Source organism: Ictalurus punctatus, chromosome 18 (genome assembly GCF_001660625.3).
Source record: "Ictalurus punctatus breed USDA103 chromosome 18, Coco_2.0, whole genome shotgun sequence".
NCBI lineage: Eukaryota > Metazoa > Chordata > Actinopteri > Siluriformes > Ictaluridae > Ictalurus > Ictalurus punctatus.
In genome coordinates, this window is record NC_030433.2 from 21,078,956 (window position 1) to 21,139,903 (window position 60,948).

The 60,948-nt window shown below is 38.6% G+C and overlaps 5 protein-coding genes across 6 annotated transcripts; 2 read left to right on the forward strand and 3 right to left on the reverse strand.

The window, feature by feature from the left end:
- Positions 1–1,331: 1,331 nt before the first annotated feature.
- Positions 1,332–17,511, forward strand: c7b (complement component 7b). Its single transcript, XM_017493023.3, has 18 exons — positions 1,332–1,423; positions 2,060–2,124; positions 2,925–3,000; positions 3,095–3,236; positions 4,355–4,499; positions 4,848–4,986; positions 6,307–6,441; positions 7,546–7,789; positions 8,627–8,740; positions 8,828–8,994; positions 9,937–10,165; positions 10,495–10,666; positions 10,767–10,854; positions 10,966–11,098; positions 12,544–12,732; positions 15,306–15,393; positions 16,125–16,306; positions 16,883–17,511. The coding sequence occupies exons 1-18, from the start codon at positions 1,418–1,420 to the stop codon at positions 17,050–17,052; spliced, it is 2,484 nt and encodes an 827-aa protein (XP_017348512.1). The 5' UTR covers positions 1,332–1,417; the 3' UTR covers positions 17,053–17,511.
- A 109-nt stretch (positions 17,512–17,620) lies between these two features.
- c6 (complement component 6) lies at positions 17,621–31,618 on the reverse strand. Its single transcript, XM_017493021.3, has 18 exons — positions 31,444–31,618; positions 29,421–29,579; positions 29,183–29,339; positions 28,925–29,069; positions 28,025–28,172; positions 27,732–27,870; positions 27,430–27,621; positions 26,377–26,617; positions 26,167–26,289; positions 25,371–25,537; positions 24,051–24,276; positions 23,555–23,723; positions 23,330–23,447; positions 22,449–22,581; positions 21,393–21,587; positions 19,866–19,953; positions 18,832–19,064; positions 17,621–18,008 (listed from the first exon to the last, which is right to left on the reverse strand). Exons 2-18 carry the CDS (start codon positions 29,564–29,566, stop codon positions 17,830–17,832), a joined length of 2,799 nt encoding a protein of 932 aa, XP_017348510.1. The 5' UTR covers positions 29,567–29,579; positions 31,444–31,618; the 3' UTR covers positions 17,621–17,829.
- A 2,783-nt stretch (positions 31,619–34,401) lies between these two features.
- rgs7bpb (regulator of G protein signaling 7 binding protein b) lies at positions 34,402–41,303 on the reverse strand. Its single transcript, XM_053687780.1, has 6 exons — positions 40,929–41,303; positions 39,908–40,074; positions 39,683–39,813; positions 37,570–37,714; positions 35,644–35,714; positions 34,402–35,550 (listed from the first exon to the last, which is right to left on the reverse strand). The coding sequence occupies exons 1-6, from the start codon at positions 41,079–41,081 to the stop codon at positions 35,459–35,461; spliced, it is 759 nt and encodes a 252-aa protein (XP_053543755.1). The 5' UTR covers positions 41,082–41,303; the 3' UTR covers positions 34,402–35,458.
- A 1,880-nt stretch (positions 41,304–43,183) lies between these two features.
- rnf180b (ring finger protein 180b) lies at positions 43,184–51,588 on the reverse strand. Of its 2 annotated transcripts, none has more exons than XM_017493516.3 (7): positions 51,457–51,588; positions 50,558–50,662; positions 48,842–48,928; positions 47,460–48,131; positions 45,821–46,034; positions 45,061–45,186; positions 43,184–44,520 (listed from the first exon to the last, which is right to left on the reverse strand). In XM_017493516.3, exons 1-7 carry the CDS (start codon positions 51,472–51,474, stop codon positions 44,327–44,329), a joined length of 1,416 nt encoding a protein of 471 aa, XP_017349005.1. In that variant the 5' UTR covers positions 51,475–51,588; the 3' UTR covers positions 43,184–44,326. The 2 variants fall into 2 exon arrangements, with proteins under 2 accessions (XP_017349005.1, XP_017349004.1); XM_017493515.3 differs by having other exon boundaries at positions 47,454–48,131.
- Positions 51,589–53,522: 1,934 nt separating this feature from the next.
- On the forward strand, positions 53,523–55,184 carry htr1ab (5-hydroxytryptamine (serotonin) receptor 1A b). Its single transcript, XM_017491861.3, has one exon. It carries the CDS (start codon positions 53,635–53,637, stop codon positions 54,886–54,888), a length of 1,254 nt encoding a protein of 417 aa, XP_017347350.1. The 5' UTR covers positions 53,523–53,634; the 3' UTR covers positions 54,889–55,184.
- Positions 55,185–60,948: the final 5,764 nt, after the last annotated feature.

A 60,948-nucleotide genomic window follows, 5' to 3' on the forward strand; every position in this document is an offset into this window, starting at 1 on the left:
TAAAACAAACAAACAAACAAAAAAGCAACAAAATGCCTGTAGTTTAGCCAGAGAGCAGTAATAGGGAAGAAAATTCTGAAGTAAATGTTATATCATTGTCAAACTATACAAAATGTTTTTATGAGTGTAACAGTAAGAGCTTACAAAAAAAGGTTACTCTTCAAAAAACGTTTTATAAAATTAGCACATGGTTCAATTAGTACACTGTCAGCAGTGTACAGCAAAGAAAGAAAGAAAGAAAGAAAGAAAGAAAGAAAGCTTTAATAGTTAATTTCCACTATGTCCACTAGGTGCCAGTGTTTGGGTTATGAAAACATGCTCAATTAAGACAGCAACATAAAAAAACAGTCGCTAGAGCTGAACATGTGGCAGTACTTAACTGCCTGGCCAGGATAAATGGTCTGCACTTATATAGCACTTTTATCCAAAGCGCTTTACACTGTGTCTCATTCACCCATTCAGACACACATTCAGACACACATTCACACACCAATGGTAGCAGAGCTGCCATGCAAGGTGCTAACATGGTGTCATGGTGTTGTTAGTTATTAGGATAAAATATAGCAGGCAGGTATAAACAAAATGAATAACCAAATACAGATACATTCAGATTGAACAAATAACAAGTTCTAAACAGATACCAATACAGATACGAAACGAATCGTCAGGATTTTTTTTTTTTTTTTTTTTTAGAAAGCTTGCCAGAAAGGTTCACCACAGGAATCCTAAGGGAAGTCGTGGTAGCTCTTGAAGAGCACTAGTATGAGGATTGTGGGACAAAGACCAAAAATGTTCACATGATATGAATAGGTGCACTATTCTGGTTTTCTTGTTGTTTACTGGTTGGTTTGTTTTCTTTTTTCTTTTCTTTTTTTTTTGTTTATAATCAGTGGCTTTCTCCAGCAGCCCGATCTAAACACTGCCTTACATAGCTACAAAATAAAAACATATTTCTATCATATTTCTGTATAAACTGGCCTGAAATCCAAAAAAAGAAGCATTTTAGACTTATCGGTTTAGACTTTTGACCCTATTAGCATTTTGGGACTTTTAATTCCAACAAAAACATTTATTGCACAAGTCTCTGTAGCTCACAGATCTGGCAGTTTCAAATGGTTCGGAGGAAGGGGGGGTTGACAACACTATTTTTGACACATTCATCATACTGCTAAATAAGTACAGCAGTTAGTGTTCTGGAAAGTACAGCTTTTGCACTAGGTCAGATTGGGAAAATGTGCTGGTGCTAGTCCAGAAACAAACACACAAAAAAGCACATAAGTGTTTGTGCAGAAAAACAGCTCTAGTGTTGTGTAAGTGCAGGGAATCACTGGGTTGAGTAATCTCTGAGCATGAGCTATTATATTAGCCCAGCCTTGTTCTGCTTTAGCCTGATAACAGAGTCAATCAGGCCTCTAGCATGAAGGTAAGCGCTGAACTCAAACTACTACACTGGGTAACATAATGCATTACAATTGTCTAAAACGGTAACTCTGACTGTAGTTCCAGCTGTAATTCAAATCACAGTGTTTTATTAATGCACTGATTCTAAAGCATTATTGTTTCGATAGTAACGGCTCATTCACAGGGACTTGTATAGCGGGACACTCCACATAATCTAAGCCTAATAATTAATTAGGGAAGCTCAGACCTTTGACATATTTAAAACTCAAATCAAGACGTACTTTTTTCAACTATAGAATTTTCTTGCTGATGTCTACTTTTATTATTATCGTTGTCATTGTTTTTTATTATTATTTTTATTTATCTATCATTAGTTTTTTGTTTTTTTTAATTCTGTGTACTGCTTATTTTCTGTACAAGTTATGAAACTTTTAGGATATTTTATTGGTACAATGACCTTATAAATCAAAAGATCAAGGATAATTTGATTCATGACACCTTTAATATGTACCCCACACTTTCACTAAGATATATTCCACCCTTGGTCAATTGCAACAACTTCCTTAATAAACTCTATTCATATTTTATTCACTCGGTTCATACTTGTAAAGAATAGAAGGCTTTGTGTGCTACAATGATGTCTGGTATGTGTTTCCAGAAACCTCTGCGAACTGTGACTTCATCCTGCCTGTTCATCCTGCTCACATCTTTGTCACATGTTAGGTAGGTTGAAAAAAATAAAATAACACAAAAATAAACCAACACCCTAGCTATATCACATATCTTTAAAGGATTAGCTTGTCTGAAAACCAAAATAGTTTTCTTGCAAATATAGTTAATCAATCAAGACATTTTGTTGTCTGATACAGTATTTGTTTCTTTAGTTTTGCACTGGTGCTACCAGGCTTATATTAAGCACACGTTTAGCATTGTGACTCAGATGGCTTTGTGGAGTTGTTCACTGTCCCAAACAGACCTACTGATGTGGTTTCTGGCTCTGTATGACACACTGTTATCTATGAATGTGAACAAAATGTTGTTAAAGAGATTTAAAAAAAAACAAAAAAAAAAACAGTCGTAATCTTGCAGCTGAATCAAAATGCTCAGCATGCTCAACACATAGATTCCTCTAGTGATGTCATTCACAAATGGGTCAGTTCTTTTAGGTGAACTATTCAGCTCTATTAGGTGAATGAGTTACTTGTATTAAGTGAAATAGTCATGTCTTTTAGGTGAACGAACTGACTGTTGACTCTTTTAGGCAAATCAGTTTGCACTTCTAGGTAAACGAGTCAGTTCTTCTACAGTAGATAGATGAGTCAGCGCTTTTTCATGAACGATTCAGCTCTTTTAGCTGAAGGTTACTAGTAAACTGAGCCAAGTGACGTGACTGGAATATAGACTTATTGTATTCTGCTGTCTTATGCAACTTTTTATGCATGAAGCTAGTAGCTATAAGCTTGTTAGCTATATTAGTCTTGCAGTATTAGGTGGCTGAATCATTTTTGTCTTTGCTCTGACAGATGTCAGCAGCCAGTAAACTGTATATGGGGCACTTATGGAAGCTGGTCAGAGTGTGATGGCTGCACCAAAACACAGGTAGACCGAAACAAGTAGAGATTTAAAGGACTAAAAAAAAAAAAACTTCAATCCTATAAAACGCTTTTACTCATTTTTATTTGACTTCTCTTAGGTTAGAACTCGCTCGATACAAGTTTTCCCTCAGTTCGGTGGAAGTGTTTGCACAGGGGAGGCTGTTCAAAGACAAGCATGTGTGCCTACTAAAAGCTGTCCTCTGGATGAAGGATGTGGAGATCGGTTCCGCTGCAGTTCAGGTACTTAGCTTTTCAAAATGAACAACATGTTTGGCCAAAACTAAATTCACACAGATTTTCCCTTAGGCCAAATAATAAGCAGTTAGTGCCACCTAAAATGCTTCATTTGAAAACATTTCCTTAAATTCTTTTTTATATATATATGGCGCATGGTGGCTTAGTGGTTAGCACGTTAGCCTCACACATCCAGGATTGGGGGTTCGATTCCCACCGTGTCCCTGTGTGTGCGGAGTTTCCATGTTCTCCCCGTGCTGCGGGGGTTTCCTCCGGGTACTCTGGTTTCTTCCCCCAGTCCAAAGACATGCATGGTAGGCTGATTGGCATGTCCAAAGTGTCCATAATATGTGAATGGGTCTGTGAGTGTGTGTGTGTGATTGTGCCCTGCAATGGATTGGCACCCTGTCCAGGGTGTACCCTGCCTTGTGCCCAATGCTCCCTGGGATAGGCTCCAGGTTCCCTGTGACCCTGAAAAGGATAAAGCAGTATAGAAGATGGACGGATATATATATATATATATATATATATATATATATATATATATATATATATATACTTCAAATGACATTTTATGATGTCATTCAGTTTTTAAACAATAAGCTATCTGTTTAGAAAGTTTACAATTGTACAATTTTACAATTTAAGTTGAAAGTGAAAGTCTATTATCATTTGCATTTCTTAAAGCTTTCTGGTATACTGTAATATAAACTTAAACGTTGGGAGGTAGACCCTAAGAAGTAGAATCATATCAAACTATGCTAAACAACTACAACAAAAAAAAAAGGAGTGAATTTGTTTGTCCAGGATGATCACCTCCATAACATTCCAGCATTCTGTTATATAGTGAAGAACTTTAGTTCATATTTAAGGATTATTAAAAGAAAAAAGAGGCTGATATTTATTGCATGACACATTCTTCCTTTACATGTTGCATACCTTAGCCTCAGAAATCCAGTGTAAAACTAAATAAGCAAAAGTCAGATTGATGTTGTAGATGATTGATTATATTTAGCACAAGGGGGTCATTGTGTAAATAGTGTAAGACATTCTTTAAAACATCATTAGTCCTCATCAGCTGTGTGTGTGTGTGTGTGTGTGTGTGTGTGTGTGTGTGTGTGTAGGTCAGTGTATCAGCTCAACTCTGGTGTGTAATGGTGATAATGACTGCCAGGAGGACAGTCTAGATGAGCAGCGCTGTGCACAGTCCAGCACTATCGTGTGTAACTTGCATAAAACCCCACCCAATTCGGATCTCACTGGAAAAGGGTAAGACATGATGCTTTTTAAAGGAATACTCCAGGGTGTTTCAATCTGATCTGTAACCTGATCTCTACTGTATCTACAGCTTATGCGCCACTAACACGGATAAGAATTCAGTACCTTTTCCTGTACTGAGAAAAGGATAGAAACCCCCAAACTCCAGACACTACTGTGAATTTGTACACAGGTTTTCTGTTCTTTTCTCAGAGCAGGGGAAAGTTTCAATTTCTTTTCCATGCTAATCACATATGAGTGAACGAGGGATTGGGTTGGAAAATGCTGGCGTATTCCTTAAAATCCTAAGGTTTGCATGTACTTAAACTTATAATGTTTATTTGCTGCTGTATTTCACAGGTTTGACGTGTTGACGGGTAAGCTGAAGGCTGGTGTTATTAACACTCTCAGCTTCGGCGGCCAGTGCAGGAAAGTGTTTAGTGGGGACCACAGAGACTTTTATAGACTCCCACAAAGTATCCTCAGGTATAGCTTTCAGGTGAGCAAGTGGAGCAAATTTATTTTTAAAATTTTTTAATTTTTATAAAGACCATATTGTATCTATTAGGCATGTGAATATAAATACGTTATTTGGAATGAACAGAATGTGTTCTAAACATATACAAATGCAAATAAGAATAGAAGACACACTATTCTGGGTCTGGGATCCCTCATTTTTACTTTCTTGCAGGCGAGCGGTCAGATATGAACATGAACATGTGGAACTCATGCATTATGACATGTGACATGCATTCCTTCCTCCTTAGTAACCGCCTGGTCAGGGTCATGGTATATTTTGGGAAAAATATACCAAGTAAATTTGTTTCAGAACATCACAAGCAGGTACAAACAAAAGTAACTGTGTGAGCATGAGTAAAAGAGCAATGCATGTCTCTCAAGTAACTGAGGTTGAGGAACTCTCAGAGCCAAAAAAAACCCCAAACAAACTCTGGTTTCGGCCACGCCCACTCTAGGTTTAAATCTAAATGCAAATATCTATATGAATATTTGGAGCAATAAAGAGATACAGATAGTATCATTGGATTATACCCCAAATGGATTTTTATTAATATAAAAACATTATATTAATCATCCAACCCAGTATCACCGTTTGCAGTGTGCCACACTAGCTCCTTATAATTGAATTTTTTTTAAAGATTACATAATTTTATGCAGAAGTAGAAGTGTTCTGTTATTCAGTTGAAAATTACTAGATAATGTTTTTGACAGCAGACATTAAAATGAGAGCAATAGTCATCAGTAGTTGACCAGAAAATGGATAAATCAGTATTTTTTCATGTTTAAAGTAAAATACATTGCTGTAAACTTAGGAACACTCCACTTAAGTAAAGTGTTACTGATTTTTACAACTGTTACAGCTAGCATAGCATTTTAAAGGACAAAAAACCTGATAAAAAAATTATACCTGACATCCCTACCCTGTTGTCAGCCCATGTCAACAAAAATCTGTCATTTTACTCAACCTGATATCAAAATTGAACAAAGTGGGCCTTGTGAAAGGTGACACCTGCTGGACACCTTCATTTCAAAAGCTTATGTAGGTCAGTTGTCATAAAGGCTTATGTAGATCTAATGTAGCCTTGTATACAATGCATTTGTTCATAAGGCTTAAGGAAAGTTAAGGGATCTCAGTTTTGCATAAGGTCTACCTAGGTTTTTTTGTGACACTAACAATTTTGTGATTAATTACTGTATGTCAGTATAGAAGAATGTTAAGACTATGGTTCATTATATAACATCGTATTATTATCTTATAAGTTTTCTTCAGTAAAATCTCATTTCTTCACATTTTTATCAGGTGGCTGTTGACAATGACTTTAGTGAGGAGTTCTACAACAGCTCCTGGTCCTACATAGACCATGTAGAGCAGAGATATAAAATCAAAGGAGGCCATGATCACAAAACTTTCCACAATGAACTGAAGAGGGACAAGGTAAAGTAATGTGCAAGGATTCGGCTCTAACTTATTAAAAGTACTCAGGTTTTGGTTGCTAAACTGACAACATGATGACATTTATACAGCTAATATTTACAGCGTTTAAGATAATTTAATTATACCTCTCATGCCGTGTCAACTTTATAATTATCACTTGGGTCACTTTGTAAAAGGCATTCGTTCATTTCATATTAATCGATTTAATGATCGTCAACAATTTTATGTGTTTTCAACATGCCTGGCTGCAGAAATGAACAGTTGATGCTAAGCCCTATGTACTGTTAATAATTCTGTTCATTGTTTAGTTCTTGATTATTTAGTGATAACATCTGTTGTCTGTTCAGCAAGGTCACTGAAGTGACCAAGGTCATGAGGTCATTTGAATTTAAACAGTAATTAATGCTAATGCTAAATGAAGAAAAACATTTCATGGTTTATAGCTTGCATTCACTATTTAAAAAAAAAAGTTTCCATCAAGCACCTTAAAGTGTTTTTTGGTTTGTCACTCTAGCGGAACCTTTAAAAGATTTAGAACCCCAACGATAGGCTACACTACAACATTACATAAGAAATATTTCATTTAAAGGTGCAGTTTGTAATTTTTAAAAAGGTTTCTAGGCCAGGAGTAAGCGGTAGAAGATGGATGGATGGATGGATGGATGGTTTCTAGGACTGAGATAATGATTTCAATCTAGATGTGTCATTCAGGTTTTGGATCTTTGGTTGAAACAGAGCTGCTCAGGCTTGCCCTTTAAGGAAAGAATCACGGTTGTCAGTTCATATTCAGACCTATATACTATTAGAAAAACAGCTCCATCTGGCACCTTAAAAAATATTTAGCCATCTATAAACCCTTGAGGAACCCTTGTTTCTAGATGTATACAATCCAGCTTCAAATGTCTTGAGATAGTAAGCCTCAGGATTCAGGATTATGTAAAGTTCTTGTGAACATAACCTTACTGTGCAATTTAAATGGTTTCACTATAAGCAACTTTGAAACTGCTCAGCTGGTCTCACTGTGGTTACATAAGTCCTGGTCTGCAAAAACAACTATATACTAATGATGAACAGGGACATAAAATCTGCTGTCATTCCCCACAGGCCTACCAGCTCTTGATTATCAAGAACGAGGTGGAAGTAGCTCAGTTCCAGAACAACATCCCAGAGTACCTCCCACTATCTGAGGAGTTTTGGAGAGCTCTATCTGCTCTGCCCAACACATATGATCCAGCAGCCTACCGCTCAATCCTGCAACTCTATGGCACACACTACATGGCGGAGGGCTCTTTGGGTGGAGAGTACCAGCTCCTGTTGGAGTTTGACTCCCAGTTTATGAGTGAGATGAGTACGTGTTATTTAACAAAAATCTGCTGTTCTTGATTCAAGGGGAGGGGAATGACATGTCTCCAGCCATGTCAATCAACCCCTTAAACTCGTCAGAACTGGAGTTCAAACTTGCATGTCTAACTCTCATAAGAAACTTGTAATACAAAAGTTATATAACACCCTAAATGGTTCCACAGGTTTCCACTTAAAGGTTTTATACAGAACCACAGAAACCTACAACAGAGCGATTCCTTTTCCCTTTCCTTTCAGAGAGACAGCCAAGTAGAACCCCTTTGGAAGGCTAAGAACTCTTTAGTTTAATAGTACATGTCCTAGTAGCTTTGCTGACTCTGGAGCTTTAAAATATCTGATCAAAACTGTTTAATAAACTGATATATTGATATCTGAATAATAAACTGTAAACCCTTTTTTGGGTCACTATGGGGAAACCCCTAAAGGTTCTATGTAGAACCCTATAAGAGAGGGTTTCCAAGTGTCTAGCTTTTTAGGACCCCTGTCCATGAAGCCCTTAAAGAACCATTAAAAAAAAACAGTTTTTCTAAAAGTCTAAGCTGGAAATTTAAGGGGGTAAAATCTTCTTTGACATGCTTTGACAACACTTTTTAATTCTCAAATCTGATTGGTTAGCAGCTTTGTAGTCATTGGAAAATTACTGTGGTAGATAAGGAATAAAACACTTCAGAACCTGATGTTATAGGAAAATAATATTTGGCATGGTAACAGTAATGTCTACTTCATCACACTATTTCTATAACAGCATGCCCCCAAAGTGTTTTCTTTGTTATATAGCCTATATGTTCTAATGAAACTAATATTTTTTTGCTTAAAATTGCAGGTCAAACAGATATCGATTTTCACAAGTGTGTGACACGTGTCAAGAGACGTCTGTTCCGAAAGAAGAGAACGACCAAGTGTGAGAAATTGGTCCAGTCGATTAGGAACTACAATGGTTACTTTATTTCTTTTTACACACTAAATTCCACAATTTCCAAAAGAAATTCAATGCTTATTTAAATTTTTAAATGTTATTTCACAGAGCAACGCAGCCAGACGTTGCCAGTGAAGACCAACATAATTGGAGGACATGGTGCTTATGTGGCTGGTTTAGGCCTTCTGGACCTGGAGAACCCTGAGCAAAACCATGATAAGTATGCCAAATGGGCCGGCTCAGTCAAGGACTTCCCTCAGGTCATCAAACAGAAGGTATGTCTAAGCAAAGTTAATGAAAAACAGCAAATTAGTTTCCTAACATAGAATTAAAGGATAACGTTTTTATTCCCTTTTTCATGAACACTTTACAATGCAGTTCATCATCTCATAATGACAGTAATTAATCAGTAGTTAATCAGTAGTTATTATAAAAGAGCCATGGTTAAGTAGTAGTTCTGCAGGAGAAAAGTAAGACTCGGTAATTACTCATGAATTAATAGTGAACTCCTACTAACATACCTACTGAGTAATTAACTAGTAGTTCTTAGTATTTTATAGGAATAAGATAGGTGTTAAAGAAGAAATACTTATTCGTTCCTGCTTAGTTCCTGCATACAGTAGTTACGTATAAGTTGTTAAACAGCATTATAGCACGCTGGGGTATGTGAAGAAAATAATTTCTCTGTGCTATAATGCATATGTGACCAATAACGACTCATTATTGCCTTATTTCTCTTGAACAAAAGAAAGAAAAATGTTCTCCTAGTTATCAAATTGATCTACAGTTGATTTAAATTGAAAATTAACAGAGAAATATAATGAAAAGAACTATGTTATGAATCTCTCAGTTTCCAGACATGCAGTTTGACATTTGGAAGAGTTACGAATGTTATGAAGCCTGTGCAGCGGGCTACAGGGAGGCAAAAATGATAACTTAGAGAATGTAAAAGCTGTTCCGAGGGTATAAAAGAGGTTGTAGGCAGCCATAAAAGCATAGGGAAGGACACTGCAAACTTTTCAACTTATATTTGATTATTTTTTTCTCTCTAATAATATATGTGAATACTATCACATCACTATAAAAATGTATTTCTTTTTTCTCTTCTTCGTTTTGTACTATGAGTGTAACTTTTACGCTTGACTGTAGTCATTGTTTTGTTTGGAAAGACCTTCCCAGCAGAATGTATTTATAGCTTTATGTCATAATATCCTCAGCTGAGGCCAATCTATGAGCTGGTGAAGGAGGGATCATGTGCACAGCTGAAGAAGCTACACCTGAAGAGGGCGCTGGAGGCCTACCTTGAAGAACAGAGCCCATGCCACTGCAGGCCTTGCCAGAACAACGGCAAGCCTGTGCTGAGTGACGGAGTGTGTACCTGTGTGTGCAAACCCGACACCAGCGGCGCATCCTGCCAGAATGGTCATGTTCTTGGAGAACAGCCAGGTACAGCTGAGTGTGTTACACATAATCAGACATTTATATTGATACCAGAGTGCTGTTGAATTCTCAATTCTGATTGGTCATTAATTCTGAAGGTGGTGATTAACTTAACTCTGACAGTAATGCAGATCATTCACAAGGATTAGATGTGTTCTTATTTAACAGAGAATGGATTGTAATTGGTGCACAATTGCTGTGGTATATTAGGAGTAAAACAATTGGGTATGTGCTGTTATAGAAAAATGATCACCTGGGGTAAAAACAGGAACTTTGTTTCATGACATCATACCATCACTGATTATTTACTTTGAGCATTCCTATTATTTTTACAGGAGTGGTTCATGGCGGTTGGAATTGCTGGTCGCCCTGGGGAACTTGTTCTCAAGGTCAGAAATCAAGGACTCGCACATGTAATAATCCTGCACCAAAAAATGGAGGCAAGCATTGTGTAGGCCCTTCCATCGAGCACAAAGCCTGTGAGGACCCAGATCTTGGACACTTAAGGTATGATGTGTGATGCTGAAAAACACGTCATTGCAGATGACTAGGATAGAACTAACCTATTACATCATTTTTAGCCTAATTACTGTGATTGACATTTTAGATTTATAGAGCCACATTGCTTTGATCCATCCCTGACCCCGGTGAAGTCCTGCAAGGTTCCACCTCCTCTACAAAATGGATTTGTTTTGGTGAGGATCTCTCACTGTCATTAAATACAGCACAACGTTTCTAAAAACAAATCGGGAGACTGGCTCACCTCATACTCATCTTCTCCCTCACTATTTGTTGTACATGTTTAGAGCCCTAAAGATGTCTACGCAGTTGGGAGTAAGATTGAATACACCTGCATTGAAGGATACTACCATGTCGGGGATCCTGTTGCTGAATGTACAAAAAGCCTGAACTGGAGGCGAGGACAAATGGAGTGCAAGAGTAAGGCAGATAATTTTCAGAAGTTTTTCAGGATTTCAGATCATTTGAAAGTTTAGAAACAAACTTCAAATGAGTGCAACATCTTTACACATTTAGTCTGTATGCAAATGTATTGTGTATAATGTCAGTGTTCCCCTTCGTATGCTTTTATTTGAATTTATACCACACTGTAAAACCGGATAGTTCTTTTAACTCAAAAAATTTATGGAAACTAAATACCGCAAAAATTTTAAGTTGATAAATCACTTTCTTTAATCCAAAATACACTTAAATATAACAAAAAAATTAACTCAGACTTGTTATATTTAAGTGTATTTGGCTTAAAGATACTGAGTTATCAACTTAAAAATTTTGAGGTAACTGGTTTCCTCAAATTTTTTGAGTTAAATGAACTTATCCGCTTTTACAGTGTGGTGTTTTCTGTAAGGAGACATTCATTTACATTTGTGGAAGGAATCTCCAGTTTCAGTGTAAGAATCAGCACTGTGACTTTAAGTTTTCCGACATGGGAAAGTCTTCAGGCTTTGTGATTTCTAGGTAATGTGACAAGCTGCATCCGTGGTCTTATTAACTGTTTTTGGATAATGTTCAAAAACATTATCCAAAAACAGGCAATGATCAGTCGATCAGCAAACATCAATACTTGGGCAAAATCCAAAATCACAAATGAGAGGCAGAACAATGTCAAAACCAAGTCATGGAAATAAAGGCTTGGTAACTTCATGTAGACACACACCAGGTGTTATTTCAGAACGTGAGTGTGGATCTGGAGTCCTTATATACTGTCTGGAGATGTTTGTGTTCAGCTGTGTATGATTTGAAATCAGGTGAATGTGAACATGACAAAGTTTGTGGGTGATGGGAAGTGTAGTCTAAGTATAGTAGTCTAACTATATATAGTATAGTATAGTCTATCATGGCTAAAGTGTGTTCTGCGAAACAGAGTTTCTTGTCAATTCTGGTGCTGACCTGACGTTAACTTAAAAAGAAAGAAAACTGAAAAAACATGTCGTGTTTTTAAAGTGAGTAAATAAAAAATTGTAATTGCTGTAGTATAAGAGGAATAAAACACTTGAGGACATACTGTTATAGGACAATAATCAATGTTGGGGTGGTAACGGTAACTCGACTTCATCACACAACCCCATCATTTATCATTCTCCTAGATTTTTTATCCTTTACTTAGCACAAAGGCGTCTATTATCAATAGTACAACTATGATCGGCTTTATGCTCACATTTGTTTTCTGTATTCATTTTAAAACATAAAAAGGTATTAACTAAGATGCTTGGACAAGTGTAAAATATCTTCAAAATGCTACCACAAGATGATGATTTTGGTGTATATCAGTTCCATATATATATTTAAGCTTTAACCCAAAACAGTCCATTGTGGATGAATCAAATGCTCAGAACCTTCCTGATAACCTTTGTGCTGTGTACCAGGAACTTCATGTGATGCTCCACCACTCTTGAATCCTGTCATCGCCTCACCCTCGAGGCAGACGTATTCGATAGGAGAGACTGTATCCTTGTCATGTCCCTTTGGCATGCAGTTTGAGGGACAGCAGGAGATAATCTGCCGTGCCAGTCTCAGCTGGTTTCCAATACCCAACAATTTTAAATGCAAACCAGGTACAAACTTAAAGCTGGTTTCTCACACTAGCAAAAACACTGAAAACTTCTTTTAATCCAGTTTTACAGAAGCCCAGAATCTACAGAATTTCAACATTTTTACACAAATTGTTATTCAGGGCTTTGATAAGAAAACAAAATAAGAATTATTATTATTATTATATTAGATAATGGAGTGATATATATTAAGTCAAAATAATGAGAAACTTAGCATTTCAAGTCTCACTTTGTTTTTTTTTTTTTTTTACTTATTATGTAACACCAAAGGAGCTTTTATTTAGATTTACTGTATATAATGACAGAATACAGTCATGTGAAAAATAAGTACACCCAATGGAAATTGTTGTCTGAGACGAATTTGGACAAGCAAACATTTGATCCTCTTTGAAGCAGTGCCTATTAATGAAGTTGATGCACTTGAACAAAACCACAAGGACCACATTAGCTTTTTCAATCACTTATTCAACAGAAATATGAATAGATGTGATACTCTTCTGTGGGAAAAGTAAGTACACCCTTGGCCTCAGAAGCTAGTATCACCCCCTTTAGCAGAAATAACTTCTTGTAGGTGTTTTGCATAATTCCAGTAACTGGAATTTTTGACCATTCTTCCATGCAATATTCTTTCAATTGAGGGCTTTCTCACATGTACTGCTCGTTTCAAATTCCCCGACAACATTTCAGTGGGATTCTAATCCGGGCTTTGACTAGGCCATTTCATAAGCCTCCATTTCCTCTTTTTGAGCCATTCCTTGGTGGATTTGCTAGTGTGCTTACGGTCATAATCCTGTTGAAACGTCCACTTTTAGCTCAACTTCAACTTTCAGACAGATGGCCTCACATTATCTACAAGCACACTTTGATATGATGCAGAATTCATAGTTGAATCAATGAATGCCAGCTGTCTGGTCCCTGAGGCAGCGACACAACCCCAAACAATAACATTTCCACCACTGTGCTTGACAGTTGGTATGAGGTGCTTCTCCTGAAAAGCTGTTTTTGGTGTTGGCCAAACATGTCTACTGTTACTGTGGCCAAACAACTCTATCTTTGATTCATCTGTCCAGAGCACATTATTCCAAAAGGCCTGGTCTTTGCCTTTATGCTCATTGGCAAACTGTAGTCTTGCAAAGACTTTTTCCTGGCACGCCTCCCATGCCTACCAAGTCAAATTTGTGCAATCTCTCTGATTGTAGAAGCGTGCACTTTGACACCAACAGTTGCAAGACTTACTTGCAGATCATGTGATGAAATTTTGGGGTTCTTGGAGACTTCTTTTTGCATCAGATGGTCTGGTCTTGCTGAGACGGCCAGTCTTGGACAAATTGGCAGTCGTTTGAAATCTGTGCCACTTGTAGATTATCTTCTTTACAGTGGTATGATGTATTTCAAATAATTTTGAGGTTTTTTTAAATCCCTTGACAGACTCATATGCATCCACAACCTTTCTTCTGAAGACCTTGTAGAACTCTTTAGATCTTGGCATGATGACACCACACACCTCAATAGTAAAAGGGAACACCAGTCACTAGATATGAGAGGGGTATAAATAAGACAGGTTCCACCTGCACTCCCTAAGCAGGTTCTAATCACTGGCACCCAATCTTGATCACCAGATACTAATTGTATGGATTTGACGGTGTGATAAATGTAGGGGCGTACTTACTTTTTCCATGTCACTGATTTGTTTTTTGTTCATTTAAATTGTGAAAATTACTACAAAATATCTATTATATGTGTAATTTGATAGAATGTAATGCCTTTTTAAAAGGTACTGTTTCAAAGAGGATCAAATGTTTGCTTGTCCCAATATGTAAAAAAAAAAAAAAAAAAAAAAAAAAAAAAAAAATGGTGTGGGTGGGGGGGTGGGGGGTGGGGGGGGGCTTAATTTTTCACATGACTTATATTGAGTTATTGTTTTCACTGAGCAACAGTGTAACCAAAAAATGAACCTTGGCAACCATTGAATTTGAGCCATTGAACCCTTTAGCGTCATCATGCAGCAAAAAAAATGTCTATCTTTTTGGCTAGATTATCTGCTTAGCCAATAGATCCCAACTCACTTGCAGCATTTTTTCTAGTGTTGAACACTGCTAGACTACTGTGTGCTGAGGCTAACTAAGGCTAACTAGCATATTAGAACTATTTTATGTCGAGTTAGGAACATAAGCTAGCCACATAAGCTGTGAGAACATGTTCTTTGGTTGCCAATTTAAACTACAGAATGTTTTCTGATATTCAGAACCATATAAATGTAAATTGGACAACTAACTATGAGGCAAGCAATTTATTTACATTTGTAATAACATTTCATGGTTGGAGCAAACATTTGGCCTGCCACTCCAAAATTATGAGAGTGTAAACACCAAGAAAGTGACATGCTCCATGCTCCTTAATGTTGGTCAAGCTCAGAGCGCAGCTGGTGTTAAAATGGAATGATTTTTTAATGGCACAGCTTTTTGTAGGAGTGTTCAAACCCTGCTGAAACATACTCATTTCTTTGCTAACTCTCTTGTTGTGTAATAATAATAATACCCTCTCATTTTCTTACTCTGAAATGAAATGTGTTTTAGTGGTCCAGTTAGAGTCGACCATTAACTGCAAACCATGGGAGAAACCTGGACAGGCCCAGTGCGTGTGCAAAATGCCATATGAATGCGGGTAAGCTGGTTTATGGGCTCAGTTTGTGTATAATGATGTATACAGTACTGTGCAAAAGTCTTAGGCACCCAATTTTTTCAAATGGAATTTTCTATATATCTGCATAAATATGACCTAAAACATCATCAGATTTTCAGACAAGTCCTAAACGTAGACCTAGATAACCCAATTAAACAAATAGGGCAAAAAATATATACTTGGTCATTTATTTATTGAGGAAAATGATCCAGTATTACATATCTGTGACTGGCAAAAGTATGTGAACCTCTAGGATTTGAAGTTTAATTTGAAGATGAAATTAGAGTCAGGTGTTTTCAATCAATGGAATGACAATCATGTGTGATTGAACATCCTGTTTTATTTAAAGAACAGGGATCTATCCAAGTCATATTTAGGCATGGTATATAGAAAATTCTAAAGGGTCCACAAACTTTCAAGCAACAGTGTATGTGGTATATGTATATGTATATGTATATGTATATATATATATATATATATATATATATATACACACACACACATGTGTGTGTGTATGTTTATTATATATATATATATATATATATACTATACATGTTACTGTACATATTAATATTTTATTTATCCTATGTATGTATCGGTATCTTGGATACATGAGCTAAATGCATATGCACAAAATATGTGCATATTTTATATACATACGTATATCTTTTCAAAGCAATGCCTGTATTATTGCCTTCTGTCTCATTCCACAGGTCTTCTCTGCAAGTGTGTGCCTCTGTGCGTCCCGGCCTGGTGAACCGGATGGGCGTGTGCCACCTTGGTGCCCTGCAGTGTCTGGGCCAGACCTTCTCTCTGCTCCAGGACACTACGTGTAATTGGCCAGAGACCAAATTCACATCCTGTCAAGACTGCAAGCCATGGGAGGAGTGCACTGGTATGACTTCCTGATTATTATTTTAGGAATAAAACACTTGGGGGCATAATTAAAAAAAAATAAAACACTGAATCTGAGATACAGGTACTACTCTGAAGTTGATTATCCAAAACAGTTTATTCCTCTCATATATACAATAATTTGCTAAGATTTACAATTCTTTATTTATTAAGCAGCTATTTAATAGAGAGATTTAATAATACAAACAAAAATCTGCTCGCCATATTAGCGAGAAACCATATAAACTCCTCTGTCCTGAAGATTTTCCTGTGTTAGAAAACTTAAAGTTACAGCTTTATGTCTGACTGTTTCAAAGCGCTTGCACTGGAGAGTCCATACATGTTAAATAAACGTCTCCACACAGGTTTTTAATCTGTTTATGTCGAGCGTTAATATAAACCTGTGATTTGCTGCTGCACTACTGTCGAAGTTGCTGTTATAGAAAACTAATCACCACCAATCAGTGTTGATCATTCAACAGCTCTAAGGAAAAAAATATTATATTGAACATACAGGTCTTGCACTACAGAAAGGGGTGTGGCTGTGACTGAGTTGAGTGCCGCTGTTTGTTTTCAGGTTTGCAGTGTAATTGTAAAGACCCAGAGGATTGCCCAGAAGAACCTGCCCACCTTTGTGTCTCTGTAGAGAATGGAGGCCATGAGTCTATCACAGAGTGTGAAGCTGGGGCTTGGAGGTGCTCAGGGAAAGACGTCAGAGTCATCAACATTGGAAAATGTCCAAAATGATCTAATCGATTCTGATCAAACATTTTTCATTGGCAATAGTCCAACGTTGCAATGTAAATAAAAATAACAGCATGTGTATTTTAGGGGGTATTTACTAGTACATGATGTGATATTGTCATGCCACACAAGCAGTTCAAATCCTATTGGTTTTCTGCCTCCAAAGCTACAGTGAAGGCAAACAACCTCATCATCGCCAGCATTACACCAATCTTTATTTCCACATTTTAGTTCATTTTTATTACAACAATTTTTATTTAATATTTTATCAATTATTACAGAGAGCAAGCTGGGCTAATTAGTTAGCCAATACTAGCTAAGACTGATAAGACTGTTGTAATGGTTGCAGTGTGTGCAATGCATCTTCATAGTATTTAATAAGTAATAAGTATTATTCTGTTTTGGTATTGAATATACTGTGAAAGTGCATAATATACAAAAATTAAACAATAAATACTGTGATTTAAAGGTCCCGTTACTTGTTAGCAACTAAACGCTAACCGTTTGGTGTAAGACGAGCTTGTTTGCAGTAATTTTAGCTAAATTATCACTCTAAAGGACAAGACACACATGACTGTTGAAAATAAGTTTATTCACAATAGTGTTCGACATAACTGTTAAATTACAAGTAATTCAAAGTGAAAATGTGTATAAAAGGTAAGCTCAGTGCTTGATGATATCGGTAGAAAATGCTGTGTGATCAGGTCTATATAGGGGACAGATACATCAGAGGCTCCGCCATTCTGTGTGTAAATATCGAGTATGAATCAATTTCTGGGTTCACCCAGAACATTCACCTTCATGAAGAATTCCCAAGTCTATGCCACTGCACTTCAAGGCAGCCAAGTTACACAGATCCAAGGTCCGCTGACGCTGAAGTCTCACAATATTCACACAGTAGGTTTGTCCCTCGGTCTTTGGACAGGCTCTGGGAGATTTGCACACACAATTACCCGAGGCTGAGAATAAACACAGAGAGAGAAAAAAAACAGCTGTATAAAAATACTAGTCAGAATATGATAACAACAGTGCTTAGAAATTAGCTAGGACATTAGCTACTCAGTTTAGCTAACTAGGTTTGGTACCATTTTCACTGCTATGTTTTCTATGCTAGTATATTAGCTAGTCCAATAGCTATACTGCTGTATTAGCTACTTAATTAGCGATGCTTACACATTAGAATATACATTAGTTATAGTCCATTATTAGCTGATCTATTTGCTATACTAGTATATTAGCTAGTCCTTTAAATGTGCTAGTATATTAGCTAGTCCTTTAAATGTGCTAGTCCTTTAGCAACTAGTCCTTTAGCAATGATAATATATTCGCTAAGTAATTAATTATGCTAGCAGGTTCTATTGAGTATTCTAGTATACTGTATAATGTATTTGATATGCTAGTATATTAACTAGTTCTTTATCTTTGCTTTATCTTTGTTAGCTAGTCTATTAGCTATGCTAATTAGTTATGCTAGTCCATTAGAAATGCTCAGATTTATCAGCAGCACTGTAGCTTTTGCAGTTTCTTTTGAAATTAAAAATAAACTCAGAATAAAGAAAGACAACATAAACCTTCTTGCGTAGACTGAATCGTGAACTAAACATCTATTGAGAGGATTTGCTGCACTGAAAAATTCTCAGCAGTGATTTAATACTTACAGCTGGCATTGTACATTGTTATTGCATGATGTTGCTGTCATTCATTCTGTTCATTATGGTAGATAAATGACAACTCTTGCATGCAGAAATAAGTGCAGCAACTTCCTCATGAGAGCAGATGTACCTGAGCAGGTCTCCCACTCGTAACAGGTGTCTGATCCACACGGCTTCTGCGCCGAGCTCTTCTCAGAAATGCTTGCCCTGAATATGGCCCATTCCGCTTCACCTTCACATGGACCATCACTAATGAAGTTCAACTTGTCTCCATGGCAACGGCCGGCATGAAAGGAGCAGACGGACATCATCACGGTGCTGCCTTTTGCCACGTCCAAAGCACACATGTCATTCGCATACTTCCTACAAAAGATTATAGGATTTTCCAAAACATGTACACTACTGGTCAAAAGTTTAGACACACACATTCTTTATGTTTATTTTTCCACATTTTAAAATAATAATAAAGTCATCAAAACTCTGGAATAACACAAAAGGAACTATGGGAATTATGTTGTGATAAAAAAAAAAAAAATCCAAAATAAATCAAAATAATTTAGTATTTCAGCAATTTCAAAAGTAAACACCCTTTTGGCCTAGAATTTCCAGAAATGTATTCTTGGCATTTTCTCAACCGATTTCTTGAGGAATTTCACTAAGATTTTTAAACAGTATTAAAGGAGTTCACACCATCGCTGGACACTGATCAGCTGCTTTTCGGAATATTTCGCTCCGAGTCGTCCGTTAAAAAAATTATTTTCTGTGAATAAAACGTTAGTTTTCTAATGAAAGAAATTAACATGTTGGCGCGATTATATTTATCTATAACACTGATTTCAAATGTTTAATCATACACCTTCAGATCAAAACGCTTTTAAGAACATGAGAAACGTTTCAGTCGAGTGTCCACAAACTTTTGACTGGCAGTGTAGATATTGTTCAGGTCCTCCACATAATGTAATGAAAATAATTGCTAATATAAGGAATAACACATGATCAGTCCTGACACACCAGGGTGGCTTGATATGGCCCAGTGTGAAGCAGACCTCAATGATTTGCCAAACATATTTCAGAGTGAAGTGGTCCTTGAAAATCTGAAAGTCTGTGTCCTTCCCTCACAGCAAAGAAATTTCCCCTGTATGTGGGTTATTAATACGCACTCACCTGCAGTCTTCTCGAGGAATGCAGACACATGTGGAACCCACACGCCTCTCTCCCAGCCCACAGCTGCTGTCTGGTATAAAGGGCTCATCTGTGGCCAAATAATAATGTTCATTATATATATATATATATATATATATATATATATATATATATATATATATATATATATATATATATATTTTATCAAATGTTCTTCTCTAGAACTCAATTATAAATCTTGCATAGTAGCACTACTTGTATTGTTCTCTGCTTGATATATCGCTTTGCTTGTATTTACTCACTTGTGTGTCACTTAGGATAAAAGCATCTGCTAAATGAATGAATGTAAAATGTAAACGGAATAACAGCTCACACCTATAAGCAGGATCTTTTTCAACAATACAGAAACTTTGTAAGAAAAAAATTATTCAGACATTTGACCTTGCTGTGACCTTGACCTTGTTTGGATCAATTCCCAAATCTAATCACTTTATCCGCTGGTTGCAACGATGATTCCATATCAATCCTACAAACATTCACCGACTTCTTCGTGAGATATCATGCTAAAAAGAACATTAGACGGACAGATAGCAAGAACTGTACATAGCCAGAAAATGGACTTCTGGTTGAAAAAAAAATTCTGAACATGTAAGTAGCATCTCCGTATAACAACAGGAAGGAAGCTCTTGAAGAAAAACTATTTCAGACATTTGACCTTGCTGTGACTTTGACCCAGATTGGAAAAATTCCAGAATCTAACCAATTATTGATTAGCAGGTTACAATGCTAATTCCCTCTAAATCTTATAAATATTCAACCACCCATTCCTTAGATATCGTGCTGAATATCTCAGGATGGACAGATGGACAGACTACAGGAAAAAAATAATGCCTTCTCCACCTTGTGGCAGAGGCATTAAACCTATTTGCTGTATTGAATATCATTAGTGAACATCAAGCTCACAAAATCCAACCATCCATCCATTTTCCGTATTACTTATCCTACACAGAGTCACAGGGAGCCTATCCCAAGGAACTCGGGGCACAAGGCAGGGGACACCCTAGATGAGGTGTCAACCCCTCGCAGGGCACAACCTCACACACTAAAGACAATTTGGAAATGCCAGCACATGTCTTTGGACTGGGGGAGGAAATCGGACTACACAGAGGAAACCCCCAAAGTATGGGAAGAACATGCAAACTCTTTGCAGACAGGGCAGGGGCGGCATGGTGGCAAGGTGGCACAGTTCGAACCCCCAAACCCAGAGGTGCAAGGCAAATGCGCTAACTAACTAAGCCACCATGCCTCCCAGATTAACATCATATATTTTCAGCAAAACTTCAAGCTCAATGTTTTCCATGCTTGCAGTGTTAATGTGCTCTTGCCGTGTGTGGATATATTACACAGCAATGGAAATGCAAACCTCAAAAGGTTACTGAACCTCAGTGGACATGCCCTCAGATAAATAAGCACTGAATAGAAATCAAACACCACCGATTAAACAAACAGCCCGTGAGGAATTGTCCAGGATGTAGACTTTAATAGTACCATTTTTGCACTGTATGTCATCAGGAATGGACGGGTCCCAGGTGAGGGAGTTAGTGCAGGTGTAGTAACGTGGTCCTGATGGGCTCGTGGTACTGCCCGAGCAGCTCAGAAAGAAACTGGAGCCAATATTATACTCCTCTCTGCTTGGACTTATGTTCATGTCATTTGGCACTTCAGGTCTGGAGCAAACCCTCTCTGGAAAGAAATGAATGAAGAACACGGAAATCATTGCACAAGACAGTTCCTCTAGAGATTTTAAAGGTTTAGGTAAAACTTTTTCCTATAACGGCATATCATCAGGAATTTTATTCCTCTTATACCACAACAATTTACCAACTACTACAATTTTATATTTATTAAAGGTCACCTCATAGTTTTTATCCCGTTATAGTTACATTTATTGTTGTGCAGAATCTGCAAAACAAGTTCCTATAATCAAAAATGAACGAGAGAATGTCGAATCAGAACAAGCACAATAATATAATTTGCATGCTGAACTATTGTCAGAGCGGCTGTTATAGAAAATTAATCAACACCTTCTGACCAATCAGAATCCAGAATGCAACACATCTCTGGTTGCTACATTGTCATTTCTGTTGTTCCAAATTACACAGGGACTTGTATGGTAGATGCTCCGAATAAAAGCAAGGCTGTTGAAGGAACAACTGTTTATGCCTGCGATAACGTAACTGATAAATAATACAAGCGATGAACTTACTTGTTTCTTCGGCGTTCCATGACATTAAACATAACTACAAATGGATAACAACTACAATCTTTGTTTTGTTTTAAATAAGATAAGGCTTTTGTTTTGCACTGATGTAGATAGCAAATTATGTAAGGAATAAAACACTTGAGGACATGCTGTTACAGGAAAATAATCAACAGTGACTGATTATTTTCCTGTAAAAGAAAACCCCCAAGCACTTTATTTCCTTACATAATTTGTTAGAAACATTGGCCTCATAGCCAAAGTTTGCAGCTTTTGTTTTGCACTAAGGCTATCAATCTTATGTCATTAGCTGTCATTAGATTAGCTGATTTTCATGGACGTACTGATGCAGCTGCCCTTTGCCTCTTCCCACGTTCCATCCTGCTTACAGTGAATGAGCTGGTAACCATCCAGCTCGAAACCAGAGAAGCACACAAACTCCTCATGATCTCCATGATCATACACTCGCTTATTGATCTAAAATAGGAGAAGAAGAAAACAGTGATGGGAAAGGTGTTTGGAAAGAAGGGACAGTGAGCCAACATCTGAGCACAGCAGTTAAGCTCACATCCAAAATGCATTACTCTCGTACACACCTCAAAATCAGCTCATGCTATCAGAACACTCACAAGGGTACTGTCTCAACAAGAACACTTTATTTTGTCATTGATATTTTACCCCTTTTTCTCTGAAAGAATATACTGTAATAACTGTGAACTATCCATCCATCTATCCATCCATCCATCCATCTTCCATGCCATTTATCCTACACAGAGTCGTGGAGGAGCCTGGAACGTATCCCAGGGAACTAAGGGCACAAGGCGGGGGACACCCTGGATGGGGTGCCAACCCATTGCAGGGCACAATCACACACATTCACACACTATGGACAATCCGGAAATATCGATCAGGCTACAACAAATGTATGTTGACTAGGGGGAGTAAACTGGAGTACCCAGAGGAAGCCCCGAAAAGCACAGGGAGAACATGCAAACTCTGAAGTGGGATTCAAACCCCCAACCTTGCATGTGCAAGGCAAACATGAAAATTAAAAGAAAATTTGACTACGAATTATAAAACCCACGTAAACCCAGTGCCAGACCCTACCTAAAAGCACCACTGAGAACAAGTACATTGAAATTGTGTGTGTGTGAGAGAGAGAGAGAGAGAGAGAGAGAGAGAGAGAGAAAGGGAGAGAGAGGAGAGAGAGTGAGCGAGCCCTAACCCTCAGGTAGCTGTGGGCAGGAGGTTTGGGTTTGGCACAGCCTGAAGCTCCCGGAGGCAGAACGCTCTCACTGTCTCCCTCAGACTCAAAGTCATCGTCGTTGATGCACACATCCTTGCTGTGAAAAAAAAAAAAAAACATTGATCAAAGTGAGGACGTAGAAAGTGCTTTAGAAAACCCCAGCTACGTCTTTCTTTCGTTCCTGTACATTGAGTGCACACTTACTGTTGGAAGATTGAGATGGTGCACTCCTCCACCTGGTGATCAGGGCCTTGGCAGGGTTTCCCTCCTTTCTGAGGGGCAGGGTTGTTACAGGAGCGAGTGCGCTGCTTCCTTAAGTTGGAGTCACAGGCACTCCATGAGCTCCAGCAGCTCCAATAGCCATCAACTGCCTCTGGACAAGGAGAAGATAGCACACATTCATAGGAACGTGACTTATTTATACTAAAATAAAATATGGTAAGGTAAATGTCTCTTCAGTTTGTCCCTCTAATGGACGTTCTATGTACAACAGTATAACAGAGGATTTCTTACTAGAAGCACTAACCATCAAGAAGACCCTTGAGTATCAGCACAATACATTTTCTACAGCACAAGATTCAACGTAATCCACCTTTTTAACTTTAGCTAACTTACTTCCATATTAATAACGATAAAGAAATAAAGTTTTTTTTTTTTTTAAACCACCACATCAGTCATTTACATAATTAAATAAACAAACCTGAAGTGTAGTCCTTGGCCCGCTTCTCGCAGTTGTCTCCGTAGGTTCCAGTCTGGCAGAGACACAAACACTCTGTCCCTGACAAGGTGGGACGGCCATTGTTGGGACACGGGGCACATTTACATGAGTCAAAGGATGCCAGATAGTCATCCAGAGCCTTCCGCATGTGTCGCCTCTTAGTGACGGCACAGGGAATGTCACGTACAAGATCCACCAGGGGCTTCAGCTGGGTAAAAATGTAGAGAAATGATCTCCTCATAAACTAATCATGTTCTGGGACTTTTATACATAGTCTGTTTGCCAAGTCAGAATCTGAAATTGATACTTTTGGTTTATTTGCTATTTGTTTTGTTTTAGTTTCACACTGTGTATACTTTTACAAGCCAAAAAGTGGCTGAGGTGAGACAGTCTTTGTTACAGAACAGTGCAAAAAGTGCAAAAAAAAGAGTTGGGACTGACGCAAGTCCTCCAATCCACCTTTCTCCTGAATGCAGAATTATCGCCTGCCTCATACCAGAAGCCAGTTTTACATTTCCGGTCTCCGGTGTTTTTAGTCAAATTAGCGCATGTTCCTAGTTGATAATGATAAACTTGTGAAAATGGCTAAAAAGTGCATATGGCTCCATAGTCTTTTGACAGTACCTCACCTGTTAAAGTTTAATGTCTGGGTAGATGACATGAAGCCATGGCCTGAGGTTAGCTACATTGATATTATTAACTGCTCAGAGCACTCTGAAGGCGTTGATGGTGAAGAACTTCAGGTTTTTTTACAGGAAACATGGTGACTTTATTTTTTTGAAAGCAGAGATGCCCAGTCAGGCTAAACAAGCAGCTAGTTACCTAAACAGGTAACAGGTGGGCGTTCATATCCTCGATACAGCTCCGGATTGGGGTGAGGTTTGGAGCGCTACAAACTCATGCTCATTTCCTCTTGTCAATCTTTGGCTTAGAATGAAAGGAATACAGCCTTGGACACGGATATTCTTTTCGGGGTTACTGGTGCTCAAAACATGTATTTTCCAGGAATTTCTAAAGTGTATTGTTGTTATTGTTGTTGTTATTGTTGTTGTGGCAGCCAATAACAGAACAGCTTGAACCTGAGCTCATTTTTATTCTTACTAACACTCAAAATGTTTCCGGTTAATGAATTCCGCAACTCTCTTTAGCCATTTTCATTAAGGGTTCCTACAGAGACCAGAACAGGATAACAGTACAACAGAAGTTAAAATCCATCATGGTGGCACTGATTGGTTTTTCAGGAAAAGGTGGATAGTCCTAACCCACGAGAGGCAACATACCTCCCCCTGAAGAATATCTGACCTCATAGTCTATGACAGTGGGGTTGTCTATAGTAGATTTGACCCAGTCCTTGTAGGTCACGCTGTCTGGTGGAGCACCTTTCTTTTCCCAGGCCAGAGCTGCAGCGTACTCCGATCGTCCTCCTTTCACTGATGATATGGATTTCTCTGATGTCTGCAAGAATGATCCTGAGGAAGATCCCAATAAGATGCATTACGCATGCAAATGTGTAATGTGTAAGCTTAAGAAATTAAGCTTACACAATGTCCCTTATTCCAAATATAATCAACCAAGCAAGATGTTTTAATTAAAATAAGTAAATACTGACCTCTGACTGTAATATTGTGTGTGTGTCTGTGTGTGTATATATATATATATATATATATATATATATATATATATATATATATATATGTATGTATATGTATATATATGTATGTGTATATATATATATATATATATATATATATATATATATATATATATATATATATATATATATAACATGTAGCTCAAAGTGCTAAATAATTTTATATATTTTTTAAACAGCACAAGGGAAGAAGCAGAAAATAGAGAAAAATTTTAACAATAATAATAAAGTAACCATAAAACAAAAAGGGAATTAAGATAAAGTATTAACATAGTGGGTAAACCTGGTAGGTATAGCTCAGAAAAAAACAAAAAACATTCAAATGAAATATATAATACAAATGGAAAATAAATACTTGCTAATAAAATGCCAAATGGCACAAAAAGCCTAACAATGAAGGCATTCACAATATGGGATTCAATCTAATACATGTAATTAGAACATTACCTTCATATGAGGTGGTCTGTGTGTTGGTACCACATCTATTACTATGTGATCTTGTATAATAAATGAATAAGTAGACGGAAAAATCTTTTTGGATGCAGTTATTCGTCTGCTCCTTCGTAAAACCTGAAAATGACAGATAATAAGAGTGAAGCTGCAAGATAAAGCATTTAGTGATGTATAACATTTCGACCATGCCACTGTGTCAGATACCCCGAGTCTTGAGCTCTTGACGATCATACTGGAAAAGCAGATTGTACTGCCCTCCCACTGTACCAGAACTAAAGTAGTGGGTCCCAAACTGCTGAAAGATCTGCCTGTAGAGGGCATAGTTGTAGTCCAGAGGTAGGCTGTTGAGGAAGGTCAGGAAGGGGTGCGATAGGTACAGGTCAGATGATTTTGTTCTGAAAGTGGACGTGGCTATTTCTTGGTGTAGCCTGAAATACTCAGAGTCCTGCAACACAGGTTAGGATATACTATATAATCAGAAATTGCATAGCAAAAAAACAAAAAAACAAACAACTGTCAAATAGTATGTACTAGGAAAATGAACACTGAAAAGTGATGTTTCTGAATGTGATAAAATTGTGAGTTTGTATTCACTTTTTTCATTATGGATTTTTCAGGGAGGGCTTTTTTTCTTTCTCTTTTTACCCATGTCTTTGTATTTCATTCATTAATTAATTTTTAGTATTGGTAGTAGTATTAGTGGTGGTAGTAGTAGTAGTATTGGTAGTGGTAGTAGTAGTAGTAGTAGTAGTAGTAATAGTAGTAGTAGTGGTATTGGTATTGGTAATAGTATTAGTGGTAGTAGTAGCAGTAGTAGTATTAGTAGTAGTAGTAGTAGTAGTATTGGTAGTGGTAGTAGTAGTATTAATAGTAATAGTAGTTGTAGTAGGGGCGGCACAGTGGATCAGCAGAGTGTGTTGCCACCTCACAGCTCCAGAGGTCTGAGTTCTGGATACTGTCTGTGTGGAGTTTTACATGTTCTCCTGTGTCTGTGTGGGTTTCCTCTAGGTTCTCTGGAATTCTCCCACCTCCCAAAAACATGCTTGAAGGTAGATTGGCTATATTAAGTACCCTCCAGGTGTGAATGAGTGTGTGATGTGTGTGAGTGTGTATGGTACCCTGCTATGAACTTATGAACTGATGTGGCTTGACAGTGTGGACAAATATACTATTTAGTTAATTAATAACTTGATGAACAGCATTGTAAATTCTGAATGTAACATACTGTAACATACAGTATTACCTAACTTCCTTTACCTTTTTTTGAAGTGCACTGATTTCTTCCTTGAAGGATCCAGACTTTTGAGAGTTTTGGATGTGGCTCAGGAAAATGGGAATTCCCCAGGAAGAGTCGCGTTGACCAGTCTGTTTAGAATGTGTCTGACTGTGTGAAGTGACCTGCTGAGTTTGCACTAGTAGGTTCTCCTTAATATCCTCAAGTGTTTCCACCTAATAGATCAAATTAAAGTGAGGGAAAAAAAAGTTCTTACTACAGTTGTAATGAAAAGAAAATGGGTATGGGCAAGCACAGGGAAAAAGCAAAGAGAAAAATCCCTCACACTGATTTCATAGCTCTCGATGTTGGCTGGGATTCGGTAGATTTTCCTGTTTGCTTTGCTGCGGTTCACGACACATTCATCTCCCATGAAGGAGTTGTCTAGGACAGCGCCCCTCATCTGCTCTGCAACAGCATCAAACCTGCAGCCCAACACGGAATGACTCAGCTTTCACATGAATTCTTCAGTAAATCAGTAAGTTCTCAATAGTCAGTTCATCTCACCATCTCATCCTCATCTGCTCACCACTTCTATGATGATTAAATCATGAGATCCTTTGTCTAAACGATTCTTACCCATTGCCGATCAGATCCACTCCAGGAAGAACGTAAAACAGTCTTTCTGTAGCACACACTCGCTTGATTTGTCCACAGTTCTTCTCATCAGAGTTGTCCAGGCAGTCGTTCTGGCCGTTACACTCAAGAATAGCTTTTATACATCTGCCTGTTGAAAATGTATTTGAAAAGAATTATTTTCCCATTGTAGCATTGTAGTGTTCACTGAAATAAAAGTGAACTGTGTGTGTGTTTGTAGGGCGGATGGGGCTGTGAGAAGAACCAGTCTAGCCGGCTATTAATGAAAAGGGGCCACTAGAGGACAAGTGTAAAATCTTAAGTGAATCAGGCAAATCTATAACCTAAATCAAGCACAATCTTGATAAGACAGAATCTATTTTATGTGGTTAACACTGGAGCCTGCACAAGCTTTCTAGGTGTCATTTAGAAGAGTGACTCAAGACTCATAATTTTGACTCCCTTTTATTGGCAGTTCAACAGAATAAAAAAGGAATTGTATGCCCAACACTTATATACCTTTATATACATATGTATACACTCACTAGCCACATAAGATCATGCAGATACAGGTCAAGAGCTTCAGTTGATGTTCATATCAAACATCAAAATGATTTAAAAAAAAAAGTTTTCCCAGTGACTTTGTCTGTGGCATGGTAGTTGGCGCCAGACAGGGTGGTTTGAGTATTTCAGAAACTGCTAATATCCTGGGATTTTGGTGCACAACTACCGAAGACACTACACAACAGACACAATAGCAGAAGACCTCACTGGGTTCCACTCCTGACAGCCAAGAACAGGAATCTGAGACTACAGTGGGGACATGGACAGTTGAAAATGAGAAAACATCGCCTGGTCTTTTTCTGATCTTCGACTGTCCGGTTTTGAAATAAAGGTAAGTACCGTTATCACAGGAGAATTTGTCCTTGCAGTTGCGTTTTTCAATTGCGCATTCTTTAGAAGGATGACAAGGTCGTTCCTCCATCAGAGGTTCACTGCAGTCCTGTCCCCCAAACTGAGCTGGCCTCAGGACAGACTTGGTTCTGAACTGTTAAATGAACAACATGAAGATGTGAAGGAATGAGGATGATAAATTCACAATGGAAATGGAGAGAGACAGAGGGAGATCGAGAGCTTGGAATAGAGCTTGGAATTGCTCACCATTTTTTTGGCACAGGGTGAACACTCTGACCAGGGTCCAAACTCAGTCAGTTGGCAGTTTATGGGACACGCTTCCACATTACATGTCCGGTGTTCATGTATCTGGCACAGCTGGCCACAATTGTTCTTGAGCCAGTGCTCGTCATACCGGACATTTCTGCAAAATAGTCAGTGCCCTTTTCAAGAAACCTGTCGTGATGAAACTCAAGTTAAAGATGAAGTGTTGACTAAACCATACCTTCTGCGTTCCTGAGTCCCCTGGTTACAAGTCCTGGTGCAATAGGACCACGAGCTCCATGCATAATGATCACAGTAACAGCCAGAAATGGTCGTGACTGAGGCCAGGGTTGAAAGGAATGTGAGGAGAAACCTGATGTGACCCATAACTACACAAATTCTAGGGAAGAGCAGATTTTGGGTTAAATAGACTTTTTGATAGCAACATTAGCCTAGTACATGAAGTTTCAACATGACCTCACAAAGGAGTATAAAACAATGCAACTATTTGTTTCTGTTTATACTAAAGATACCATTTTTGTATCTTTATATGAGTTTAAACCTGAAGTAGGTGTGACCTGTAGGGTTTTTCATTCTTTTTCTAATTAAACATCAATCTGGGTATACCACTATGCCCCCAGAAACTGTTAATTGTCATCATCATGTTTGAATTCTGGCTCTGACAGTTCTTCAACCTCAGATACATCACTCCAGTTCATAATTGGTCTCAACTAGAGGTATGGGTGTGTGTGTGTGTGCAATTGTGTTTTTAATCCCGCTCATGCAGTTATTTATTTTTGTTTTGTTTTGTTTTTATTTAGTTGCATTCTATTTCCAAGAATACAAACTAGCAGCTTAATTTAAATCAGCCCAACCCTGACCAGGCAGTTACTAAGGATGAAGGAATGAATGCAGTAAATGCTTCCTGGTCTTTCTTTGTCCAGAAAACTTCCTGCCAACATGAAAGTAATTTACAGCTAGATGCCCTGTAAATCTTCTGGTAAGTTTTCTAAAATAAAATAAAAATTAGTGCACCTCCTATTTGTATCTATTTAGAACACATCATCTGTTCATTCCAAATAATGTATTCATATTCAGTTATATTCCTATATTCCTATATTCCTATGTCTTGGCTGATCAAGAGGTGAAAATGTGGTACAGTTGACAGAAAGGCTACAGTAACTCAAATAAGCACTCTTAACAACCATGGTAAGCAGAAAGGCATCTCAGAATGTTGTTTTACCCAGTTTTATAATGGGGTTCCTAATAATTTGGCTGATGAGTATCTTAAATGAAAAGAATGAGGTGTATTACTTTTAACAAGAATAAAACAAATGTCACGTTAGTGATAAATCTGCTGCTTTTTTTTTCATTGCTGATAGGGACTACTATTCTATACCTTTAAATTAATCTCAGCTCCCCTCTTCTAAATAAAGTATAACAAGAACAGGAGAAAAAAGTTTTTCAGTCCACTCACAAATTGATCATTAAAAGTGATTTGCTAAATAACCCTCATATATGTAGTTTCAATACGAAATTAAATCAGGCCATTTACAGTATTTAGTACATGATCATTAGCTTTAATTGAAATATTGAGACAAATAGCTTAAACCTTTTCTTTTTTTTTTTTTCGCTTTCAGTCTTCCATGTACCTGTATTTTCCTCCCTGTTCTTGTCTGACCATTAACTTTCTTCCATAGCTAGCCAAAGCTAGCCAATAGAGTTAAATTAAGCTTTGCCTGTCTAGTGGGTTCATGATTTTTTAACCAATTGCGTTTGACTAAATTGACCAAAATTTCTCAAAAGTGCAGGATTTGCCAGCCAATTGGTGCATCACAGGCAAAAACCAAGTCGAGCACGACTCCAATGGCGTCAACAGGGATGCCTCCATCACCTTCTTGTTACTAATTTGTATGCCAGAAATACACTATATGGCCAAATGTTTGTGGACACCAGATTGAGTCCCCCATTCCAGATTGAGTCCCCCTTTGCTGTTATAATAGTCTAAGAGAAAAGCTAAGAAAAGTGTGCATTGTAGAAATAATAGAAGAAGCACAAAATATACATTTGAGAAGTACATCAGTATGATTTGGAAGAGAAGAACAGAGGTATGCATTGGAGGAGGAGTTCAGAAGTATGCACTGGAGAACATAGAAGTATGCAGTGGATAAATACAAAAGTATGATTTGAAAAAGTAAAGAAGTATACATTAAAGATGTGTTTTAAAATGTTAACAGAGTGATGATAAATAGTCAGTGACTCACCATATACTGCAGACCCCCACTTAGTATGTCTAGATTGGCTTTGTGGTTGGACTTCTAGGCTATTCTGCAAATATTAACAGCCAAATAATGTCCATTCACAATTCATCGCTTTTCACTGGTCCTTTTCACAAGACGTCTCACTGCAGAAGCTCAGATTAAAAGGAGTGAATTATTACCCCATCTATGTGTCCTTCCTTTTAAACTCTCTCCCCCTCATCCTACGTCCCCTCATCCATCAGGCCAGCCCTCCAACTTCCAGTAAATCCAGCAGCTGGAAACTCTCCTCCCGGTTCTACTCCACACGACCGCTGACCTCTGACCCTCTTGGACATCAGTTTAGAAAAGGAGTGAGCGGGAAGCACAGAGAGGTTAGAACACTCCACCATGGAGACATATACAGATAATCACTAATGAACAAAACATGTTTGGTGTTTTAAATTGCTTTATTTTGTTTTAAACTGGAACTAATTAGGAATCAAAACTTATAGTCACACTATATGGACGAAAGTAGAGTGCTGTGTTTTTGTGTATATCTCGTACTAAATAGTTTTAGATCTTCAAACGAAACACAACATCAATCAAAGGCAACCTGAGTAAACACAAAATACAGTTTTATTTATTTATTTATTTATTTTATTGAAGCAAAAGAGTTATCCAACACCTATCACCCATGTGAAAAACTACTTGCCCCCTTAAACGTAAAATCTGGTTGTGCCACCAAAACGCTACCAATAACTGGCGGTCAGACTTTCACTTACTTCTAGGACTAGGATTTACTCCTATGCTTTGGATCATTGTCTTGCTGTATAATCCAGTTGCGCTTGAGTTTCATCTTACGGATTGAAGACCAGACATTCTCCTTTAGGATTTTCTGGTAGAGAGCAGAATTCATGTTTCTCTCAATTATTGCAAGTTGCCCAGGCCCTGAAGCAGCAAAGCATCCCCACACCGTCACACCACCATGCTTTGCCATAGGAATGGTATTTGTTTTGTGGAATTTTGTGTTTATTTTACGCCAGATGTAACGGGACCACCGTCTCACAAACAGTTCCACTTTCGACTCATCAGTCCACAGGACATTCTCCCAAAAGGTTTGAGGATCATCAAGGTGTGTTTTGGCAAATTCAGTCGAGCCTTAATGTTCTTCTGGGTCAGCAGTGATTTTCACCTCACCACTCTTCCATAGATGCCATTTTCCCCCAGTGTCTTTCTGATAGTGGAGTCATGAAAGTGACCTTTATTGATGCAAGAGAGGCCTGTAGTTCCATTGATGTTGTCCTTGACTCTTTTGTGATTTGCTGGATTAGTAGTTTCTGTGCACTTGGAGGAATTTTGGAAAGTCGGCCACTTCTGGGAAGGTTCACTACTGTGCAGAGTTCATATCCATTTGGAGATAAGGGCTCTCACAGTGGTCCTTTGAAGTCCCAGATCCTTTGAAATAGCTTTGTAACCCTTCCCAGACTGATGTATTTCAATCACCTTCTCCCTCATCATTTCTGGAATTTCTTTCAACTTTGGCTTTGTGTGTTACTGAGTAAGGCCTTTTAACCAGCTTCATGCTGTTGAAAAAGTTCTATTTAAGTGTTGATTTGACTGAACAGGGTTTGCAGTAATCAATCCTGGTTGTGTCTAGTTCAACTGAACCCTGTTATGAAAGCAGTTTCACAGATTTTGGGAATTAGTAGCTAGTCACACAGGCCCATTTGGTATTAGATAACGTTTTTGTTTCAATAAATGGCATTATTATTTAAAAGCTGTATTTTGTGTTTAATCAGGTTGTCTTTGTTTTTTCTTAGAGTTTGTTATTATTTCTGAAAAAAAAATTAGTATGAGATATACACAAAACCAGAAGAAATCAGCATTTACAGGGCAAATACATTTTCGCAGCACTGTATGTGGACAGCTGACTAATCACACCCATATGTGCTTGTCCCCTTTGCTGATATGACCTCCATTCTTCTGGGAAGGCTTTCCACTAGATTTTAGAGCATGGCTATGGGGATTTGGCACTGATGTTGGGCGAGGAGTCTTGGTCTGCAGTCTGTGTTCCAGTTCATCATAAAAGTGATCATTGTGGTTGAGGTCAGGGGTTTGCACAAGCTACGTGAGTTCTTCCACACCAACCTTGGCATACTATGTCTTTATGGTCCTCTCTTTCTGCACAGGGGCATTGTCATGCTTGAACCGTTTTGGGCCTCTTAGCTAACATAGTGGCAACATTTTGGTGAAAACCCACATATGGTTATGATTGTCAGGTGTCTAAATAATTTTGGCCATATAGTGTATCAGCACTGTATTAGCATTTGTTTCGAAAAAAAATCCTTTGGCTCACTAACACCGTTTGTATACAAATCGTATTATCCAACAAATCACTTGCAAAACACAACTCCACTTTCTAACTTAATGCTACATCCCTTAATTTAGCATGATGCTAGCGTTGGAAAAACAACTAGTGGCATGATAAATTGTAGATGGTTTGGCAAAGTTGCCATACTCCAGCAGAAGAAGAATACTCAAAACTGTGGTCTTGCTGTAATAGCTGCAGTTCCCAAATTAAATGTGGCTTTCAGATTGTTCAATGCTTTACCACAGCAGTCCTTTACAGAGACGGTCCATAACAATTTCAAATGCACAACAACTATCAATGTTTCCAGGCTCTCACCTTCTTACCTACGGCAAGTTTGTGATGGTTTAGGTATATAGCTTGCATGATGCTGAACTAACAGCTATAAGCATAGATTTATTTTGTACGTTGCATTAGCACTGTGCTAAATGAATGGCAACAATCATGTCTTGGTTGATGTATTACATTTGAGAAAACTACCTAGACTTAAAAGCTGATCAAAACATTCATACTCGAGTAGAAATTCCAAGAAGTAGAAATTCCCAAAACATTCGTACTTTATGAATATTAAATGTAATGTATGCACCTGGAAAAACATTCATAACAGCTTATAATAAATAAAAAAAAAAAGTTTATTGTCATTATAAAATGGCCTTTACATGATGGATGTTGGACTCTATGCATACCTAATATACTGGACACTAGAAGCATGCTGCAGACTCTCATAAAACACACACAAATCACACAAATGAATGTGTAAAACATCCAGAGAACAGGACATGAATCGTCTTGAGCTTTTTGTATACATTACACTGTATTATGTACATAAATCTATTCTGTCTTCATGTAAAGAATGAAGAAGTAATGGCTTTAGTGCAGAGCACTTGTGTGCCCTAAAAATGAATCGTAATTATATACTTTTCCCATTTATGGAAGACTAAATAAGAAGCCTTGCACAGTGACCGAACTAAACTGGAGTAAAGTCATGGAGCCTGTACTGAATATCATTGCATATGTTCACTCTCGCTGAGGACACTTCCTGACTGCACACTGGGACAAAGACGAGCATCGGAAAAACGAGGAGAAAAAGAGTATTATCTTTACAAAATACAGTGTGTCTGATTGTATCTTTTTCTTTTTGAGACATGTTTACGTACGTACTACAAATGAGGGAAAATGACAGGACAATCGACAAAATCAACAACCAAAAAAAATAGTATTTTGATAAAAGTCTCTCTATTGAATTTAGAGGCTGGGCAGAGTGAGGCAGGGCAGGTTGGGGTGGGGCAGGGTGTGGTAGTGTATGCAACGGTCAGACAGGGCATGCTGAGGAGACAGGCCAAGGGTAGGGGTGGAAAGGAGGGGCAGTGCAGTGCAAGTGGAGCAGGGTGTGGTGGGTCCGCCAGGCAGGGTAGGGTACGGTAGAAATGGGCATGGTAGAGAAGTGTATGGCAGGATCAGGACGGAGCAGGGCAATGTGGGGAAGAGTGGGGCAGGGTGAGGTAGTGTGAGGCAGGGTAAGATGTAGCGTTTCTGTTTGCACTCTCTAGTAATGAATGAAGTCTGTAGTGATGGTGGTGACAGAATTAGATTACTGCTGCACATTTACAGTGAACGAAATAAACAAGTGGAACTCGAAGTCGCCGTTGAGAGACGAAGAATGTGAGCGGTTCATCCCGACACAAGGCAGCAGAGCCCAGAGAAACGCCTTTTCCTCTGCCTCACCAGTGGGTAGGGTGTCAGGTTCAGCAGACTGCTGTCATCTACACACAAGGAGAAGCACATGAGAATGTACACTACCATTACTCTATAAACGGGTTCAGTGATTTATACCTGAACACATTCTTAGCACAAACCTTGGTTCTTCAGTGGCAAAGGCATGGTCTCCCTGAGTTTGCTTAGCAGATTTCTCATCTCACGCATGTCACTAGAAAGCGAATTACAATATGATTTAGAATAAATACAGTGCTTTAATAGTGGAGTTGATATTTACATCTTAAGTATTAAAGTCATGTAAAATGAGAGAACTGGAGAAACAAAGAATAAAAAAATAAAATGAGCAAAATATGAATTATTCCTAAAATTTGAACTAGGTTTTTATGACAATGTGAACAATAAAACTCATATTCATATTCTTCATATTATCTGATGGTTTCAGTTACAATTTGGGACACTGAAATATGCTATTGAAATCCAATATATATTTAATATCAGTGAAAGAAAAAAAATTATTTTGTTCCTATTTTGTTCATAATTTTTTTACTCATTACTGGCAATCAAATAAGGAAAATAATTAAACAATTGTTTCATCAAATACATAAATCTGTATTTAAGGACTTATATTTATGCCCATAAACTCATACAGTCATGTGAAAAAATAAGTACATCCCATGGATATTGTTGGCTTTTTTTTTTTTTTTTTTTTTTACATAATTGGACAAGCAAATATATACTTGAACAAAACCATAAAGAAAATGTATCTTTTTCAATCATTTATTCAACAGAAATATCAATAGGTGTGATATTCTTCTGTGGAAAAAGTTAGTACACCCTAGGCCTCAGAAGCTAGTATCGCCCCCTTTAGCAGAAATAACTTCTTGTAGGCGTTTTGCATAATTGTCCACCACACCCTTCCATGCAAGATGTTTTAGAGTTTTCTTGCATCTACTGTCTGTTTCAAATCCCCCCCACAACATTTCAGTGGGATTCAAATCCGGGCTTTGACTAGGCCATTACATAACCCTCAGTTTCTTCTTTTTGAGCCATTCCTTGGTGGATGTGCTAGATCATTATCCTGTAGAAAGGTCCACTTTCAGTTCAACTTCAACTTCTGGACAGATGGCCTCACGTTATCTTCAAGCACACTTTGATATGATACAGAATTCATAGAATCAATGAACACAAGCTGTCCGGTCCCTGAGGCAGCGAAGCAACCCCAAACCATAACATTTCCACCACCGTGCTTCACAGTTGGTATGAGGTGCTTCTCCTGAAAAGCTGTCTTTGGTCTGCGCCAAACATGTCTGCTGTTACTGTGGCCAAACAACTCTATCTTTGATCCGTCTGCCCAGAGCACATTATTCTAAAAAAGGCCTGGTTTTTGCCTGTATGCTCATTGGCAAACTGTAGTCTTACAAAGGCTTATTCCTGGCACGCCTCCCATGCAGGTCAAATTTGTGCAATCTCTTTCTGATTGTAGAAGCGTGCACTTTGACACCAACAATTGCAAGACTTACTAGCAGATCATGTGATGAAATTTTGGGGGGGTTTTTGTCATGTGAAATCTGCGCCATTTGTAGATTATTTTCCTTACAGTGGAATGATGTATTTCAAATGATTTGGAGATCTTTTTAAATCCCTTGCCAGACTCATAGGCATCCACAACCTTTTTTCAGAAGGTCTTACAGAACTCTTTAGATCTTGGCATGATGACACCACACACCTCAATAGCAAAGGGAACACCAGACACTAGATATGAGAGGGGTATAAATAACACAGCCACCCGAGTTCCAATATTACATTAGAATAACAACATAAATAATAATAATAATAATAATAATAAAGTTCCTTTACTGAGCTTAACTGGTTTAAAGAACATAACCACTGACAAAGAAACATGTCTACCCATTTCCCATTATCAAGAAAATCCATTTCTATTAATGGTTTTTGCACTTTGACTAATTTGTACACTGAATTCTTACTAAAATATTTAATTATTAAAAAAAAAAAGATTTAGAGTAACTTTTAGTAATTACACTAGTGATCAGAATTTAAGTCAATACCTCTCTATGTTCTCGATATCTGTGCACACAAGCCAGGATTCATGGGGGAAGTCGACAGGTGATGAAGACCTGTCCTCCAATATCGGGACGTCAGAGCTTTCGTCTAGCCTGCAGTCTGCATTTGACTCGGGGCACGGCTCGTTTCCTGCAGGAAGTAAAAGATACAGAGCACTATATCTGTGTATATATGGAGTTTACAGGAAGGAGACATCGATCAGGCACCAGAATACAGGTTTGGGGATTTTGCTGCTCTAAACCTGGTAATTAGCAAGTGAGTTCAGTCACAGTTCTCTGAGCAGGTTAAACATCAAACTGTGCTCAGTGATGGGAGAAAAAAAGACTTTGCAAACATGTTCAAAACCCGTACTAGCGACATCTGCAGGCCAATCCAGAAAGCCCAAATCAAATACAGTAACTAACTGAAATAATTTGAAAGAGACCTGTACTTGCATATAGTTTGATTTGATGGATAGTTGGTCGTTTCCTGACAAAAGCAGAATTAAATTCTACTATTATATTTCAGTAATTTTCATTCTATCATTTGTGCATAAATAAATCAAATATCGATAGAAATATAGTGTGCTGTAGCGGATAATTTGAGAGTTAATTAGAGTTCATTTTAGATAATTAGTGGTTTGGGGCATGTTCTCCACGTTTCTGTGTGGGTTTTGTCTGGTTTCTCTGGTTTTTCCCACCTCCCAAAAACATGAATAAAACACATGGAAACATGAAGTTATAGGAAAATAATCAATAACCACATGGTGTGATGAAGTGGACTTACTGTTACTGTTAAATTGATTATTTTCCCAAAGAGCAAGTCCTCAAGTGTTCATTTTCCCTTATTCCACACCAATCTGGCAACAAGTACAATTTTTTTTTATTACGTAACGAACGACACGTCATACTTTTCATCTATTTATAATTAGTTTTAATGTTCTAGAATGTCCCCAAAACAAGTTAGGTCCTGTTATCAAGGTCTCCTCAGAGAAAACAATATCAACAATTACACACGTTTTCATTCAGTTTATGTTTTATTCAGTTTATATTCAGAATGAGCTGTTACTACAGAAATGGTAATGTATTAGAACAAGTGCAGTAATATAAAGAAGTGTAGAAAAATAAGTTGTAGAAAAATAATCAACATCATCTTGGCATGCATCAGTGAAGTTTAGTAGGATGGGTTTCAGTGACTATTCACACACTCACGCACACCTACGAGCAGTTTAGCTTAGCCAATCCACCTGGAACCAATCTGCATTTTTTGGCAGTGAGAGGAAATCACAGAGGACATGGAGAGAACATGCAAAAAAAAAAATCCACACAGGCAGGGCTCCTGTAGCCATGAACCACTGAAGCACCAGGCAGCTATTATTATCCATCCATCCATCCATTTTCTGTACCACTTATCCTACACAGGGTCACAGGGAGCCTGGAGCCTATATCCCAAGGGTACAAGGCAGGGACACCCGGGACGGGGTGCCAACCCATCGCAGGGCACAATAACAGACACACTTGAACGCCCATTCACACAATATGGACAATTTAGAAATGTCTATCAGCCTACAATGCATGTCTTTGGACTGGGGGAGGAAACTGGACTACCCTCTCATTGAAGACCCTATAAGGTCCCTTAACATTTAAATGTGCTACATAGAACATTTCAATCCAGTGCTTCAAACACTAAGGACCCTTTTATGAAAGCTAAGAACCCTTACTTAAGCACCCTGTACCATTAAAGAAACCTTAAAGAACCCTTTTTTTCCTAAGAGTAAAGGTTTTTCTGTTTGTATTCTCAATTACTCTTTGAAGGATTTTCATCCTAGTAGCAGGAGGCAAAGACTTATATAAGAGTGTAATATTATATAACCATGATATCATTGTGATACCTTGCTGATAGTCTGAAGGTGCAAGGGGTTTCACTGGGCTTTGATGTCTCTTGTGCATTCCTAAAACACGATTCCACGGGGAGCTTTGTGCACTGCATGGTGTTAACACTGCCACCTGGAGTACTCGCTTATACTGCAGTTGAGCATCTCACTAGGCCAGACTAAGGCTGGCTAGTTGAACTTTCAAATGCTTTGTCGCCCCCTGCTGTACTCATGCAGTATCTCACCTTTCCTGTGGAGCTGCAGCACACCCAACAGACACATGGACTTGAGCATCTCGGTGATGTACATCTCCAAGCAGCACTGCAGCTGGATAAAGAGCCTGCAGATTTCAGGGTGGATCTCACCATCCTCTGGCCTACGAGTCCAAAAAAAAGAAGATATGTCACATACGAGTGGCACACTATACTTTTCCGGGGCATGAATCGAATAATTAGTGAAAGGTGTCTTACCCAGAGATTAGCGTGAGGTGCTGATAGGCACTCTCAGCCACTGTGCATCCTTTGGTGCGTGTGCTGTGCATGCGTGCCCTCAGAGTCGGACAATCGGCCGTGATCTCTCCTATGGAGATGACCTGCTCGCGGTGGAGTGCCACCAGAGTGTTAAACTCCTGCACCGCCTGAACACGAACATGTGATGGACATAAGACAGTGACAATTAGCATCACACGTCATTAGGTGACGTATCACAATAAATGCTTTCTCTTGATTTCTGATAGGTCCTAAAGGCATAGCAGGTGGACATCTCTATGCATCTCTATGACTTGAAGCTCTTACAAGTCTGCTGGTCTCTAATGGTGACCTTGTGGCCATAGATGTGGTTTGTAGGTAATACAGAGAACCTTATGGTCCACGTCTGTGATGCTTGTTATCTATGAGTATCTCAGCTGATTCAGTAGCCTACACCACTGATGTTACACGACATTTTCTTTCCCATTGAGTTAGTTCAGCACAATAAACAGTGGCCCCAGACAGACAAAACAACCCATCACAGGTTTCTGTTGGTTCCTAAAAGGTTTGGAAAGCACCTAGGCACCATGCACCATGTAAAGACGGCATTACCACAAAGCCTTCTCAGAGCTATGCTATAAACAGTATAGTTACCATCATGCCTCGATGTATCAGGCTGTGGATGTGACATCTCCAGATTACTGCATGAAAATTAATCTGCGTGAGTCACGATACTGGGAAAGCTAATTCTCAGTGGCAAATTACCAACCAAACACCTTGCTGTTATTAATGAATAGATCATTTGACACCCAGTAGCAGGGAATTGCCAACAACAAGCCTGACAACAATCACATCACGGTGCATCGGTCATTATATAGCTAGGCTATTACTAATTGCCACAATTACCGACAAATGCGGCGGTGCGCATTTGGGAAAACACTGCGAAATTTGAAACCCCCAGCGCGATTAAACGCTGATTGAATGGTGCAGCGTTAACACTGCGGTATTCCCGCCGTCTACCCACCGCTCTGCAGTGCTCCACAGCCCGCTGTCCTCCCCTGCGGGCGCTGTCCGTGCTCTCCCGCCGCTCGGGTTCGCTGCGCGCCGCTTTGCCCAGCTGAAACATGCGGCCTGCGGATCCGGGGCGGCTCTTTCGCCCGTTCGGTGCGGAACACATGCATACGCGTCCACGGACGAGACCACCCCCCGCGCCAACAAATTATCCTGCGTGTTCGTGCTCGGCAGAGGTCGTCGAGTCGGAACGAGTCGAGTCGCGGTTTCGTTTTTCAGCGTGATGGCGAGCCGCACGGACGCGCTCGACTCCTCTGCATCTCTTCCACGGATGAAGCGAGAGGCGCACACAGCGACTCCGCGCGCGCGCGCACACACACACACACGCACACACGCGCGCACGCACGAGCGCCAGTATGAGCCGACAGAAGCAGCTGTCTGTGTGAAACGCTTCTGTCCTTTAGGACGCAAGGACTGATGAGAAGAGTGTGTCTTTCATGCAAACTTGGTGGTTTATAAACGTAATGACCTGAAATGTTTATTATTATTATTATTATTATTATTATTATTATTATTATTGTGCTTTCCATATGCTTTGATAGGCCCTATTATAATGTTAAAAAGTCCTGTAGGTATACTAATGAAGGTTTTCTAATGGCAGTACGGCATTCCACATGTTTCTGTGAGCCACTGTTTCTAAAAATAAATAAATAAATAATGGATTAAAATATTTTAATCCAGGGCAGTTAGTACTTCCGGTCCCCCTCAATGATGATCAGTGGATCTATGACCTTGTGACCTTGCAAGCCGTAGTAATTATTTAATTACATAATCTAAACGAACCAATTCATATTTTAATGAATGTTTCAATGAATGAATGAATTATGACAGGACTAGTTTATACATGTGAATGTTTTCAGTTTTTAATGTTTAGAAATACTACCTTCCATAGGCATCAATATCACCCTATATAAAGATTTAGGATTTACTTAAGAGTAAGTTATGCCAATATATTGTACAGTAAGTATACACTGGGGGGAAATAATTATTCAGACACGTTTGGTTAATATGCTTTCCAGTGTACTGTATATATCTGCTTCGGATTTCACATTATAGCCTAAATATGACCAAAAAGTAGGCTATGTAGCCTATTCATATGCATAAACAAACACCAGTTTAAAAGATGAAATTGATAGGGGGGAAAATATTCGGTCGCCACAAATGAACACCATTAGTACTTTCTTACAAAGCTGTTGTTAACACTATTATGAGTATATATTTTGGCCCATGCCTCTTCCTCTTGCCAAATGGTTTTCAATGAAGTGAGCTATTATATATTATTATATATTACGCTTTTCTTATGTTACCTTAAGCAGGCATCTCAAATGAGCAGCAGACTTTGAAGAAAAAAGAAAAGAAAAAAAGTCAGTGAAGTTCTGTTGAATGTAATCCAACTACTAAGAATTATTTTCGAAGTATATCATTGTGTGCTGATTAAAGCATTAAAACAGTCTTGGGTTGCTTTAGAAGTGTGTTTCAGGTCCATCTGCAGTGTGAAGCACTGTTAAATGAATTTGGAAGAATTTGGCTGAATCTGAGCAGACAATATAGCACTTCAGAACTCATCCTGCTGCTTTTGTCAGCAGTCACATCACCAAGAAATAGAAAGAAAGAGAACCACTTCCACTGGCAGCCATACCAATGCCCACACCATATGATAAAGATGTTATGCTTTGAATCATGAGCAGTTCCTTCCCTTCAGCAAACTCTTCCCATTATTCTGCTACAAGTTGATCTCTGTCTCATCTGTCTATAGGATGTTGTTCTAGAAACGTACCGGCTTTATTTTGTGTGTGTAAACTCGAATCTGATCTTCCTGTTTTAACACTTGCCAATTGTTTACATTTTGTAGTGAACCCTCTGATTTTGATACAGCTAGGTCTACCTCCTGGAGGGGGTTCTGGATCTGGCCAACTGTTGCAAAGGGGTTTTTCTACACCAGGGATGCGAACTCTTCTGTCATCCACCACAGCTGTTTTCCGTGGTCTTCTGTCCACACTTAATGTTGTTTGCCATCTCTCTGATGGGTTTTGTTTGGATTTTCCAGCATAGTGATGGCTTGCTTTACTGGCACGAAAAGCTCTTCGGGCTTTATATTGAGAGTTAACAGCAACAGATTCCGAACGCTAATGTGACGCATGAAATCAACTCTTAGACCTTTCATCTGCTTACTTTTAAGAGAATTACAAGCATGTGTGGATTACACTGTCATGTTTACATAGCTCATTTATTTCAATTCCACAAACAAATTTCATTTCATTTTAATATAAATTAAAAAGAAAATTTAAATATGGAAAAAATAAATCAAGGAAAGCAAGTCGACACACAATATCATAAATTAAAAGACTAGCTTCCAACCATGGCATCTTCTCTTAATGCTGTGCAACACTTTATAGCCCTGACTAAATGACTTATGTGGTATATGTCCCAAGCTGCAAGGAATGTGCCCGACTGTTGCATATCCTCATCACGCATCCTGAATACATCAAGTTTCCCTATGACACATTCCCTCCTGCTTTTCCAGCACAACATTGGGAACGACATATCGGTGTACAAGAAGCTAAAGTGTATGAGAGGCTGAAGAGCGGATTTCTAGTAGGCGGAGACTTAAAACAATTAAACATTGCAGATTCCCTGTGTGATGTCTTTGGTGATCACCTGTTTACAGTGCAGATGTCTTTTTTCCCCTCCAAGTTCATATCAAAACGTTTTCTTTCCACCTCACTTCATTCATATATTCCCAATTCACTTTTTCTGTAATTTGTCTCCTGATTTGACTATTTTCAGGTGCTCTTACACTACTAAATAAACTTTAACTTCATGGAGCATCTGTTCCAAGGTGTATTCCCACCTCACACCCAGTGTTCCTGGGATAGGTTCTGGATTCACCAAGACCCTGATCAGGAAAAAGTGGTTATGGAAGATGAATAAATGAACCTAAAAACACAATAAGCAATAAAATTCATTTTAAAACCCCCCCAGTACATCCCATCCTATCTTGATTATTAGCAATATAAATTCCAAATTCACTTCCCATACTGTGGGATTACCCTGACGGGAACTGGGAGTGAAAATAAGAGAGAAGAGGGAATGTGGCACTAATATCACCGGTTCTTTTTCGGTTCGGACTGAACCAGTCATAAATTAAACACTTTTATTATCACTTTGTTACTCTCCGCTCAAAATGACCTGAACAGTATCTCGAAAATCTATATAATAATAATAATATTATATATTTTTGAAAAACAACTCTCTCTTTAGTCTCTAAAAACTGTGCATAATGTGTATAGTGATCATATGTGTCCACAGCTTTGCCTTATACATCTCTGACATGGTCGAGTTCTCATCATATCACCAGAGAAGGATGTAGAAAAGGCCACACAAGATGATAAAAGAAGAAAGCACCCATTGGAAAGAGAATATGAAGGTGATCATATCAGAGTGAAAAATCCAGCCCCTTATGTCTCCCAGATCCAGTCTGTTCAGTCCCAACGTTCTGAAAGGGAACTGCCACTGGCCAGCCAAGGCTCTATGACTCTGTAGTCCTGAAACATGGAGAATAACACTTAATGAACAGTTAACGAAGTGAAAAGTTGCAGAACTATATGCCATAATTATTATTATAGTAACATTTAATGTCATGGAAGATCTTTAAAAAAAAAAAAAAAAAAAAAAAAGGTTTGTTATCCCTTTCCTTATAGCAGCTAGAAATAATCACTCTCTCAACCTTGAAGTTAATAAGACAAAAATTGCAGCGAAGCGTATCCTCTTCTATCCCAAATACATTCCTGTGTGTAAAGTTACAGCTTTATAATTTTATAATTAATGGTCTGTGTCCCTGTGAATGAGCGGTTACTACAGAAGCAATGCCGTATATTAACCCGTGATTTGTAGCTGCACTACTGTCAGAGCTGCTGTTATAGAAAGCTAATCAATACCTTTTTAAAAAAGCACAGTATATTATGAATATACAACTTAAAATTGTATCGACTCAGTAGTAAACACTAAAGCAATTGGAAAGTAAACGGAATAATATATATATTTTTAAAAACAGCATAAAGTAAAACATCTCTCGAATAACAAACCCCATAAAATGCGAAAATGCTTCGGACAGCTGGGCAGGGGCCATTTGGAATAGTTGGTCTTATGGAAAGTCTCATTTCTCATGCGGTATTCCTTGGGGAAGTGGGTCCTAGTGCGCTGGTGAAGCTCTGAAACACAGACGCATGCTTGATTCATTCAGACATCAGAAATGACTTATGATCACATTCTTACTGAGTACTACTGTTACTGTTTCTAACAGTAAAATAATATATATATATATATATATATATATATATATATATATATATATATATATATATATATATATATATGTTAGGTTAAAACATTTTCTGTACAGTCACGCTAGAGTGCCAGACCAACACCATTAAATTCCGTCTGCTAAAAGAAAACAAATCAATATATAGATTCCTGTCGCATAAAGCCAGTCATACGCTTTATAATTTTTACAATCTTGCTTGTTAATTTGAGCTTACACGGCAGGCAGGCCGATCATTAATATTTTCACATAGAACTTAAAAAAAAAAAGTCTAGAGATTGACGGCCAAATCAGCCCTCCTACAGGTGCGGTATAGTGTTTGTCCCTTGTGTCGTGTCCTGGGGGCAAATACTTTTTTACAGCACTGTACCTAACTGGAAAAGTCAAAGTACCAAGTAACGGATTTCTGATACAATTTTAACCGGTGCTAGTGTTAAAACGAGACCCTTTCCCGATACTATACAACCAATCTCAGTCCTAATGCTACTCTGCTGAAAGAGACTGTTTTCATTTGATTTGCTGACCTTCCTGGAAGATCACATGTGATATGAGAGTTCTGCAGAGGGGACATGGTGTGCTGCTGGTTCGGCTCTTCGCCAGCGTCCTCAGACAGGGCTCACAGAACACGTGGCTGCAGGGCTGACACATGTACGGCTTGTAGTACACATCCAGGCACACAGCGCACATGCAGCCCTCCTTCTCCTCTTCGTCGCTGCTCGTCAGATTCCAGCTCATACTCTGAAACACACACACACGCCACTTACCATCATACACATGCAGAAATGATCGTCTCTACAAATGTGATCTTTAATGAAAGAAATTGAGAAATAAACGATTGTCGGCATGGTGCGATGCAGCCCAACGCAAAGTAGAGGTTGAAGTTTGATTATTTTAACAGCATGTCCCCCAAGTGTTTTATTCCTCTTATACCATAATTTGCAAATGATTTTTTTTAAATGATTAATTAATGAATGATTAGACAATTACATTATTTAACAGTACTGTGGTATAAATTGTTTAATAAAATCTTGTCACCTTTGAATGAAAAAAAAAAAAAATTATAATAAAAAAAATTGTTATATAATCTATTTATCTAAACAAATATAAAACCAGTAAGGACTAAATATATGTGCACTGAAAATTAGAGTCATCTACTAACCTTCACTTAATAGAAGCAGCTCAAACAGTCGACTCGCACACGAATGACACGTCATTGATAAATGTTATTGTCCATATTAACGATACGGTCCTAGTTACTGAGCACTAGGTGAATGCAAGACATCACCTGTAAAACATCGCTCATCTCAGAAGAACTTCAAATTACTACACCAAAACAGTGACTAGACAGAGAAAAGCATGTCTATTTCTAAAGCACTGCATTTCGAAATGTAAAAAACGAAATATTTCTTGTGTCTCCTGAAAAACAAACAAACAAGATACGTATATACAAAAACGAACAGTAAATGATCGATCGTCTTTATCGGCTCCTTTGAACAAGAACGTGTCCCCCCAGAAGACTTCTACCTGAAGTGACTTACCCCAGTGTGCATCACTACCGTGTTGATACGGAGAGTGTTTACATTTATTGTTGTTCGGATGCTTCCGATTACTTTTTTTAAGCACTAAGGTGGGAATATGTTTGTTCATATAATGGATTAAAGTGTATTGTGTCTGTATTGCGTAGGGAGAATCTGGAGTGAAACACTGTATAACGTATTCGGAATGATTTATTGCTACCTAGTTAAATTGCTGCTTTGGAAAATGAACTTATTACACAGCTGAGTATTCAGCCATTTAGGACACGACATGCAGCTCATATTGAACTCTGGTTTTAAATGTCTGTTAGACTCTGGTTTGTTGAGGACTCTGCTTTATCTTCTGGAAATCGGTACACTTTAATTCTGGAACAAAAAAGAAATAAATAAAGCTTGATCCTGACCTGAGAGAACTGCCAACTGAAGAACGCGGTCCGAATTTTAATCTGAACATCCTGTCATTAAAATCAAGCTACGAGTCACATAAAAGAGGCACACCGAGTTTGTTTCTTTGCTAGCGGTTCAAACTGTGTTTACCGTCACCTGGATTTGTTCAAAGGACGAGGAAGTCACTTCCTTCATTTCCGAATATTTGTTTGAAACAGTCGATAAAACATCTCACCACTACCTTCTCCTCAAGCTGTCTCCGAATCCAGCGTTCTTTCTTCTTCTGCTTTCTCCTTAAGCTCTTTAAGCGATTCTTCTCCCTTTTGGTCAACATCTGCACAGGGCTGGGGCAGGCATGGCCCTGTGTTTCCTCTGTAACACCGTCGCTAATGTCTGCTTGTTCCATGACCGTGTCCCGAGTAGGTGATGGAAAGGAATCAAGATGACCGTCCTGGTTCTGCAGATGATCCGACAGCTCTGTCGGCGTCAGCCATGTGTGGACGTCGGTATCGTGAGCCGCTGCCTCGTTCACTTCACGTACAGGACGAACGAGAGGCAAGGAAAGTGGAGAGATGACAGACGGCTCACCATCGAAATTCGTTGCTTGTATTTGTCTGCTCTGGAGCTCAGGCTCAGGGTTTAGTCCATGACGGGTTTGATGTAGCTCACAGCCCAGGATTCTGTCCACTGGTCCTTCCATAGCTTTGTGTCTAACCTCAAACCCTGTGTGTACTCCACCCATACCTGGTCTGCTCAAGTAGACCAGATGCTTTACGACCCGATCGACGCGGCTTTTAATGAGGTGCACGGTCGTGTCGTGTCCACAGGGGCATCGTGAACAGTTTAGAAAGTTGAAACCACCGAGACGTGCTCCACAGTGCTGGCAGTTCAGCTTCCCTGTCGTCCAGTGAACCTGTGAAGAGACAGGTCATTCGCTGACGTTTAAACCCATATTTACTTAAGACTTTATTACAGGGTTCTTTATACGCTTACAGATGTTTTCTAGCAGGTTCTGTGACTTATACAGGTACACGTTTTTGTATGAACCCGATTTTACTTCTTCTTACACCCATTGCTGTTGAATTTTGGTTTTGATTAAGTGTTAACGAGTGCAAATCGCTGGTTCACATTAATGCACATGTCTATGCCGACAGCTCGTTCGCAGAGACTCGCATAGCAGACGATCCCCAGAAACGTCTGATATGGTGATGGTTTCTCGTAAGGAGACGTTTCATTAACATTTAAGGAAGGAGTCTTCCAGTGTCGGCACTTTGTCACAGTCAGAGGTAAAGCTGTTACTTTAAGTGACACTGGAATATCTTCAGGACAGAGGAGTATACGCTATGTGGTTTTCTCACGAACATGACAAGCTGCGTTTTATTGTCTATTCATTAAAAGAAATAGTATAAAAAAAAGAATCTGCAAATAACTGTGGTATAAAAGAAATAAAACACTTTGGGATGTGCTGTTATGTGAAAATAATCAACTTCGGGGTGGTAACAGTAGCTCACGTCCCATCATGTTTTATTCCTTACTTATTGGTTACTGCTTTTGAGATGATGACATCTGTCTTGAACTGATCGTTTGGAAAATAACTCAGGGAAAGCTTTACAAGGCCAGTACCTGATTAACAACTGACAGGATCCAATCAGGCAGTGCATCAACATCCACATGCCACACTGTGCATCCAGCCACGAGGTCTTCGGAGTCCTGTCAGAGGAAAAAGTAACAACTTCAGCGTTTCTTCACCACATCCATTAACCACAGAGATATCAAAACAAGAAGCATAATATCTGAAGCCGGATTATCATAGCCGCTACCAGATTTTTTAGGTGTCCCATGAGGTTTTTTTTGTGGAATCCTATGCCATCCTCCTATCGGTGGTTTTTTGACGAGTGTAGTAGCCATGCTCAAACCCTGAGATATTTATCACAAAGTTTCTCACGCTGACAGAACCTTGTCTTCGTATGAGTTTGGTCGCAATGGCACTAAACCGGCCACCGGTGAGCATCTATTAAGCATTTCAACACCATTCTCAACTCACGGCCTGAGAATTCCTTTTATGATGTGCAATTTTTGTCCGTGACAATAGAAAATAGGTCAACAATAATACAGAGCAAGTTTTCACAAGCCCGAAGCAGACACGTTCAAACTTCCCACCCATGAGCCCCACCTACTCCACTTTTTTTCCTTTGTTCTTGGAGCCCACTAGAGCTCCAAGCACTAATCAACTAAATGGAGCAGAGCTAACAGTTTAATAAACTTAATTATAGTGAAATCAGACCTACATTGATATATTTATGAATATTTATCCCCACGCTGAGGCTACCGGAGCAAAAGTAAATCGAACTGTGCCTGAAATCTCATTTACTTAACATTAATTTCTTGTTTATATAACTGTATCAAAGCAATATCGCGCTCGCAATCACGTAGTTATACTTTTATGGCATTTGGCAGATGCCCTTCTCCAGAGCGACTTACATTTATCTTGCTTATACAACTGAGCAGTTGATGGTTAAGGGCCTTGCAATGGCAGCTTGGTAGTACTGGGATTTGAACTTACGACCTTCTGAGCAGTAGCCCAACATCTTAACCACTGCCCTGCCCCCGCCCTTGCCCTGGTTATACTGAATATTGGCACAGCTGTGATTCGGCGTAGCTATTCAGTTTAACCGCACTCTTGCAGAAAGCTAAGGCACCGTCATAGCATCTTTCAAACCACCTGCGCAACTGTCAATCATTTTGGATTCATATGTTAATTGGCTCATGTGCTGCTTTTATTAGAAGAAAAAAACAAAAAAAAGGAAGAAGACTGCACTTTCGGTATAATTTGAAATTTGTAGTTAAATTTGTCGTAAAAGTTGCCAGGTCTCAATTGATCCATATCTTTTTTTCTTTTTTTTTGTATTTCAATCTCACACGCACCCGCCCTGCTACTGTATTCCTGTCAAACAGTTTGAATACCTGAATGAATCTGAATACAATTTGAATCTGGCCTAAATGATATTACTGACTATATACTTATTTATTTCAGACTTCTGAAGTTAATAAACAGCTGCTCGGGCTATAGGATCCTACTGCGTCTATATAACAGTAGTGTGTAGCTGCAGCCACGCAAACCATTGTGAAGCCCTGGATTGGACAGATGAAGCCCCTGCGTAGCCACATGGACGTAAACTGCTTTTTCTTGCATTTGCAATTCTGCCCAAGCCGAGGCTTTTACTGCGCCGCACGTGGGTCTGGTGTGTAGAGATTCAGTGTGGAATCTTTCCTTTTAGTAACCAGTGTTCATCAACTAAACATACACAAATTTTCAGCATAAAACCACGTAAAACTCACTGAAATCAGGCACGAGGAATCGACGACACGTCTTCGGCACTTTTTACAGCGAAGACTTGAGGGCTCCTCTTGGATTGCAGCAGGGTCCGATAGTCCGTCCTGGGTCTGAAAACGTGGAACACTGGTTAACTGGCAGCAGGCACACAGATATGGACCGCTGTCAAGGCCAGGATTGTCTCCGTTAGCCACATAATTGAGGTCAAAGGAAAATATCAGATGGGGTGAGAGCGGTGTAGATTTATTTATTTATTTATTCCTCATCACTAATTTATATTACATATAAACCAGAGGCTCTATTCATTAAAAAAAAAAAATGCTCTTAATCCCCCAATTTCGGAGGAGGAAAACCATATGGAATTAATTTTTCCAAGAAAAATTTTGGTATAGGTTTTTCTATTGAGGACATGAAATAAACATTTTAATATATGGATATTTAAATAAACTAAACATTCTTTGAATGAATAAATTTACATTTTTTCCAAACAGCAACCAACAATTAATCAATCAACCATTTTAAATAAGATTTATATATATATATATATATATATATATATATATATATATATATATATAAATTCACCTCTAGTGTTTGGCTTAAAGACAAAACTTTTATAACACATCATTCAAGTTTCTGAATGTTGTTGATCTTTTGAACCGGTTCACCATGCTGTTCATTTGTTAACCCTCTACATACCGCAAGGTTTTATGTAATAAGTTATAAAGTTTATAAAGTAAATACTTGATAGCTTTCCTAACACAGGTTTAAATATAAGGTTAAACTTTAGGCTGAGCTAATGTACGGCTTAGCTAAGGTATTTTAGCTTCACGAGACTTATTATCAATGACTTGAATAAATATTATAATCAACAACGTAAAGTTAATAAATAAAATATAAATACCGCAGCAAAGGAAGCCATTGTTTGGACGATATTTCCGAGAAAGACCTCGACGAAACTGAAGCTAACTAGCAAGTCAGCTAAAAACAAATAACACGTTGAGTCGGCTTTTTCCTAACATCCATGCTACGGAAGCCGAAACGTAAAGTCTAAAACGCGATTCGAAATGAACCGTTCACTTTACACGCTGGGCTTAATGTTTATACTGCTTTATTTCCTTTTATTCTTTTTATTATTGTGATATATGATAAGAGATAACATGCTTAACGTTTTTGCAGGGTTTATACCTAATACATTCATAATTTTCTCCATTAAAAACTAACTTTTTATTAATTATATGTTTTCTGCTGGGTTTATACCTAATACATTAATAATTTTCTCCATTAAAAAGCTAACTTTTCATGAATTGAATGTTTTTTGCAGAGTTTATACCTAATACATTAATAATTTGCCCCATTAAAAACTAACTTTTTATTAATTGAATGTTTTCTGCTGGGGTTATACCTAATACATTAATAATTTTCTCCATTAAAAAGCTAACTTTTCATGAATTGAATGTTTTTTGCAGGGTTTATACCTAATACATTAATAATTTGTACCATTAAAAACAAACTTTTCATTAATTGTTCATTTTATCAGGTCCCCATGTCCTACAGGCCTACACTTCGGTAGCCCATCTTTTGTGCTATACAGTTTGTCCATCCATCAGTGGAAGTAAACCAACACAGGATATATTATTTCACACACTGAACAGATATTATTTAAGCTATGATCCGTTCTCCACACCGCCAACAAAATAAAGGACTTGATCATTGACTTTAATATACTTTAAGACTATCTGTTCCTATACTTTTGCTCACCTAAAAATTGGGTGTTCTACCACCAAAGGTGCCATGTTCTAAGTTGTTTATCAGCAACTGAATGCTGAAATTCTGGTCTATCCTCTCATATTCATCTTTTGATCTTAAAACCAGATGTTTTCAGTGTGTACTGCAAACAATAGAATTGGCCTTAAAACTCCATACTTTTGGTAAGGACTGTACCAGCACCACGCCCATGTGGTCCCTGATGGCTGTCAAATTGTTCATAGATGTACATGATATACTGGCCAATGACTATTATTATTATTATTATTCGTATTATTCTTATTCCTCCTATTATTATTATTATTATTATTATTATTATTATTACTACTAGCACGTTCAGCTCACACGGCCAGGGTTGGGGTGTGTGATTACCACCACTACCCTGTGTATGCGGAGCTTGCATGCTCACCCAGTGCTGCGGGGGTTTCCTCCGGGTACTCCGGTTTCCTCCCCATTCCAAAGACATGCATGGTAGGCTGATTGGCATGTCCAAAGTGTCCGTAGTGTATGAATGGGTGTGTGAATATGTGTGTGATTATGCCCTGCGATGGATTGGCATCCTGTCCAGGGTGTACCCCACCTTGTGTCTGATGTGAACTGGGATAGGCTGCAGGTTCCCTGCGACCCAGCGATATAGAAAATTGATGGATGGATGGATTATTATTATTATTATTATTATTATTATTATTATTATTATTATTATGATTGTTGTTGTTGTTGTTGTTGTTATTGTTGTTGTTGTTTATTCAATCGTATAATGTCCAGAATGTATTCCTCCTAGTGTTCCTGGGATAGACTTCAGATCCACCGTGACTCTGAATGAATGAATGAATGAATGCATGAATGAAATGAAAAGACATATAACGAGGTTGAAAGTGTTTGTTACACCAGGTGGCAGCAGTTGCACCTTTCAGGTTTGTGAATTTCGCTGGCCACGGAGCTGAGTCTGGAAACTTTGGTGTCATAAAAATAAGTTAGTCCATTATTTTTGATCCATTTCTATAGTAACTAACGAGCAGCGCACATAAGAGGCCGCATATAGGCTATTGTAGGCTATATATGACATTTTTGTCCTTAAACCATAGGATGCTCCATGCCTTCTGTTAATGATGAGAGCTATTGCATGTACGGATGCACACAGTGAACTCTGATCCACCTGCGTAGGTAACTGACGTATGATCCGGTGCTGGTATAAAAGCTGGCGCGCTCGTCACAAGCCGTCAGTGACGATGCTCATGTCCTGTTCGTGCGCGCTCCTGCAGAAGGAGATCAGTAGGTAGGTGACCGACGCTTTTATCGTCTTTTGCGCTCGTTGATGAACCGCGACATGGACGAAACAGAGAACGCGTCTTCGTTGTTCCAAAACGACAGCAATCTAGAGGACCAGAATGACAAAGTGTCGCTGACAGCAAAGGTGCCGTTGAGTTATCAAATACCGACGTCTATGCTGATCGGCGCACTTATCCTGTGCTCGGTGTTTGGAAACGCGTGCGTCGTGGCAGCCATAGCTTTGGAGAGGTCACTCCAAAACGTGGCCAACTATCTAATCGGGTCTCTTGCCGTGACGGACCTTATGGTGTCGGTACTCGTCCTGCCTATGGCGTGCCTCTACCAAGTTTTGGACAAATGGACACTCGGACAGGTCGCATGCGACATCTTTATCTCGTTGGACGTTCTGTGTTGCACGTCTTCGATTTTGCATTTGTGCGCCATTGCGCTGGACCGGTACTGGGCGATCACCGAGCCTATAGACTATATGAAAAAGAGGACGCTGAAACGCGCGGCGGTTCTGATCGGCGCTACATGGCTGGTGGGCTTCTTGATATCCGTTCCTCCAATGCTGATCATGAAATCGCAGCCCAAAAGCAAAGCAGAAGGCATGGCCAACCCCGAAGCGTGCGCCATCAGCCACGACCCGTGGTACACCATTTACTCAACATTCTGCGCCTTTTACATCCCGCTCATCCTCATGCTCGTGTTGTACGGGCGCATCTTCAAAGCGGCACGGTTTCGTATTCGCAAGACTGTACGCAGGACAGAGAAGAAAAAAGTCACGTGCTTGACTGTGTCTCCGGCGCTTTTTAAGCGCTCCAATGGAGAGCCGGGTAAAAGCTGGAGGAGCAGCGTGGAGCCCAAGCCGGCGTCGTGCGTCAACGGCGCAGTGAAGCACACGGACGACGGCGAGTCTGTGGAGATCTTAGAGGTTCACGGCAATTCAAAGCACGAGCTGCCTTTGCCTAACACACCGAGCTCGGCGCCGCTGTTCGAGAACCGACACGAGAAAAACACGGAGGCGAAGAGGAAACTGGCGCTGGCGCGGGAGCGCAAAACTGTCAAGACGCTGGGCATCATCATGGGCACGTTCATCCTGTGCTGGCTGCCTTTTTTCATCAAAGCCCTGGTGATGCCCTTCTGCCCGTCGTGCGAGATGCCCGTGTGGCTTCAAGACGTGATCAACTGGCTCGGCTACTCCAACTCCCTGCTCAACCCCATCATCTACGCATACTTCAACAAGGACTTCCAGAGCGCCTTCAAAAAAATCATCAAATGTCACTTTTGTCGAAAATAACTGTGGATTGCTTTGCTTTGTGAATGAATCACTTTGGGACTAAAATCTATTGTCCATTTGCTGAATTGACGGGAAAATCTTTAGTAAAACATTCCTTCAGTGGGATAAAGAATGATGACGTTTATCCAGTGGTGGAAATGGGTCGTTATTCTCATTGTTTATTATTTTTTTATTAAATTTGTTTCTGTTTTCAGAAAAGATGTATAATACTGTGTATAAAGGAACCCCATGTACTGCTCACGTCCATTGGAAGCATGAATGTGTTCATGCTGTGAAATAAACTGTCTCTAAACTGACTCCTCTGTGTTTCTTTCCGGTGCCACAGCTTAGAATAAAAATTAAATTAAATTGCATAATCAGTCGATTTAAATTGTTGGTGATGCAGCACAACTCTTATACAAAAGACTCACAAATATCATTACTGGCTTTTCATATAACACACCTCAGCATGCGCTTAGCTTATTCAAAAGGGAAATGTTAAATGGATTAAAGTAATAATCACAAAATTTTAAGATTATAGAAAATTTTCAAACAATACCTTTTGTTAGATTTATATTTCTGTCATTGTGGCCATTGCTTTCTTTAAGATTTTTTTTTTAGTTAGAAATAATCGCATACTGTTATCATCATCCTTCTTCTTCTTCTTCTTCTTCTTCTTCTTCTTCTTATTATTATTATTATTATTATTATTATTATTATTGTTGTTGTTGTTGTTGTTGTTGTTATAAAAATGTATCAATTAATATGTAAAAATAGGCAAAATACTTCATTGCTATATTCTAGTGTGCTCAAAAATACATTTTATCCCAAAATAGCTGAATTTGAGATTTTTCACAATTTATTTTAATACGTAGGAAAACAGGAACATATGATAGAAAATGGGCTCATATACTGATAAAGCTCAATTTATTCATTGAAAACTCATTTCTGTGTAATTTTCACCTCCATCCCTCACGGCAAAGAGCAAGCAGGGGGCAAACAACCGATGAAGCAATTTAATTTATTTTTGCATGATCAGGATTCCAAGTGTGAGGTGATGCAAATAAATGATGATGAAGGATCTGCAAATATTTAGTGAAATAGGTACAGGTCACAGTCAAGTAGGAACATTATTGTTCACCAAGCACAATTTAGTGGTCTTCTATGGCTCTTTTATGTTCCAAAATTATAGTTCTACAGCTATAGATCCAAAAGACTCATCTTAAAGGGGAAAAAAAAAATCCACCTTGAAGTAATTGCATATTAACCTTTTTAATTAACATCTGAATTTCTCTGGCGTCCAAGATTTATTTTTGTAATGAAATTCTGCAGGGCTTTAGTCCTTTACTCTGTCCAGCTCTCTCACCTCCTCATCTGGATTCACTGCTCAGATAGATCCGTTTCCAAAACTTCAACTTTCATGCTAATAACAGCATCAACTTCAACCAGTCAGCCAGTCAGCTGCTAACCAGTCGGAGCCGAGTCTCCGCAGTAATTCGGCACAATAGCTGCATTGCACCTAAAGCTGTATCTTAGCATGGAACTTTTGTTTGGTGTCGCTTCATTACTTCTATGCTGGATTTCTCATTAATACGATGTTAAACATAGCTGGAAAATGGTGAGAGGGAGCTAGAAGAGAAACTTGTTAGAGCTTTTGAGAATGATGAAGTTTTGTTTTCCTATTAAACACAGATGACACAAGCAATAACGGTATCCCTTGTGACTTCAGAGCAGCAGAAAACTTCTCATGTGGATAAAGGAAATGCAGCACCCACCAACTAATTGGCCCTAGAATAATTAAACACATCACAAATGTTTCATTATGTATATATTTAATGCATTTCAGGATGGAGTTTTCCTTCAAAGCTTCCACTTAAGCGTTTTTAACGTAAAATCTAGTACCAGCCTAGTACATTTTCTAAGAAGGTAACTTCCAAACACTGAAGCAAGAACACATACATACACAAACATATTTACACTCGAAAAAGAACGCTTTAAAGGTTTTTTATTGCATAGTTAAGGATCCCTAGATTCCTAAAACGGTTGTACACATGTGGCTTTTAGTCGCTTGACGATATTAGACATTCTTCACACGTACTGCTTTTCATTTTTCCACACGTGATCGTTTCATATGAAAATGATTTACACGTCAGTTTTTCCACGTATGATTATATCATATGATTCACAGTGATTTCTTGATTTCACATGTGCAGTTTCATGGAGAAATACACCTTCACGTTTCTCACATCATCCCAAATGACTGACATGTCCAAAACATATAATCGAGTGAAATTGTAAAAGTGTGTGATTTTTTTTCCATAAGGTAAATGAAACAATGTCGAGTTCTACCTAAAACATGTAAGAGTTCTAAATTGAACCTTTTTTAGATTTAGACTTTAGGGTCCAACGAGAGATTCATTTAATCTGTGTGAAAATGCATGTGTCAAAAGAAAAATAGGAAGAAAAAAAAACATTATTTTCTCATCCAGCTGATAATTTTTTTTTACACATTCTCCCATGACTTCATAATTGCGAGCCGGGCTCATATTCCCGCGTCACTCCAGTGGTCAAGCTGAAACCACTAAAAGCCACTCCACACAGCTGGCAGATATGTCGGTCTCCATAGTGACACTCAGAGGTTGAAAACTCCAGGTTTGAGGAGCAATTATCTGATCAAAAGCCCAGGACAATAGAGCGAGTGTCACGTGGGCACCACCAACTGGACAGACACAGAAGCCGTAGGGTCCACACACAGCTACTGAAGCTCAAAACGAGGATTTAATAGACACATTGTGTTCCAAATGTAACCAAATAAGCAATACATAATAGAATAAAACACAACAGGACATGCTGAATGAACAACGAGGCATACTTATTATCCGTTTATAGTTACATTTAATGCTGTAATAGCTATAGACAGTTGTTCCTTCACCAACCTCTCTTTTTTTTGCTCTCTTCAAGTTAAAACGACAAAAAGAAATGCTTGTTAAACATCTTTGTCATGGAAAAAGTAACATTACAGCTTTACCTCTGACTGTTACAAAGCACTAACACTTTAAACTCCTTCCATAAATGTTAATTCAATACTAACAGAATATATTTACAGAAAACTTCACCATAAATCTTATTTTTTTGTTAAATAGCAACAGTTAAAAAAAAAAACCCTAATAATCTGTTTATTATTAGTCTTAGATTATGTGCAGCGTCAGCGATACAAGTCCCTATAAATGAGCTGTTATAGAATAATTAACATATTAAAAAACTATTAAAAGGCATTAATATAAACCTGTGTTGATTTACAGCTGGAACTATCGCCAGAGAGGCTGTTGTAGATGATTATAGAACACCTTCTTACAAATCAGTTTTGATAAATCAACAGCGCTGGTGTAATTATTTATCTACTGAAATGATAAGTAAATAAAGATTTATTTACAGATTTAATATGGATGCATAATCTGTTTGAGGATTAGGTTTCCTGCACATGTTTCATCCCCTGACATTTGAAATGTGTTGCTTCTCTTGGTTTTGCCTGATCCCCATTACCCAATATGCTCCTCTACCGCCTACTCAGAAGGAAGATGAAGGTTCATCAGGTGGCGAAGCAGGTGGCTGGTGATGCACTGGGAAGAGGAAAGAATGAGAAGTACAACTCTTTCACCTCAAGTCATCTACTGTTCAAAGCTTCACTGTTGATTCGAGCTGTCACGCCGAGCAGAAATAAGAAGTGTGTGATTACCTTCAGGACCTAGAGATGGAGATAAGAGGCTTCAAATTCGCTCCTTGGCACTGAACCGAATGACGAGCTGTGATCCGTGTTGTGATTGTTTTACATTCTTCAGTTCAAATCAAGCCAGCTGATTTGAGCCCAAACAATATATACTACAAGGGCATCATGTACCTATTTTTTGAGCTCTCTCTCACACACACACACACACACACACACACACACACACACACACACACACACACACACAGAGAGATTGAGAGAGAGAGAGAGAGAGAGAGAGAGAGAGAGAGAGATTCAAGTTGGTACACTGTAAAACAATTGATGTAATTTTACAGTATTTATTTTACAGAAAATACTGGTTTATAATTTGCTGGATTATATTCTAAATGATTTGCAAATAGAGTATTGCACTATATATATATATATATATATATATATATATATATATATATATATATATATATATATATATATATATATATATATATATATACATAGACATATATATATATATATATATATATATATATATATATATATATATATATATATATATATATATATATATACAGTGCATCCGGAAAGTATTCACAGCGCTTCACTTTTTCCACATTTTGTTATGTAACAGCCTTATTGCAAAATGGATTAAATTCATTATTTTCCTCAAAATTCTACAAACAATACCCCATAATGACAACGTGAAATAAGTTTGTTTGAAATCTTTGCAAATGTATTAAAAATCGAAAACAATAAAAGAACATTTACATAAATATTCACAGCCTTTGCCCTGACACTCAAAATTGAGCTCAGGTGCATCCTGTTTCCACTGATCATCCTTGAGATGTTTCTACAACTTGATTGGAGTCCACCTGTGGTAAATTCAGTTGATTGGACATGATTTGGAAAGGCACACACCGGTCTATATAAGGTCCCACAGTTAACAATGCATGTCAGAGCACAAACCAAGCCATGAAGTCCAAGGAATTGTCTGTAGACCTTTGAGACAGGATTGTATCGAGGCACAAATCTGGGGAAGGGTACAGAAACATTTCTGCAGCATTGAAGGTCCCAATGAGCACAGTGGCCTCCATCATCCGTAAATGGAAGAAGTTTGGAACCACCAGGACTCTTCTTAGAGCTGGCCACCCGGCCAAACTGAGCGATCGGGGGAGAAGGGTCTTAGACGGGGAGGTGACTAAAAACCCGATGGTCACTCTGACAGAGCTCCAGCATGTCTCTGTGGAGAGAGCAGAACCTTCCAGAAGAACAACCATCTCTGCAGAACTCAATCAATCAGGCCTGTATCGTAGAGCGGCCAGACGGAAGCCACTCCTCAGTAAAAGGCACATGACATCCTGCCTGGAGTTTGCCAAAAGGCACCTGAAGGACTCTCAGACCATGAGAAACAAAAAGTTTGAACTCTTTGGCCTGAATTGTAAACGTCATGTCTGGAGGAAACCAGGCACCACTCATCACCTGGCCAATACCATCCCTACAGTGAAGCATGGTGGTGGCAGCATCATGCTGTGGGGATGTTTTCGGCAAGAACTGGGAGATTAGTCAGGATCGACGGAAAGATGAATGCAGCAATGTACAGAGACATCCTCGATGACAACCTGCTCCAGAGCACTCTGGACCTCAGACTGGGGTGAAGGTTTATCTTCCAACAGGACAATGACCCTAAGCACACAGCCAAGATAACAAAGGAGTGGCTACAGGACAACTCTGTGAATGTCCTTGAGTGGCCCAGCCAGAGCCCAGACTTCAACCCGATTGAACATCTCTGGAGAGATCTGAAAATGGCTGTGCACCGACGCTCCCCATCCAACCTGATGGAGCTTGAGAGGTCCTGCAAAGAAGAATGGGAGAAACTGCCCAAAAATAGGTGTCCCAAGCTTGTAGCATCATTCTCAAAAAGACTTGAGGCTGTAATCGGTGCCAAAGGTGCTTCAACAAAGTATTGAGCAAAGGCTGTGAATACTTATGTATATGTGCTTTTTTTGTGTTTTTTATTTTTAATAAATTTTCAAAGATTTCAAACAAACTTCTTTCATGTTGTCATTATGGGGTATTGTTTGTAGAATTTTGAGGAAATTCATGAATTTAATGCATTTTGGAATAAGGCTGTAACATAACAAAATCTGGAAAAAGTGAAGCACTGTGAATACTTTCCGGATGCACTGTATGTGGTGTGTGTGTATGTGTGTGTGTGTGTGTATATATATATATATATATATATATATATATATATATATATATATATATATATATATATATATATAAATGCTAGCTTGTGGGTTAGCTTGTATACTATAATAGTAGTTTGTGAGTTAGCGTGTTCACTATGACACTAG

Coding starts and splice junctions, on each gene's coding strand:
- htr1ab (XM_017491861.3), top strand. CDS start 53,635: ATGAACCGCGACATGGACGAAACAGAGAACGCGTCTTCGTTGTTCCAA.
- rgs7bpb (XM_053687780.1), bottom strand. CDS start 41,081: ATGTGTTCCGCACCGAACGGGCGAAAGAGCCGCCCCGGATCCGCAGGC. Junction 37,715..39,682: donor GCTGCAGCTCCACAGGAAAG/GTGAGATACTGC, acceptor TACTTCCTGCAG/GAAACGAGCCGTGCCCCGAG. Junction 35,715..37,569: donor GATATCGAGAACATAGAGAG/GTATTGACTTAA, acceptor TTCGCTTTCTAG/TGACATGCGTGAGATGAGAA.
- rnf180b (XM_017493515.3), bottom strand. Junction 48,132..48,841: donor TCCTGTCAGTTGTTAATCAG/GTACTGGCCTTG, acceptor GTCTCTTCACAG/GTTCACTGGACGACAGGGAA. Junction 46,035..47,453: donor AGCTTGAGGAGAAGGTAGTG/GTGAGATGTTTT, acceptor TGTGTGTTTCAG/AGTATGAGCTGGAATCTGAC.
- c6 (XM_017493021.3), bottom strand. CDS start 29,566: ATGGGTCACATCAGGTTTCTCCTCACATTCCTTTCAACCCTGGCCTCA. Junction 25,538..26,166: donor ACAGACCACCTCATATGAAG/GTAATGTTCTAA, acceptor GATCTTCCTCAG/GATCATTCTTGCAGACATCA. Junction 18,009..18,831: donor CGAGTGGGAGACCTGCTCAG/GTACATCTGCTC, acceptor GTTTATTCTCAG/CCTCGGGTAATTGTGTGTGC.
- c7b (XM_017493023.3), top strand. Junction 2,125..2,924: donor ACATCTTTGTCACATGTTAG/GTAGGTTGAAAA, acceptor TTGCTCTGACAG/ATGTCAGCAGCCAGTAAACT. Junction 10,855..10,965: donor TACAAAATGGATTTGTTTTG/GTGAGGATCTCT, acceptor GTACATGTTTAG/AGCCCTAAAGATGTCTACGC.